This window comes from Lolium rigidum, chromosome 7 (genome assembly GCF_022539505.1).
Source record: "Lolium rigidum isolate FL_2022 chromosome 7, APGP_CSIRO_Lrig_0.1, whole genome shotgun sequence".
NCBI lineage: Eukaryota > Viridiplantae > Streptophyta > Magnoliopsida > Poales > Poaceae > Lolium > Lolium rigidum.
This window is the reverse complement of record NC_061514.1, coordinates 302524061-302596149: the sequence shown is the minus strand read 5'-3', so window position 1 is coordinate 302596149 and position 72089 is coordinate 302524061. Positions and strand designations below refer to the sequence as shown.

The 72089-nt window shown below is 46.5% G+C and overlaps 1 protein-coding gene and 3 long non-coding RNA genes across 6 annotated transcripts; all 4 read right to left on the bottom strand.

The window, feature by feature from the left end:
• Nucleotides 1-12641: 12641 nt before the first annotated feature.
• On the bottom strand, nucleotides 12642-13907 carry LOC124678026. The gene is made up of 3 exons (XR_006994306.1): nucleotides 13794-13907; nucleotides 13095-13697; nucleotides 12642-12950 (listed from the first exon to the last, which is right to left on the bottom strand). It is a non-coding gene; the product is annotated as an uncharacterized LOC124678026 (long non-coding RNA).
• A 26-nt stretch (nucleotides 13908-13933) lies between these two features.
• LOC124673070 lies at nucleotides 13934-14830 on the bottom strand. The gene is made up of 3 exons (XM_047209202.1): nucleotides 14727-14830; nucleotides 14393-14643; nucleotides 13934-14291 (listed from the first exon to the last, which is right to left on the bottom strand). Exons 1-3 carry the CDS (start codon nucleotides 14763-14765, stop codon nucleotides 13934-13936), a joined length of 648 nt encoding a protein of 215 aa, XP_047065158.1. The 5' UTR covers nucleotides 14766-14830.
• Nucleotides 14831-38152: 23322 nt separating this feature from the next.
• Nucleotides 38153-47225, bottom strand: LOC124673936. Of its 3 annotated transcripts, none has more exons than XR_006992877.1 (3): nucleotides 47175-47225; nucleotides 46813-46964; nucleotides 38153-40292 (listed from the first exon to the last, which is right to left on the bottom strand). It is a non-coding gene; the product is annotated as an uncharacterized LOC124673936 (long non-coding RNA). The 3 variants fall into 3 exon arrangements; XR_006992879.1 differs by having other exon boundaries at nucleotides 46833-46964; XR_006992878.1 differs by having other exon boundaries at nucleotides 47158-47208.
• Nucleotides 47226-47446: 221 nt separating this feature from the next.
• On the bottom strand, nucleotides 47447-48292 carry LOC124673937. The gene is made up of 3 exons (XR_006992880.1): nucleotides 48273-48292; nucleotides 47778-47946; nucleotides 47447-47659 (listed from the first exon to the last, which is right to left on the bottom strand). It is a non-coding gene; the product is annotated as an uncharacterized LOC124673937 (long non-coding RNA).
• Nucleotides 48293-72089: the final 23797 nt, after the last annotated feature.

Genomic DNA, 72089 nt, shown 5'->3' with positions numbered 1-72089 from the left:
TTCCACGAAGAGATCACCGGGACACCAACCAAGCCAACTAGGAGGTCACCCTCCAAGAGTAACAAGCTCACGGTCTCTCACTCGAACAAATCGTGGTGGAGAGCTCAACACTATGCAATGATGCAAAGCAAGAACACTAGAGGTGTTCAAGTCCTTCACTCTCAAATCCCACCCAAACAACAAATGCTAGGATGAGATTGGAGAGGAAGAACAATGAGGAAAGTCAACAAAAGACTCCAAGATCTAGATCCCAAGAGTTCCCCTCACTTAGAGAAGAAATGGATTGGTGGAGGTTGTAGATCTAGATCTCCTCTCTTAGATCCCTCAAGAATGAGCAAGAATCATGGGAGGGAAGGGAGAGGAAGCAAGCTCAAGAGGTTCAACAATGGTGGTCAAAAACGTGCTCAAGAACCCTAGAAAACTGTTGGGGAAGAAGCCCCTTTTATAGCCAAACGAAATATGACCGTTTGGGGCAGATCTGGGAGTTTTCCGTGCAGCCTGGCGGAAAACCCGGTCGGACCGGGCCGATGGCCGGGCCGCTGGCGGAAAACCCGGTCGGCCGGGCCGGTGGCCGGGCCGCTGGCGGAAAACCCGGTCGGCCGGGCCGGTGACCGGGCCGCTGGCGGAAAACCCGGTCGGCCGGGCCGGGGACCGGGCGCCCCGAAAGCCCCACGGAAACCGTCCGGATGGCACCGGTGTGGGATCCGGTTGCTTGACCGGACGAGCCGGTGAGACAGCCGGCGCCGCCGGGCCAAACATGAAAAACATGGTTTACAAAAACCATGATAACTTTTGCGTCCGGACTCCGATTTCGATGATCTTGGGCTTGTTGGAATGAGAACAACAAGCCCTACAACTTTATGCATAGAAACATCATTGTCCACCCACGGAGTAAAAATCATAAGATGAATGTTTGACCTATCTATAAAAGAGACACGGTAAAACCTCCAAGCTTGAAAACGCAATAGAAGATGCATATGGATTCCGTTTTCGATGAACTTGGGCTTGTTGTAATGCTAGCAACAAGCTCAAGAACCTCACATGGAGAAACACCAAGAAGCAATAATATTTATGGAATGCAAAGCATGCAAAGGGTTGAGCTGCCTAAGACGATGTGATCAAGTTACCCAACCGAAAGCCCCTCTTGATAGTGCGGCTATGTATCCTATAACCCGGTCTCCCAACAACCACCTTGAGACCGGTAAAAGGAAAACCTAGCAAGGCCATACCTTTGCCTTGCGCATCCCGCTCGATCTTGATGATAGCTCTTCAAGCTCCACTCAAGCCGGAATGCCTCACTTGATCATCGTTACTTCGTGAAGACTTACAAATGCTCCCCCATACACTATGATGGGAAAGCTCCATTGATGCACATCTTCACATGTCCATTATCACCAAATGGACGGCAAGCTTCAAGCATGTGATCCACTCAAGATGCTCATCTTGAACTTGCCCAACTCAACCTTGTATCTTCTCATACTCACTTAAGATAGAGCATGGCTAATATTGAGTTCCACATAAGAACTCCATCTTCATTTCTTCTTCTTGATCATATCACATATATATCTTCATACCGATGATCTTGATGCCAATACACAAGATATACATTTATCTTCATGGCATCCATACTTGAATCCAACACATGGAGTACAAGTAGTACCTATGGAATATTCCTTCATATAAACTCAATGAAAACATTAGTCCATAGGGGTTGTCATTAATTACCAAAACCACACATAGGGGCAATGTACCCTTACACTATAAGAGGTTGAATTTTTGTGTGTGGAATTCCGAAACACCTGCAGAATTCGAAGAAGATGTGCAAAAGGTAATTTTAATTCCATTTGTATATTGAATATTGATTGATTTAAGTATGTTCTGAATTTTAACTTGTATTTTTTCTGTAGAGATATTGTCTATGATGGAGATGGAAATCCACTTGAAGATAACCCCATTGATTGTATTGACATGGATACAAGAAGAAAGATCTCTGTTGCACGGAACAAATTAGAAGATCTCATCCGGCATGCGAAAAACTCAAGTGGAGGACTAGACTTGCTCAATTCGGGTCTGTGTGATCTGGAATCAACTATTTTCCAGTCTGCACTTGACACTACGGGAGAAACAGGCGTTGCCGTGCGACCGATCGCACGGCAAAGAGCCTATTTTGCACGGCAAAGGCTTTGCCGTGCGTCGACGCACGGCAACGTCTGCACGGCATTGTCCCCGACGGCAAAGACAACATTGCCGTGCGCCTGACCAAACCGCACGGCAAAGGCTCGTTGCCGTGCGCGCGCTCGTTGCCGTGCGCTCGAGCGTTTGCCGTGCGCGCGCTCGTTGCCGTGCGCTCGAGTCGTTGCCGTGCGACCCCTCTTTGCCGTGCGCCCAATACTTTGCCGTGCCCATAATTCTTTGCCGTGCGCTTCTCCGTGCCGTGCATTGATCTTTGCCGTGCGCCCGCGCCCTTCCCTGCACGGCAAAGCCCCCTGCGAGCACGCCTCCGGGAGCTCCCGGGAGCACGGGCTTGCGCCACGTGGCTCCTTTGCCGTGCGTGTGCACACGGCAAAGTGACCAAATGTCCTTTGCCGTGTGCACACACACGGCAAAGGGGCCTGATTTTTTCATTTTTTTGCTGTTTTTTGCTTATTCCCTGCGGTTCAAATATTGCATTTCACAAATATAGCATATATATCAATATATGATCACCAAACACATCAACAACACCACAAATACGTCGAGCACACATAGTTCATGCATACAATCCGTTACATAGAGTCCATAGTCCATCCACACAAGTTACATAGAGTCCATAGTGCAATGTTCAATATTACAATCCATTACAAGCATACAATCCGACAAAGCGCACGAAGACCATGCCATCAACCTTGTCCTCCTCCGCTTCCGCCGGCCTCATCGTCATTGCCTTGTGACATATAATCTATAAGCATGTTGATGGAATGAACATTTGCATTTGCATATTGAACACTTGAACAAGTAGCGGGTTGGGCACAAGAGGACTCACCGCGGTTCATGCTCCGGATGATGTTCATGTTGTTGACGGTGATAGGTGTCCCCGGGGTCCGAGTGGGCGGTGGCGGCATCCACATGGAGTAAGGTGGAGGAGGAAGACTCCCCGGTGGAGTAGACGAGCCGTCCGGCTCATCAGCCAGCTCATGCGTGCTGCTGCTTCTGCTGCATCATCTGCTTGCTGCTGTTGCATCCGCCGCATCATCCGTGTCCTGCTAGCTGCTGGTACTCCAGAATCCGCCGCTCCATGTTCCGTGCGTGCTCCTGGGCCGCTGCTCCTTCGCTGCCATCTCCTCCTACGTTGTGTTGCCGCGATGTCATTAACATTTCAATGGAAAGCATGTAAAGGAAATGTAGAGACCCGAGGAAGAACATACCCGTAACCGCTCGACGGCTAGATCCGAAGCCCGTGGCCGGGGCTCTACCTCGGGCTGGCCGCTCTTACGACCACGACGGATCCGGCGGAGAGAGGGAACCCTCGCCGGGTCGACGCACCCGTCACCAAACCATAGGCGGCCATGCTTCAAGCCTTCTCCCGCAAGCACCGCGACCTCGGGGTCAAAGTCCTCGGCCTCTGGATTGGCCTCCTCGCCGTACTTCGCTTGAACTTGGAGACATACGACGTGCACCGGGTCTCGGATTGCGGGTTAACCCACACGGACCCCGTCTCGGGATCGGGCGTCTTCCTTTGCTTCATCTTCTTTAGCACGGCAAAGACGTTAGGCTTCGCTCCTGTCCTGACTTCCTGCAAAAGAGAACATGTAATTGAGTGAAGTGACACACCCTTGGAGAGTTAACAAATATATAACATGAATTCAAAGAATGAAGGAACCATTAATTTGCTCACCTCCTTCGCGAGGTGAAGAGAGATGGGGATGCTGCCTTGGATATGCGATCCACCTCGCATCTCTGCCCGCTTCTTCTTGCCCTCCTCGTGCTTCTTGAGGTACGGGGGCATGTCCACCACATGACCATCGCACGAAAGCACCTATCGTCGTTGCCGACGTATCGAGGAGGGTTCTACATGCACAAGATAAACCCATTATGGTAAAATAAACTACATGGCGATAAAGAAATCAATAACACATAAATGCAAATACCTGCAAGTACTGCCACGGCTGCATGAGCGTGTCGCGAGCGTCCTCCTTACTCATGTGGACGAAGCGGTCGGCGTGCCAGTCGCGGACGCATTGAACACGTGCCTCGTAGTGCATGCCAGTCACCCTCTTCCTTGCAAGCTGGTGTAGCACATCATCGCACGCATTCTCCTTGCCCTCGGCCCTCTTGAAGAATTTCTGCAACATAGGTAAAACAAGGGGCATTAGTGCAATTATTGTGAACCAAGGAGAGTGTATGAATGGTAAGAAGTCAAAAGTCACGTACCCGAATTTGGCAACAACCAAATCCGCCGCGGTGCCGCGGCCAAGAGGATCTTCCGCGAGGCTGTAGTGCGCCCACCTCCAAGCTACGTCGCAGCCACCGGTAGGGAGATTGACTATCCCGGGAAATAAAATCTAAGTAGGCCCCCAAGGATGTTCGAGTACCCACGTGGCGGTCTCTGCGTCGGGTCTTCAAACTGGAACGAGCTGCACCATGAAACGACAACATCAATATGTATGTGATAATAATTTTGATAATGACAAAATTGCGATAACGAAATGCCAAAAAATAACATGTACCTCCTTCCATAGGGCACAAGAACAACGTGCTCGTAGCGCCAGCCTCTTCGGCGAGGGGAGCTGTGTTATCCCACGCCGATATGGCTTCCTATCACGTGGCCTCGGCCTCTCCAAAGCTGGAACGTACTGGTAATCCTCCGGCTCACACCACTCTAGGCTTGGATCAGGATCGAACACTAAGTTCCCCAACCCCTCATCCTCCGAGAGGTCGTCCTCGTCCCCCTCCTCCTCCTGGTCCTCCCCACCCCCCTCCTCCTCCTGGTCCTCCCCACCCACCTCCTCCTCCTGGTCCTCCCCACCCCCGTGGTGCTCCCGGTCCTCCTCCTCGTCATCATCATCGGCTGCGGGAGGGGGCTAGGACTAGGAGTGAGTACCCGCGTCGCATTCTTCCTACGCGGCCGCCCCGTGGGAGCGACGGGAGGGGGCTAGGAGGGGGCTAGGTGGGGGCCCCGCCTCGAAGTCCCTACACCTACCAAGTCCTTGAGCTTCTTTTTAAGACCGCCACCCCTTTTTTTGGCGGCATGCTTCAATCACCTGCAAACACAAATGAAGAGAGTGGTTTATTAGTACGCAATATTGTAAAGAGATAAATATTAGTGAAAGCAACAGAAATATAAGTAGATGAACATTAATGAAAGCAACAAATAATGCAAAAGGATGAACATTAATTAATTAGTGGAAGCAACAAATAGCTACCATAGAGTTCTCTCAAACATAGCACGGAGTTCTTACAAATAACCTAGCTAGACAATCTCTATTACACGGAGTTATTACAAATAGGCTAGCCTCACAATTACTACTACATAGATCAGTAGCCTGTGTCGCCATCCGTGATTGGACCGCGTGTCTCCTCATCGTCATCGGGCTCGGCGAACCAATAATCATCAATGAAACCCGGAGGTGGTCCATCCGCATCGAGGTCAATCCCTGCTTTGAACGCCTCGAGCAAACTCGAGGTCTTCCGGAGCACGAGACATCCTCGGCTTCATCTTCTGCATTGTCTCCATCCATGCCCGCGTCTTCTTGTTCATCGTCTACGACCATGTCATCGATAGTCGGCAAGCCGATTGTGAAATGGCCGGGGAGCCCTTCTTCCTGATAAAACTCGACACTCCTTGCGCAGCAGTGCCTTTGCCGTGCGGCAGGGTTCTTTGCCGTGCGCCTGCGCACGGCAAAGCATTTTTTTTTTATTTTTACCACTTCTATAACACTAAGAATTTTATTTGTAAATTATCAATAACATTAAGTTTTATTTGTAAATTATATTAAACTTGTTTTTCAAAATGTGTATTATTTAATACTATATGTTTCATGTTTTTCAAGAAATGTGTGATTAACCATAACCCTAACCCTAACCCTAAATCCTAACCCATTGATCTAGCCACATTAATCATAACCCTAACCCTAAATCATATAACCCTAAATCATATAACCCTAAATCATAACCCTAACCCTAAACCCTAACCCTAAATCCTAACACATTAATACTTAACCATAAATCCTAACACATTAATACTTAACCATGCATCATAAACCCTAACTCTAACCCTAAACCCTAAACCTATACCTAACCATAAATACTTACCCTTTAACCTAAATCTTTGGTTCTCCATGTGTATATGTACTAAACAAACCTAAAAGAATGAAAAGTTACATTGGTGCACCCTCGCGCGGAGAAATCTAGGGGGGTAGACCCGCCGGGGCACGCGTTCCGCTGTTTTGGGGGGAGGAGGGGGATAACGACCGCCGGAGCACCGGAACCCCACCAAACCTTGCATGTGGACCTATTCTATGTGTCAAAGTGTGATGCAATTAAGGTGTGATTCACAAAATGGTGCATGGCATGGATCCCCGTCCGACATTCCTCACCTTCGGGCGATAACACTTAACGGATTCCCGGACGTGTACGGCTGAAGTGTCCCGCCGCGGGTATATCGGGGCTAGACTGTGCCAAAGGGTGCCACACATGGTTTTCCATATGTCCATGGACTAAACAAACCTAAACCTATGAAAAGTTACATTGGTGCACCCTCGCGCGGAGAAATCTAGGGGGTAGACCCGCGGGGCACGCGTTCCGCTGTTTTGGGGGAGGAGGGGATAACGACCGCCGGAGCACCGGAACCCCACCAAACCTTGCATGTGGACCTATGATATGTTTCAAAGTGTGGTGCAAGGTCTAATGGTGCAAAAGTAGCTCCCCTAAACCCTAAACCCTAAGCTGGGAGGCTTCGAGCCCTAAACCCCTCTAAATCCCTAAACCACGACGCGGAGCTGCAGAACCATGCATCATAAACCCTAACCCTAACCCTAAAACCTAAACCTAAACCTAACCATAAATACTTACCCTTTAACCTAAACCCTAGCCCTAGCCCCTAAACCCTAGCCCTAACCCTACACCTAACCCTAACCAGTAGACCAGGCACACCGTCGATCGTGTGATAATGGCTCTAGCTGCGGGTATATGTGCCAAAGGGTCCCAATCTTTGGTTCTCCATGTGTATATGTACTAAACAAACATAAAATAATGAAAAGTTACATTGGTGCACCCTCGCGCGGAGAAATCTAGGGGGTAGACCCGCGGGGCACGCGTTCCGCTGTTTTGGGGAGGAGGGGGAGAACGACCGCCGAGCACCGGAACCCCACCAAACCTTGCATGTGGACCTATTCTATGTGTCAAAGTGTGATGCAATTAAGGTGTGATTCACAAAATGGTGCATGGCATGGATCCCCGGTCTGACATTCCTCACCTTCGGGCGATAACACTTAACAGATTCCTGGACGTGTACGCTGAAGTGTCCCGCCGCGGGTATATCGGGGGCTAGACTGTGCCAAAGGGTGCCACACATGGTTTTCCATATGTCCATGGACTAAACAAACCTAAACCTATGAAAAGTTACATTGGTGCACCCTCGCGCGGAGAAATCTAGGGGGTAGACCCGCCGGGGCACACGTTCACTGTTTTGGGGAGGAGGGGGATAACGACCGCCGGAGCACCGGAACCCCACCAAACCTTGCATGTGGACCTATGATATGTGTCAAAGTGTGGTGCTAGGTCTAATGGTGCAAAAGTAGCTCCCCTAAACCCTAAACCCTAAGCCGGGGAGGCTTCGAGCCCTAAACCCCTCTAAATCCCTAAACCACGACGCCGGAGGCATGAGAACCATGCATCATAAACCCTAACCCTAACCCTAAACCCTAAACCTAAACCTAACCATAAATACTAACCCTTTAACCTAAACCCTAGCCCTAGCCCCTAAACCCTAGCCCTAACCCTACACCTAACCCTAACCAGTAGACCAGGCACACCGTCGATCGTGTGATAATGGCTCTAGCTGCGGGTATATGTGCCAAAGGGTCCCAATCTTTGGTTCTCCATGTGTATATGTACTAAACAAACATAAAATAATGAAAAGTTACATTGGTGCACCCTCGCGCGGAGAAATCTAGGGGGGTAGACCCGCCGGGGCACGCGTTCCGCTGTTTTGGGGGGAGGAGGGGGAGAACGACCGCCGGAGCACCGGAACCCCACCAAACCTTGCATGTGGACCTATGATATGTGTCAAAGTGTGGTGCAAGGTCTAATGGTGCAAAAGTAGCTCCCCTAAACCCTAAACCCTAAACTGGGGAGGCTTCGAGCCCTAAACCCCTCTAAATCCCTAAACCACGACGCCGGAGCTGCAGAACCATGCATCATAAACCCTAACCCTAACCCTAAAACCTAAACCTAAACCTAACCATAAATACTTACCCTTTAACCTAAACCCTAGCCCTAGCCCCTAAACCCTAGCCCTAACCCTACACCTAACCCTAACCGATAGACCGAGCACACCGTCGATCGTGTGATAATGGCTCTAGCTGCGGGTATATGTGCCAAAGGGTCCCAATCTTTGGTTCTCCATGTGTATATGTACTAAACAAACATAAAATAATGAAAAGTTACATTGGTGCACCCTCGCGCGGAGAAATCTAGGGGGGTAGACCCGCCGGGGCACGCGTTCCGCTGTTTTGGGGGAGGAGGGGGATAACGACCGCCGGAGCACCGGAACCCCACCAAACCTTGCATGTGGACCTATTCTATGTGTCAAAGTGTGATGCAATTAAGGTGTGATTCACAAAATGGTGCATGGCATGGATCCCCGGTCTGACATTCCTCACCTTCGGGCGATAACACTTAACGATTCTCGGACGTGTACGTCGAAGTGTCCCGCCGCGGGTATATCGGGGGCTAGACTGTGCCAAAGGGTGCCACACATGGTTTTCCATATGTCCATGGACTAAACAAACCTAAACCTATGAAAAGTTACATTGGTGCACCCTCGCACGGAGAAATCTAGGGGGGTAGACCCGCCGGGGCACACGTTCCGCTGTTTTGGGGGAGGAGGGGGATAACGACCGCCGGAGCACCGGAACCCCACCAAACCTTGCATGTGGACCTATGATATGTGTCAAAGTGTGGTGCAAGGTCTAATGGTGCAAAAGTAGCTCCCCTAAACCCTAAACCCTAAGCCGGGAGGCTTCGAGCCCTAAACCCCTCTAAATCCCTAAACCACGACGCCGGAGCTGCAGAACCATGCATCATAAACCCTAACCCTAACCCTAAAACCTAAACCTAAACCTAACCATAAATACTTACCCTTTAACCTAAACCCTAGCCCTAGCCCCTAAACCCTAGCCCTAACCCTACACCTAACCCTAACCGAGAGACCCGGCACACCGTCGATCGTGTGATAATGGCTCTAGCTGCGGGTATATGTGCCAAAGGGTCCCAATCTTTGGTTCTCCATGTGTATATGTACTAAACAAACCTAAAAGAATGAAAAGTTACATTGGTGCACCCTCGCGCGGAGAAATCTAGGGGGTAGACCCGCCGGGGCACGCGTTCCGCTGTTTTGGGGGAGGAGGGGGATAACGACCGCCGGAGCACCGGAACCCCACCAAACCTTGCATGTGGACCTATTCTATGTTTCAAAGTGTGATGCTAGGTGTAATTCACCAAATGGTGCATGGCATGGATCCCCGGTCTGACATTCCTCACCTTCGGGCGATAACACTTAACAGATTCCTGGACGTGTACGGCGTGAAGTGTCCCGCCGCGGGTATATCGGGGGCTAGACTGTGCCAAAGGGTACCACACATGGTTTTCCATATGTCCATGGACTAAACAAACCTAAACCTATGAAAAGGTATATTGGTGGAACGTCGCGCGGAGAAATCTAGGGGGTAGACCCGCCGGGGCACGCGTTCCACTGTTTTGGGGGAGGAGGGGGAGAACGACCGCCGAGCACCGGAACCCCACCAAACCTTGCATGTGGACCTATTCTATGTGTCAAAGTGTGATGCAAGGTGTGATTCACAAAATGGTGCATGGCATGGATCCCCGGTCCGACATTCCTCACCTTCGGGCGATAACACTTAACAGATTCCCGGACGTGTACGGTCGAAGTGTCCCGCCGCGGGTATATCGGGGGCTAGACTGTGCCAAAGGGTGCCACACATGGTTTTCCATATGTCCATGGACTAAACAAACCTAAACCTATGAAAAGTTACATTGGTGCACCCTCGCGCGGAGAAATCTAGGGGGTAGACCCGCCGGAGCACGCGTTCCATTGCTTTGGGGGGAGGAGGGGGATAACGACCGCCGGAGAACCGGAACCCCACCAAACCTTGCATGTGGACCTATGATATGTTTCAAAGTGTGGTGCAAGGTCTAATGGTGCAAAAGTAGCTCCCCTAAACCCTAAACCCTAAGCCGGGAGGCTTCGAGCCCTAAACCCCTCTAAATCCCTAAACCACGACGCCGGAGCTGCAGAACCATGCATCATAAACCCTAACCCTAACCCTAAACCCTAAACCTAAACCTAACCATAAATACTTACCCTTTAACCTAAACCCTAGCCCTAGCCCCTAAACCCTAGCCCTAACCCTACACCTAACCCTAACCGATGAGACCAGTGCACACCGTCGATCGTGTGGTAATGGCTCTAGGCTGCTGGTATATGTGCCAAAGGGTCCCAATCTTTGGTTCTCCATGTGTATATGTACTAAACAAACCTAAAAGAATGAAAAGTTACATGGGTGCACCCCCGCGCGGAGAAATCTAGGGGGGTAGACCCGCCGGGGCACACGTTCCGCTGTTTTGGGGGGAGGAGGGGGAGGACGACCGCCGGAGCACCGGAACCCCACCAAACCTTGCATGTGGACCTATTCTATGTTTCAAAGTGTGATGCTAGGTGTAATTCACCAAATGGTGCATGGCATGGATCCCCGGTCTGACATTCCTCACCTTCGGGCGATAACACTTAACAGATTCCTGGACGTGTACGGCGTGAAGTGTCCCGCCGCGGGTATATCGGGGGCTAGACTGTGCCAAAGGGTACCACACATGGTTTTCCATATGTCCATGGACTAAACAAACCTAAACCTATGAAAAGGTATATTGGTGGAACGTCGCGCGGAGAAATCTAGGGGGTAGACCCGCTGTTTTGGGGGGGAAGGAGGGGGACGGCCGCCGGAGCACCGGAACCCTGATATATGTGGGGGATGAGCATGGAGACTAATTTTGTATTTCACATAGTGTAATAAATAGTCATCAAAAAGAAAAACTAATTAACAAAATAAATATAAGTAGTAGATGAAATAAAATAGTTAGAAAAACAAAAAAAATGTATATTGGCGCACGGCAAGGGAGGAGCGCACGGCAAAGGACCCTTTGCCGTGCAACTTGTCTGTCTGCACGGCAAAAGTCCGGCCGCACGGCAGTGCCCGGGCCTTTGCCGTGCGCTGTTTCTTTGCCGTGCGGCTTGCGGGGACTTTGCCGTCCCGAAATCTTTGCCGTGCGCTGCTCCAATTCTTTGCCGTGAGAAACTTCTTTGCCGTGCGCCAAATCTTGCTTTGCCGTGATATGTTTCTTTGCCGTGCGCTGCGCTAATACTTTGCCGTGCATATTTTCTTTGCCGTGCGCTCTTCCTTCTACGCACGGCAAAGAAATCTTTGCCGTGCAGCAGCTCACGGCAAAGTTTGGCTGCACGGCAGCGCCTGATTTTCCTGTAGTGTGATGTAGCTCGTACTTCACAAGAAGAACAAGAATCATTTGTTGGTAGCTCCTTCCCTACCCAAGTTGATATCCTAACACCTACAAATATCGACGCGAGGGGCACATGCTCGAGAATTAAGGGCCATAGAGACAAGGAAAATAAGGCACAACCAAAGAAAAAATTAGGTGTTACTGTACGGGTGCCACGCATTTGTGGCACATGCAAGGAACTTGTGCTACATGACAGTCGTAAATGTCCGAAGAAAAAATGAAAATGTTTGACTTTTCGAGCTCCTTAAATCACTGTATATAATCTAGTATTGGATTGTCGTCCCTGGACATCTCATGTTGTTGGCAGCTCTGTACTATGTAGTGAGCTGAAAAACTGATTCAATGGACATAGTAACCAATCTAGCATTTTATGTGATTTTTATTTCGCCTATGGATTCTCCTATAACTCTTCAAGTTGTAAATTCAGTTATGCATTTCTCCGTTGATTTATTAGCTTGTATGGAATTAAAAGTTAATTGTGGAGAGAGAAAAGAGTACATAGATTAGCCACTTAATATGTTGAATAAACCACATCTTCTTGGGCACCAATTTCCTGAATGTTCATTGTTTTATTTCCAGAGATGGAACATGCAGTTCCTGTTTAGATTTTAGAAGCATTACATACATTCAGTTGTACATGGAAAACAGCGATCAAGCAATCTCTCATACAGCTTAGTGTTTAAGCACATTCAAGGTTCAGTATCTGAATGTTCAAAATGAAATGAAATGAAATGTGAAATGCCCATCTCAGCTGCCTAGGTCCAGCTCACATGCTAGTAAACTGAACGTATACTTCTCAGAAGTTGTAACTACAATCGTGACATGAGTACACAACCCGCTTTTGCCCACAAGAAGATATTATTGTTTGCATATATAGCTAAATTTCAGCATAGCAATTGTCTTATACAGGATGACATACATCTGGATAAACAAAATGTCATGATACATTAGAGACGCGACTGCGGCACGCTCCTCTTTAGAGTTTACTTTAAGTGCCACCCTTCTTCCGCTTTGCTGACGTCCCAGCTGCGGACTGTTGCCTCATCTGCTTCCTTTCTCTAGTCTCGACCCCATAATCTGCAAGTTGCAGCACGTGCGCGTGCCTCTCCATCAGGTTAATCACAGGGGCCCCGCATCTCATCATCTTTTCCCATCATCTTCTATAAAACACGTAGACACAAAGATAAGCTGAGATACCACAACCACCAGCACAATGTAACAATGTACAACCTCGTAGACCGATGCAGGAAGCTTTGTGTGAGCAAGTTTCAGGTTTTATGTTAGCAAAGGAAGATCACACTTACTATGCAATGTTAAGTTTTCAGGGCAACAGTCTTCTTCATGTTAAAGTGATGACAATTGAAGTAAGCTGCAGCTTTCCTTATTTTCTTGGGATGACCCTCCCTGGGAGTCTGCATGGCTCATTTCCTTGTCATCGTGTGATCCCTGGGCTGACGTTTTCATTTTTATTGAATGGCAAAGCAAACCCAGGGACATTTCCATTTTACAGGCTTGATCTGGGAGGGGAGGTGTGTTTTCGTTGTTTCCCCAGATGGTCCTCCATCCAGTCTGCAACTCGCTCCGTTTCTATCAGGTATATCTATACTGCCATTTGCATTTCCTTGCGACAAGCCGACCAAACTAGGATCGGCTTCATTTCTCGTTGCTGGTCCACTAGAGAAATATTCCGCACCATCTTGTTCATCACTGTCATTGTCACTGCCACTGCAACTCCCCCTGCCGCTGTAACTATCCTTGTCACTTTCAATGGAAACACCATCCTCATTCAAACCTTTTTGTGCCAATTCTTGCAAATAACCCAACAACAAAGTGTTCTTTTCCTCGAGTAAGGTAGAGAACCACGATGACATATAACCGAAGATATGCTTTACTGTCCAAAACTGTGTCTTGACTCAATTTCATAACCAGCACCAGGAATGGTTAGGACCATGCAACTGAATAAAACAAGATTAAAAAAAAATTACTATCAGTACATATATTACCTTATCATCACTGAAGAGATGTCAATCTGTTTCTGACGAACGGATGTAACAAACGTAGTGACCCTTGGATGAATTACCCAAGTATTCTACAATTCCATACAGATCATACTTTTGAGGGCTCTGCAACAACAAAGTGTGCATCAGCCATATAAATGAGTGCGTGGGGAATATGATAAAATGAGAAGAAAATGAAACTCACAGTATCCACAGAGGAAGGGTTTTAAATCCAACTCTAACTGATATTTCACCATCTCTTGAATCTTGGAAGTATAACTGCCCAAATTTTCAAAACGGTTGAGCTGGATCACCAGAACTTCTGGAGGCTGCTCCACCTTCAAGTGTTTTTCCATGTTCACACGGGATTTGCATCCATCACAAACTTTCAACCACCTCAGTAGAGTTATGCTCAATGGTATGGATGGAGTTGGTAGGTAGCTGTATGGCCACACACAGATGCTGCAGAATGTTGTGTCGAAACAGATCAACGGTGTGCTTGACCTGTAGGGTAAGTTCAAAGTAAAGTGCAATGAGACATATGAAAAGTTCAGCACTAATTGTAGAAACAATACTACAGAACATGCAATCCGAAGTGAAAGTACCTGAAAATCCTATCGCGCTTCCGGCTCTGATGTGGATCGGGATCTTGATGCAGCAGCAAGATCTGGGGACGGACCAAGTTGGCTTGACGAGCTGTAGCCATGATGGCTAGGACTCCATTGTCGCCCCATAAGAGAAGGGGTGAGGAAAGGAGCTTCACTGTGTCCCTCCATACACGTCTGCAGCAGGTGGGGATGGACTGGTACAGCATCTGGAGCAGCCGCCATCGCCGCCGGCTTCGCCGATGTGGGAACTAGGGTCGATTAGAACCTGATGCGAATGGGAAGGTACAGAAATATAGAGGAGAACGGGGTCTTGTTTGCAAAAATGTCCCACCTGCTCTAGCAAATCCGATCTGTACCACATGTTCCACATCTAATGGTCTAGAATACTGGATCCTTCCATCGCATGTGATGCCCAGATCCCATACAAGTCGTGCCCTATATATGTAAGCAGCGCGGCGTGCATTCGCCCTTGCAACTAACTCCTCCTCCCCCCAAAGGTTCTCTCTCTCTCGCTCATGAAAATTCTGTCGATCACTACTTGTCCTATGCTCTGCTGTCTATGTCCTCGTCTCACCTAGATTCAATTGCTGTTCGTAGGTATGATCATGCCTTCCGCTATGGGCAAACTGACGCAGCCGCCGCCTGCGAAATACGATCTGATTCTCGATTCAGAGGGTGGCTTGATTTTCGTAGAGGATGGAGGAAAACCAACCGCTGCTGGTATTTATACCCTTACTTTTCCTCTTCTTCATTTTCTATATCGTTTTTAGTTTACGCAAGTTGCGTGAATAGCTTAATTACTAAGTTAGAGTATACTCCATAGTACTAGTATTAATTTTAGTACATACTTCTGGTGGTTAAAACTGTGTAGTTGTCCGGGGTTCGCTCGGGATCTTGATCCATCCCTCCGGATAGGGATTCCACACGTAGTAGCCCGACGCGCAAATTCCCTCTGTGATTAGCTACAGATCGATACACGCAAGCGTATGCGACATGGTCAAGCCGAATAGCAGATCTGAAACAAACGGTATTCAGATCCACGTTACGATCACGTTAGGTGGAGATCCTTCAGAGGCCTTCAAGATCGTGTTCAGTTTACTACCATGATGCAAGAATTCTAAGCGTTGCTTTTTGTATTATTATGACAGGATGTAAATGACACAGAGATACAAATCGAGGCCTGTCCGGAACCGCGAGGATGCGCTCATGCCTCAACATATGCTCCGCAACTGCTGGTCGAGTCTTCGTCGTCGTCATAATATAAAGCCGATCGAGCATGGTCTGCTCAAGTGTTCGTCCTTTGGCGTCATTTCTCAAATTCGCAGAAATAGCAACCTTGATACTGGGTCTCGGATGGTCTGAAGAAACAAGTACAGTATGTTTCTTCACTAGTACTGGTGAAGATATGTTCAGTGGTGAAACAAGATAAAATTCAGAAGTGGCTCTCTGTAACATATGTTTGGTGTAAATATTTTATGGTATATATGAGGGCCTAGTGTGTATATGGTATGCGTGTGTGATGTATTACCCTAGGGCCTAGTACTGTATTGCTTATGTACGGAGTAAGAAACCCGCGCTTGTTTTGCTTTGTTTACTCGGTAACCAGAAATTACAGCCTCTTTGTTGAACAAAAAAAACAAAAGAAATTACATCATGGCCCTGGAGCACCCCCCCACGCGTACAATCGGCCCTCGCGTCAACGGTAGCGTGGCGCTAATGGACAGTTATCAGCAGTAGCAATATCATTACAGCAACGTTCCTAGCGAGTATTACACCAGGGCACATCAAGGAACTTGATGATATCAGAAGAAAGGCCGACCACCGCGTTGAGGGAGAGCAAGGCGTGAGTGAGGGGGTTACCGTGTACGTACACGCGTGATCAGACGGTACAGAGCAGTTGGGCATTTTCTTCTTTTCTTGTATGCCCAAGGCCGGCGGCTGGGCATTATTTCTCCCTGCTGGGCGTCTTTTTTTCAACGGAAAGCTAGCTTGCTGTTTAGTTAATTCCATTTGGAAACCAAAGCTTGCTGTTTAATTAGCGGTATGAAAACTTGGTTGAGTTCACGGTCTGGTATGTTTTTTTTCTAGGCTGGTAACAAATCTTAGGGCGTAACTACTTCACTGCAGACATGTAGAAGAACTATGCCAGAAGATGATGTTAATTTGCTTATTCTCTCCGTCCCATAAGGGATAAATCTGACAATGTGCCATGCTCTACTAGCCTTGTGCATAATTACACATTAGTAGGAAACTAGCTGTAGGTGGAATGCATTTTTTGTGTGGCGCACCAAATAGACTTCGGAAGGTGCCGCAACGTGTCTTAAAAGGTACCGGGTGTCACTAGTGGAAAACGGGGCTATAGGCCCGGTTCATTTGGGCCTTTAGTCCCGGTTTCCAAACCGGGACCAATTAGGCGGGACTAAAGGTCCCCCCCTTTAGTCCCGGTTGTAAAACAAACCGGGACTAAAGGTCCCGCCACGTGGGCTGCTGGCGCGCGTCGAGTAAAAAACCTTTAGTCCCGGTTTGTAACACGAACCGGGACTAAAGGTTATTTCGTTATTTTTTTTATCTATTTAGTTTCCAATTATTTTTCGCTCCTCTTTTTTTTCCTATTTTTTCAGAATTTCTAGTATTTCAGTTATTTAACTAGTTTAGTTTCTAACTCCACTTAATCTCTAACTACCCTTAATCTCTAGTCAAATTACTTACTTGTGGTCCAACTTCCCGCTCGGTCACCCATCCTCCCACTACTCCAGCACTAGCACGCTTAACTTCCAAGTTCCTTTCCCATCCCGCTTCCAAGTGCTTCGCGCGCATGTTGTGATACTAGTATCATATCAATCCTATTAACATGTTGGTCTATGTCACACTTATTTATTATTCGAATTTCCAAATAATTATTTTAATAAACAAAACTAATAACGTACATGTTGTGGTAATGGTATTATAATTTTAATTTTTTAAATTTGTATTATAATTTTTTTTTAAATTTATTATTTTTTAATATTTTTTTGCCAAACTTGAAAATTTGAAAATCTAAAAAATTGGCTAACTTTATGGTTAAGTAATAGTAATTTTTATGTATGATGTAATTATTATTTTAAAAAATTTTAAAAAATAAAATTCCGAATTTCTGGCAAAAACTAAAATCTTCCTGCTTTCATATTTTCATTTGGAATTTTGAGAATCTAAAAATTGGCTAACCGGGTAAACCCTGGTGAATTTGGATGTAACTTTTTCAAAACATTTTTGCAAAATAAGTGAAAATTCAAATTTGTTAATTTTCCCTAATAGTAGGTTGCATAACATACAAGAATCCGAAAACATTTTATTTTTTGAATTTTGTATCATTTTCTTTTCTATTTTACAGTGTTAAAAAAGGCGATCCACGGGGGGGGGTGGGGGTGGAGGTGCATGGGGAGGCAAAAAACCTTTAGTCCCCCTTCGTATTACGAACCGGGACTAAAGGGTAGACCTTTAGTCCCGGTTCGTAATACGAAGGGGGACTAAAGGGTTTTGCCCCATAGACCACCCTTTAGTCCCGGTTCGTAATACGAAGGGGGACTAAAGGGTCCAAACGAACCGGGACTAAAGGGTTTTCATGATGAACCGGGACCAATACCCCCTATTGGTCCCGGTTTGGTTCAAAACGGGGTCTAAAGGGTGGGACGAAAGGCCTCTTTTCCACTAGTGTGTGGTCACACTTGGTGCACTCCCACCCCGGAAGAAGGAATTCCAGGGCATCGCTAATTGTGCTCAACACTAAGAGTCTTCCAAAATAAATCAATGCCTCCCTCGATTGTGTTTGACAAGATCAAGATGGAAGCAAGACCATGACGTTAATTTCATGGGCGTGAAACATTTGGGTCATCTTTTAGCACGAGAGCAGGCTCGGTGGCTCCCATGTTTTTTTTTCTCTTTACATTTCTATATGTTATGCTTTTTTTTTGGCCTAAGGCCTAGATTTCCGTCCTGTTACTCTCCTTCATTTGTTGTCAAATTGTATGTCTCTCTATCATAAAAAAACACTGCCGCCGAAAAGAGAATCTCACCCTCATCGCGGTATAGATGGTTGGAATAGAGACAGTAGTTTCTTAAGATGAACAACGAAGGGGAAAAGGTCATGGAACTGACACAAAAACATTTAATTTTTTTCAGAGGGTTCACACGTTTCCTTGATGCTAGCATAGAAGGTTCCCTTACTTTTAGAGGAAATAAACAGGGAACTACACGAAGCCCTCGCAACTTTCCTCAACACTAGCTATTATGATAATGAATTTTTGTTAGTTCAAAAACCATTATCAACTAATTTTCATAGCGGAGGAAACTGTATTTCTTTTGGAACACGTAACACTGGTAACATAAATGGAATAATTGGCTTGCATAATGATCTGCTTACAACAATGAACTAAAAGAGCAAAGTATGGAATTACTAGGGGAGGTGGCAATTTGGCTCATAGGAGCAAATGCTCTCATTATATAAAATAATTAAAAAATAATTTTAAAAATGTTAAAAAATTCTGATATAAATTTGTTGGTGTACATCTTGACATTCTATGTTAGTGCACAAATTTTCGTGGAGAAACAACATTTTATATGGCGTGTACAAAAAAGACAAAAAAATATCCTGTACGTAGTCATGTTATAGCATCAAAATTTGTCTTTTTTACAGGAGCCACAATTATTTTTAGTTTTTTTTGAAAACTTGTGTACCAACATAAAATGTCTAGATGTACATGTAAAAATTTAGTTTTGAATTTTTTGACACTTTGAAATGTGGATTCACATAATGGGAGCATATGCTCCTATGAGCCAAAGTGCATTTCCCATTACTAGGCGGAAACGATGCCCTCTTTCTGGGTTCCATGTTAAAGAGAGGTGGGAATAGCCCCCACCGCGACATGTACATGATGGAGAAATTAGTTAACAGTAAAATGGGTCTAGCTAGGAGCCACCACAGTGCTTTGATGTTCTGGACCGTCGGATCTGTACATCTAACGGTTTACATGCTTTAACACAGCGATACCTTGATTGAACGCGTTAAAAAGGCCCGCTTTCGTTTTAGGGGCTGCTACTCCCCGCATCGAGTTATGCCGCTCCAGATTTGTTGGGCCCAAAGCGCTCAAACCGGGCCTAAGGTTGAGCATTTACACATCTTCCTTCCCTCTGCCCACGCGGCTCTTCATCCCCTGCGCCGCCGTTCCGCTTCCGCCCAGAGTGGCTGAATCCGCTCCCCTCACTGTTTTGCGCCGATCCGCGAGAAGGGAGCTGCACATAGCCACGGATGGGGGCCAGGCCCGGCGGCCACCATGAGCATTCATGTTGGCTGACCTCCCGCGGTTCTCTTGTCTCCAATCTCCTGACCACCAGCTCTTCACTAGGTGCGGGCATCGACTTTTTCCTCAACACAACGCCTCTTCTCCTCCCATCAGTCGTGCTCGCGAACTGGAGTTGGTGAGCCCATGTGCAACACCTTCCTATTCTTCTTTTTCTTTGTTAATGTATCTCATCGTAGTATTTTGATTTTTGAATCATATTTTCACTTTTTTTTGTGGATCAGGCTTCACGGTATTTGTGAATCCCCTGGCATGCACCAGCCCTATTTGAAGGAGATTGAAGAATTTATTCAATTCTCAAATATATGCAGCTTACTACTCCGTACCGTAAGGGAAAAACTGTGATGCCTGTATTATTTACAGTACGTACACACCCAGGTTAAGCCTGTCAATTCTAAGCTATTCTAAGCCATTTTTATTTGCGTTATTTTCTGAAGTTGCTTCATGGCCTGCTGATAATAAAGCAAATCACAGTTATTTACTTCTTACTGTGTCGAGTATGTATGGTACATCTGCAATAGAAACATTAGGCGACTCAATTTTGTTACGATTGACATTTGTAGATCTCCCTTCACTAGTAGAAAAAGGGGCAATAGGCCCGGTCCATTTGGGCCTTCAGTCCCGGTTCCCAGACCGGGACCAATTGGGCGGGACTAAAGGGGGTACCCTTTAGTCCCGGTTCAAAGTTGAACCGAGCCTAAAGGCCTCGACACGTGGTGCGGCCAGGGAGCTCGCGGTGGAAGGCCTTTGGTCCCGGTTCGTGGTACGAACCGGGACTAGGGAGAAATAGCAATTCTCTGCCGCGGCACAGGTTTAGGCTGTACCAGCGTTTCTATGCCGCGGCAGAGAAACATGGCGTTTCTCTGCCGCGGCAGAGTTTCAACAATGCATATATATCATTCAAGAAACCACAAAAAATCGTCATGAATATATATAGACATCGTCAACAGTACACGACATCGTCAACAGTACACGTAATGCATGCATATTTACAATACAACATCTCCTCGACGAATTTCCTCCGCCGTCACGATCCGCCGATAGTGCTCTCCACCTGGGGTAAGGGCCTCGGTAATAAAGAATCCCGCGATTTCCTCTTGAATTGCTTTTATTTGATCCTCCGTTATGAGAGTGTTCCGCAGGCGTGTCATCTATATTTAAAAAGGGAGATCAATATATGAATGGAACTCAATACAATAGATGGTACTAATTAAAATTAATTGTGAAATTTTGTTATCGTACACGAGTGTGGTGTATACGGGCATCCCCACCCTTGGGACAGGCCATGTCACGCATGAAGGTGCAGACGTAGTATCCGCATAAGTTATTCCCTTGTTCCTGCCTCATACACTTTACGAAAAAAATAGTTCGATCAAACTAATAATCAAGCATCGTATTGAAAGTAAATATCATATATAAAGTTTCACGGACATAGCTATATATATAGTACTACTTACAGGGTAATCTTCAAATGTAAGCTCCGGTTTCCATTTACCCGGAACAGTATTGATGAACCGTTTCCAAGCCCTGCCCGGCAAAAAATAATGAGTAAATGAGTAATTGATTAGTTGATGATACCTTCGAATTAGAACAGATGAAGATGCCAATACGAAATTGATTGAAACTACCTCTGGAGGATGGCAGCCATGTCTGCCCATTCCGCATATTCTTTACGTTTCGAGTCCATGACTTTTACAACTCCAAGGGGAAGATCAATGATTAGGAGAATAAAGTGGAATCTGCACAAGCATAGCTCAATGATTACGAGAATAAAGTGGAAGGTGCTCAAGCATAATGTATGTTATATATAACACTCACTTGAAGTTGTAGGGAAAGAATATATCCTCTTTGTCCGCTTGCTTCTCTAAAAACATTACGATGTTGTCCTCTCGTGTCCTTGGGGTACTGTCGAACCGTAACTTCATGAACTGTGTTTGGGTCTATGAACCCCAGCGGTAGGAGCTTGCCTCTTTTGTATTCCAGCTTCTTCATTCTGCATAATTAAATGTATAGCGTACACAAAGAATATAATGAGGATAATTGTTAGTGCAAATGAATGAGCTACAAACTTAATTACACAAATAAATCACTTACAGAGCAGTAGCAACCGATGACAGACTTTGTCGAGGGCGTCTTGATTGAATAACTGAAACAGTTCTTCTAACTCAAGGTTTATCTCGTCTTCCCCCGGAAGTAATGCTCATCTCTAAGATACACCGTGAGGTAGCTTTCACATCTTCGACGGGCTTTCGGTACCATTCATGCAACCTTCGCATCCGAGTCCCTAGACGCGCGAGCTCGCCGAGGTTTGACGAGATCAGATCCGTATCTATACTTGTTTACCACTTGAGCCGTTGGATAGTAATCTTCGTACTCAACCGATGCTCCCCGAGCTCTAGCCGCCCGTTCGATCATCGATGCCGTCTCCGGATCATGATATGGCTCCACGATGAAGTGGGGTGCGGCCTCGAATGTCCCTGCTGTCCAAGGCTGGGCGACTTTTTTGCTTCTTTGCTCGCTCTAGAGGACTGTCCAAGAGAGCGGTCATAATCAGCTCTCAGCTCGGGTCTCTTCATTCTCGTCTCGGCAAAGTGCTTCACTGTGCTGCGGTCGAATAAACATCTTCTTCGGCGCAAGAAACGCCTTTTGCTCTTCGATCTGCTCATGTGGTAACAACTGCGGAGTCTCGTGCCCTCATTGGAGTTGATGATCTCTTCGGAGCTGTAGGAGGTGCCGCGGACAGCTTCCTCTTTTGCTTAAGTGGAGGCGGCGAGTCTCTCGACGAGGAGGAGGAGGCGGCGGAGTATTTTCACGCGGAGCGGACCGGTCATGGATAGGGGAATCATCATCGCGCACGGAGAATCATCACGCGGAGGAGACCGCACGGTGGCGGAGGAGGCGGAGGTGGCATGCTTGTTGGCTTCTCACCTGGAAACACAATGTTCTCCTTCCGCCATTGCACGGTGGTTCTACGGGCTTCTCCCAGTTCTTTGATTTCCCCATCTTCACCTGCAGGGTGCTCAAGCACCAACCCCTCATAATCTCTCAACACTTCATCCACCATCACAAAGTCGTCTTGGACCGAACGGCAATGGTAAGATCTTGTAGGTAAGAGGATGCCGACCGCCGCCTTAAAGGATAGGTTGAAAACTTTAACATGCAGCTCACAAGGACGGCTCTCAGTGAGATCATCCACGGGGGGTAGCGAGGAGGCTCGACCACCTGGTCATCATCATCATCATTATCCACCTGCTGAGAGGAAGCCACGCTGCTTTTCCGGTGTGGTTGAGATTGCAGCGGGGCGAGGGCATTGAGCAATGCAGGATCTACAGCCTGCCCCCGAGCCATCTGAGATGTAAGTACTTGGGTTACCATGGTTAATTGGGCTTTCATGGTGCTCATACCCTCCTCTAAGTTAGCCAGGCGGTCTGTTTCCCTTGCCTTCCTCCTCTCATGGCTTTTATCAGGAAATCTCTTCCTTTCCGCAGAAAGCCATACTTCCACGGAACGGAGCCTTCGTGCCTCGTGTTCGTCCGCCGTGTTCTTTGTTCCCAAGGGCGCGTGTCAGCTCATCGTTCTCTCTTTCGGGCTGGAACAACCCCGCCTCCACGTCCCTATGTGCTCTTTCCAGGGCATCAATGGGAACCTTCAGATGAGCTTTCTTATAGATGCACTTCCCTGTTTCTGGATCCAACGTTCCCCCAATCCCGTAGAACCACTCCTTGCACCGTTCGTTCCAACCGTGTGTTCCTAATCTGATCCCTTTATCGGGTCGAGTCCCGCCTCAGCTGCTTGCCACTTAGGACGGTTAGCCCTGTATCCACCTGGACCCGGAATTTGGTGATATAGCTTCAACGCAGCATTTTCCTTATTTATTTCCAACCTTCTCTTAAATTCTTCTGACTCCGTGCTGTACTTCACGAATTCTTCCCAGTGATTTTTTACCTTCTCATTGTCCGGAGTCTTCTTTATCTTGATAAGGCGGCGCAATCTTTTCTTGTGGCTCTTGAATAGTTCGGCCATCTTCTTCTTGCCAAACTCGCGGAGGGCCTCGCTCCATCTTGGCCTTTTCAGCGTCACCCCCTCTTCGGGTACTATGTTGAAATGTGACATGAGCTTGTCCATAATGCTGTTTTTGGCTACATCATCGATATAAATACCTTGAGCTTCTTCCTCTGCAGACAAGCACTAGTCCCTTCGGCTTGTGCCATTCTCGAACGGTGATCGGGACGTGGTCCCTAACAAGCACTCCGCATTGAGCTATAAATGCCTTTGCACCTTTCTCTCGGAGCAATCGGTTTACCATCCTTTTCGATGTGGGTGATGTCGTGCCTAACACCGTCATCCAACTTTTTGGCCGGGCCTCGCTTCCTCGACTTTACGGAAGAAGTGCTCGATCCGGAGGGCTAAAAAAGAAATAATTCATAGTCAGTACAATTTAATTAGTTAATGCATCTAGTCGATCAACATCGGCTTAATTAGTTTATATACCTCGGTGATAACTACAGTTCGGGAGCCATTATGATGATCTTGTTCCTCACCGGCGCCACTAGGATCTTCTTCCTCAATATTCTCCGCTCCCTCACCGGAGTCATTCAAATAAGTTGCGGTGACATCGTCACCGCCATCATCCGGAATAACGTCGTCGTCGCGATCATCCGAGTACCGTTTGCTATGAGGTTCTCCATGAAATTTTCTTGAAATTCATCTCTCGTCCATGCTTTCTACAACGACCTGCAAGCTATACATAGGAACCATCATATGATCAAATTAAGGATAATGCGAAAACTGAAAATGGAGTTACATATGTAGTTCTTAACTAAGGATCGATAATATAGTGCTGAAAGCAGTATAGTGCAGTTACATGCATACATAGATCGGGTTCATGTTTATTTAACCCTAATACATATCAATCACTACTACAACCACTCAACCGCGCAGACCGGGTCCTAGAGGGCGCCGACCGGGTCCCGAGCCGCGCCGGGTGTACCCCCAAAGCCACGGAACAACAACGGGAGCATAGCTAACATGAGATCCCCGCATAACGCTCCATCCGGTCCTATACATGTTGTCTAACGCGTACATGTAACGGCGAACGTGCTGGTCCTCCGCTTCAATACGCTGAGCTACCTCCTCCGGCGGGGCCGGCTCCCTCTCGAAACGACCGTGGCCCATAAGACCTCCACCAAAGAATATCCGGGTCGACAACGGGACCCGGATTCCGCACCAAGGTGCGCGACCCGGAAGCTAAGACCTCCCAGTGCCACCCCGGCGGAGCCCGGTCCCGGACCTCCCCATCTCGCTCCATCTCCTCTAGAAGAGTCGGACCACGGCGCGGCGGCTGTCGCGGCATCGTAGCTACGAAAACAAATCATATATGTACTAATATAAATAAAAAACATGATATTGTGCTAAATAAAAAACTTCACTACTTTTGTACTAACGCCGCGTTCCACGACCCCGGATCGATCGATCCGGATCGGGGGTCGGGAACGACAGCAGGAGCGGTAGCGGGAATTGAATGACCCTGTTTTGGGGCGTCGGCAGGGCGCCGGCAGTACCGGCACCGCCACGGACTCGGCGCTCCTCCTCGCTCGCTCTTTCTCTATTTCGCGACCCTAAGTCTATGTCGCGGCGGCATCGCTACGGACTCGGCACCGCCACGGTCTAAGTCGTCGGCGCGCGCGGGGGCGGCACCGACACAAATGAATCTATTTTGTAACTTTTCTAACTTTTTTCTAACTAATTTTACTAACTTTTTTCTAACTAATTTTACTAACACTAACTAACTAATTTTCTAACTTTTCTCTAACTAATTGTACTAACACTAACTAACTAATTTTACTAACACACTAACTAATTTTACTAACACACTAACTAATTTTACTAACACCTAACACATTAACTAATTTTACTAACACACTAATTTTACTAACACCTAACACATTAACTAATTTTACTAACACACCTAATACTAACAATAATATAACAATTTCTAAAAATCTAACAATTTCTAATACTAACAATAATCCAAAATTTCTAAAAATCTAAAAATCTAACAATTTCTAATACTAACAATAATCTAACAATCTAAAAAACTTAAAAAAAGGGTGTGGCCGGGGGCTCACCTTGCTTGGCGCCGGCGGAGATCGAGGACGTCGACGGCGGCGCGGTGGAGAGGAAGGCGACGGGCGGCGGCGGAGGGCGCCGACAGCGGCACCGGGCGGCGGGCGACGCGGACGAGGCCGGGGCGCGCGCGCGGCGGCAGGAGGGGGAGGTGTCATCAGCGGCGGCGGAGGACGGCGTCGGTGGCGGCGAACGGCGGTGGCTACGGCGCGGGCGCGGGAGTTGGGCGGCGGCGGCGTGGGCGCGCGGCGGAGCAAGAGCCCGGCGGCTTCGTCCACGCGTCCGCGGCTTCGTCTCCGCGGGATTGATCTCCGCGGAGACGAAGCGGTTGCACTTATACCTCTCCCTTTGGTCCCGGTTCGTGGCACCAACCGGGACCAAAGGCCCCTTGGTCCCGGTTTGTAATACAAACCGGGACTAAAGGTCTTTTTGCTGCGTTTTGCTCGCGCGCAGCAAAAAGGTCTTTAGTCCCGGTTTGTAATACAAACCGGGTCCAAAGTCCAGTTTTTTAAAAAAGTTTCATTCCCGCCTTATTTCAAATGAAAAAAAAGCCACCGCACTGCGACACGTGTCCACCGCCGCCCGCGCCATGCATGTACTGGCCACCGCCACCGCCGCTGCCGCCACCGCCACCGCCGTGTACTGGCCACCGTCACCGCCGTGTACTGGCCACCGCCACCGCCGTGTACTGGCCACCGCCGCTGTGCCACACGTGTCCCTTCCCCGTGCCACGTGTCCCTCCGCCGTGCCACACGTGTCGCTTACCCGTCGACGCCGTCATGTACTGGCCACCGCCGCCACCGCCACCGCCGTGTACTGGCCACCGCCGCCACCGCCACCGCCGTGTACTTGCCACCGCCACCACCGTCACCGCAGTGTACTGGCCACACGTGTCCACCGCCGCCACCGCCACCACCGTGCCACACGTGTCCACCGCCGCCGCCATGTATCGGCCACCGCCACCGCCGTGTCTCCGGCAACCGTCACCGCCGTGTACCGGCCACCACCGTCGTGTACTGGCCACCGTCACCGCCACCGCCGTGTACTGGCCACCGTCACCGCCGTGTAATGGCCACCGTCACCGCCGTGTACTGGCCACCGCCGCCGTGCCACACGTGTCCCTTCCCCGTGCCACGTGTCCCTCCGCCGTGCCACACGTGTCGCTTACCCGCCGACGCCGTCGTGCGACGTGTAGCCACCGCTTCCACGTGCCTCGCCCCGCCGACGCCGGCGTGCGACGTGTAGCCACCGCTTCCACGTGCCTCGCCCCGCCGACGCCGGCGTGCGACGTGTGTAGCCGTGGCTTACACGTGCCATGCCCCGCGTGCGCTATATAGAGCGACGAGTGCGGGCGCAACCACACGCCGCCACCGCCTCCGCTCATTCATCTCCGGGATGCCTCCACGTCGTCGAGGGGCGTCCGGTTTCCGTGGCGTTCGAGTGCGTCCGAGCGGTAGGTTCACCGCCGAGATACGCGCCGGTGGCTTCCGCCTCACGCCGGCACGTACAACACGCCGGAGCTGGCGGCGCGCGCTTACGACGCGGCGGCGTGGCGCTTTCGGCGGCCAGGGCGAGACATGAACTTCCCGGATGTTGAATCGCTAGAGGAGGCGGAGTTCCTCGCGCCGCCGCCGTGCCTCGTCGATGACGAGGACCGTCGCCGGCACCGCCAGGTGCAGCGCAGGATCGCCATCGCCGAGCGCGACGAGCGCTTGATGCGCCGATGGAGGGCGCAGTTCCCCAATGATGCCGACAACACCGACGCGTTCTTTGCTAACCTTAGGGCACAACGCAGGTCCGACAGGCGCCACCGTCGGGCCGTCGCCGCCTTCGAGCTCGAGAACCCGAATACAACTTGGACCGAAAACGACACTCGGTGGGAGGACATTTGGACGGAAACAACCTCCGACGACGAGTAGAGACTAGACTAGTAATTTATCTATTTTATTGTAATTTCAATAAAGTCGTTGTCGGTTCTATTAGTTTAAATTTAGTTTATAAAGTCGATGTCGGTTGGTTTTGTTCAATAAAGTGGTTGACACGAAATTTATTACGATTGAACTGAAATTAAAGTACGAGCTCCTCGGAGAAAAGTTTCCCGCCACATACATGGAATTAAAGTACAGAGCTCAACTGAAAATTAATTAAGATACATCGCCAGATTCGACTGTTCTAGTCATTCAGTCATACTCGTGCCTAGCCCTATAGTACTCGCCACTGTAGTCGTCATAGTCGCCGTCATCATCGTCGCTGGCATCGGGGTCGCGGTAGTCGAACCTCGACGGGAGAGCACGCGTGGGCTGGGACTGAGGGTAGCGCAGGCGGGGGCCACGGTAGGCCATGACGCCCTGGAGAGTCCGGCCGCACCACCACAGCCGACGGCCGGCCTCGTTGAAGTACGAAGGAGGCGGGCCGCCCTCCTCGTGCCTGGCAAGCGCCCTCTCACGCCGATTGATGAAGAAGCTTTCCCAAGTCGGGAAGTAGTCGGGATGCCACTCGGGATTCCTCCGCTGCTCTGGCGTGAGCTCGAAGTAGTAGTGGTTCGTGATGGCCATCTCGCGCGCCACACCTAGAGGGACAGGAGGGACCGGTACGCCTCCCACGCTCAGCAACCAGCCGGTCGGGACGCGGTAGCCCGGCGGGCGAGGGTAGTTCGACGCGCAAAGCGCCTCCGCCTCCCGGAGGGTTAGAGATACGATGGAAGCCATGGGACAGAGTGATGAGGTTTGCAGATATGAGTCTAGATGTGATATGTAAATGGAGGCCAAGCCTACATATATATATAGGCGGGAACGCAGTGGAAAGCGCGGGAAGAAAAATAGGCGGGAACGCAGTGGAAAGCGCGGGAAGAAAAATAGGCGGGAACGCAGTGGCGCCGAAAACATTAGTCCCGGCTGGTGGGTACAACCGGGAGTAAAGATCATTTTTTTTCATATCTAACAAAACTGTCGGTGGGACCTTTAGTCCCGGCTGGTGGGTACAACCGGGACGAAAGATCCTTTTTTTGTCATCTAACAAAACTGTCGGTGGGATAAGGACGTGTGGGTAACCTTTAGTCCCGGCTGGTGGGTACAACCGGGACTAAAGATGTCGGCAGGATAAGAACGCATGGGTGGACGCACCGCTCGATGAGATAAAGCATGTAGCGCACGACGCCCTGTCGAGTAGAAGCGGTGCTGTGCCTATAAAAGGAGCATCGATACGGCTTGCTAAGCAGATCAACAAGCCAAGCGTAGATTCATTCCCATGGATTGGAAAATCTCCCGTGGCGCAGCTTCTCGAAGATGTTGTTGGTGCACACGCCCTACGGCATCTTCGGAAGCTGCGCCTCGGAATTTTTTCCCTGCAAGCCCGTGAACGACTACATCTCCTCTAACTGTGTTGGGGAAAGGGTTGGGAAATCTCCCGTGGCGCAGTTTCTCGAAGATGTTGTTGGTGCACACGCCCTAAGGCATCTTCGGAAACTGCGCCTCGGAATTTTTTCCTGCAAGCCCGTGAACGACTACATCTCCTCTAACAGTGTTGGGAAAAGGGTTGGGAAATCTCCCGTGGCGCAGTTTCTCGAAGATGTTGTTGGTGCCCACGCCCTACGGCATCTTCGGAAACTGCGCCTCGGAATTTTTTCCTGCAAGCCCGTGAACGACTACATCTCCTCTAACAGTGTTGGGGAAAGGGTTGGGAAATCTCCCGTGGCGCAGTTTCTCGAAGATGTTGTTGGTGCACACGCCCTACGGCATCTTCGGAAACTGCGCCTCGGAATTTTTCCCCTGCAAACCCGTGAACGACTACATCTCCTCTATATATATGGTACAAAAAGCCAACCACATCTCCACTTTTCATATCTTACATACGCTTAAATGATTACACAAAAATAAATGGGAAATTGATTGCCATGTTGAGATACTCATTTGTGCCATGGAGCATCTTCATCATTTAATCTTCTTCGGCCTTAACCATGGAGCATCTTCATCATTTAACTTGATGCTTGGATCAATGTTCACTCGAAGGGTGGAATTTCATCAAACTTATTACAATCTTCTCGACATGTCCGTCTTGTCCTCCACTCCCACGATGTTTCTTTTTCCGTAAAGAACTATGTGGCGCTTTGGCTCATCGTTTGATGTATTTGTTTCCTTATGTTTCCTTTTTCTTGGTTTGCTAGATATATCCTTCACATAGAAAACCTGGGCCACATCCTTGGCTAGGACGAATGGTTCGTCTCTATACCCAAGATTGTTGAGATCCACTGTTGTCATTCCATACAACTTGTCCACCTGAACCCCGCCTCCTGTTTTGTTGACCCATTTGAACATAAACAAAGGGACCTTAAAAGAAGGTCCATACTCAAGTTCCCATATATCCTCTATGTAACCATAATATGTGTCATTTGGGCCTTCATTCATTATTGCATCAAAGCGGACACCACTGTTTTGGTTGGTGCTCTTTTTATCTTGGGCGATCGTGTAAAATGTATTCCCATTTATCTCGTACCCTTGGAAAGTCACTACAGTTGAAGATGGTGTCTGGGCCAGCAAGTACAGCTGATCTTCAATATCTTCGTTATTCAGGAGATGTTTTTGCAACCAACCGCCGAAATTCGACATGTGTTCACGTCTAATCCAATCGTTCGACTGCCCCGGGTTCTGGGAGCGTAGAAAGTTCTTGTGGTCACCGATATACGGAGCCACCATGGTGGAACTTTGTAGAACTGTGTAGTGTGCTTGAGTCAAAGAAATCCCGTCCCTACATATCATTGATTTCCTTCCTAGCGTGCCTTTTCCACTTAGTCTCCCTTCATGCCGCGATTCAGGAACACCAATCGGCTTAAAGTCAACACAGAATTCAATGACCTCCTCTGTTCCATAGCCCTTGGAGATGCTTCCTTCTGGCCTAGCACGGTTATGAACATATTTCTTCAAGACTCCCATGAACCTCTCGAAGGGGAACATATTGTGTAGAAACACAGGACCGAGAATGGAAATCTCATCGACCAGGTGAACGAGGAATGCATTGAGGAATGCACATAGCTTCACAATGGGCAGTCGAACATTTTCCGGTAGAAGCCCCCTCAATGCAATCGGAAGCAACTGTATCATTATCACGTGACAGTCATGAGACTTCAGGTTCTGGAATGTTTTCTTCTCCATATTTATTATTCCCTTTATATTGGAGGAGAAGCCAGACGAGACCTTGATACTGCGCAGACATTCAAAAAATATTTCCTTCTCTCGCTTTTGTAAGAGCGTAGCTGGATAAATGACGTCCTTTAACTCTCTCATGCAGCTTTTTGGGGTCTTTCCAACGTTGCTGGTCCTCCCGTGCTTCGGTGTATCTTTTGTCTTCCCGTACACGCCCGTAAAGCCTAGCAGGTTAACGCAAAGATTCTTCGTCACGTGCATCACATCGATTGAAGAGTGGACCTCTAAGACTTTCCAATATTCTAGCTCCCAAAAAATAGATTTCTTCTTCCACATGGGCGCGTGTCCGGCATCGTCATTCGGAATGCACCGTCCGCCAGACCCTTTCCAAATATTACATCTAGATCCTTGACCATACCAAATATATCAACACCATCATGATGGGGAGGCTTCCTCCGGTGATCAGCCTCACCGTTGTAATGCTTGCCTTTCTTTCTTACGGGATGGGTAGTCCTAAGAAATCGACGATGCCCTGTGTACACGACCTTCCCGACCTTTTTCCAAATAATCACCTTCGAGCTCATGTAAACAAGTGCATGCATGCATTGTATCCCTTGTTTGACTCGTCCCGAAATGTTACCAAGAGCAGGCCAGTCATTGATGGTTACGAAAAGCATCGCTCTTAGGTCAAATTCCTCCTGCTTGTGCTCGTCCCACACACGTACACCTCGCTAGGGACCACAGCCTGTAGAAGTTCTTCGACTAATGGCTTCGTGTACACATCAATGTCGTTCCCGGGTTGCTTGGGGCCTTGTATGAGCACCGGCATCATAATGAACTTCCGCTTCATGCACAACCAAGGAGGAAGGTTATATATACAAAGAGTCACATGCCGAGTGCTATGGCTGCAGCTCGCTCTCCAAAAGGATTCATGCCATCTCGTACTTAGACCAAACCTTAAGTTCCTTGCATCCTGTGCAAAGTTTGGGAACTCTCTATCGATTTTTCTCCATTGGGATCCATCAGCAGGGTGCCTCAACATTACGTCTTTCTTACGGTCTTCTTTGTGCCATCGCAACAACCTAGCGTGCTCTTTATTTCTGAACAAGCGTTTCAGCCGTGGTATTATAGGAGCATACCACATAACCTTGGCAGGAACCCTCTTCTTGGGGCGCTCGCCCTCAACATCACCAGGGTCATCTCGTCCGATCTTATACCGCAATGCAGTGCACACCGGACATGCATCCAAATTCTCGTACTCACCGCGGTAGAGGATGCAGTCATTAATGCATGCATGTATCTTTTGCACATCTAATCCTAGAGGGCAGACAATCTTCTTCGCTTCGTACGTACTGGCGGGCAATTCGTTACCCCTTGGAAGCTTCCTCTTAATTATTGTCAGCAACTTTCCAAATCCTGAGTCAGTGACACCGTTCTCTGCCTTCCATTGCAACAATTCCAGCGTGCTGCCTAGCTTTTTATGGCCATCTTCGCAAGTTGGGTATAACAATTTGTTGTGATCTTCTATCATCTTGTCGAAGGCCAACCTTTCCTTTTCAGTTTCACATTCTCTCCTTGCATCAGCAATGGCCCGACCAAGATCATCATCGACGAGGCTCATCTCGGTGCCTCTTGATCTTCTACTTCATTGTCTTCATTGTCTTCTGCAGTATCATCGTATTCAGGGAAATTGGGATAACCGTCATCATCCTCTTCCTCTTCTTCATTGTCTTCCATCATAACCCCTCTTTCTCCATGCTTGGTCCAACAATAGTAACTGGGCATGAAACCGGATCGCAGAAGGTGGCTGTGAATGAGACTCGAGTGAGCGTAATTTACGGTATTCTTGCAGTTCACACATGGACAATACATGAAGCCACCATGTTTGTTTGTCTCCGCCACGGCCATAAAATTATCCAGTCCCGAAGTGAACTCGTCAAACCGTCGGTCAATGTACATCCATTGCCGATTCATCTGCATGATATAATTTAGCCGATCAAAACCATTACGTAACATCACGATGTATATATACACATGCATTTTATCAATTACGGATGAAAAGGATAAAGTTGTTAACCTCGATGAAGAAGAAAAAAACAAGTTAAGTGTGGCTTGATTTGTGTAAACTCAAGTGGCAAATCCTCTTAAGCATTTCATCGAACACCTCTTGTGCATGTGAAGAAGAGAGGAGAGCAATACACCCCTCTTGTGAAGAAAGTGAAAAAATGGCCAAGTGTGGCTCACACTTGGGCAGGGCAAGGTAATATAGCCGGATTGGGGACCTTGTCCCGGTTTGTAACACAAACCGGGTCCAGAGGGTGGGCTTTGGACCCGGTTTGTAATACAAACCGGGACTAAAGGTTTCCCACGGCCGACACGACTGTCGCGCCCTGCCGTGGACCTTTAGTCCCGGTTTGTATTACAAACCGGGTCCAAAGGCCACTCACGGACAAGCTCCAGCGGGTGGGGTCGTCCTGGGCAGAAACGAACCGGGACCAATGCCACCATTGGACCCGGTTTGGTTCAGCACTGGGACATTTGCTTGGGACCAAAGGTCTCTTCTCCACTAGTGCTTGTTGTTCTAAAGAAAACCAACCCGTAGAGATTCACACTTTTGGGATGTATGGACAGACTGCAATTATTCAGTTCTGAGCTCATCCTTCAAATAACACTACCCTTAACAGGTATTGATTTTCCTAGACCATCCAGTTTTACTGATCAGTGATCAAGTTCGTGCTTTAAGAAAATGGATTTTGCATGGAGAAGTGGCCTTCATTCAGGTAGATGGCAATAGATGGTGTATTTGTTTGCACACATTCTTAGTTTACTCCCTGTCTGATCAAATGCCCTATCTACTGTATAGGTACATATAATGGTTTATTGAATGTTTGTATAGTGCTACTTCACGGGTATGCTTGATTGAGCGACTTTTGAGGAACTTGGATGATTTATAGGAGATCAGTAAAAAAAGCTACATCATTATAAAAAGTACAGTTTACTTGAGGTTTATAAGGTACTGAATGTTGGTAGTGCTCATAGGTGAAATTACCATTTACCATCAAAAGAAATATATATTATGGATAATGTTCAACATTGCACCATGGACCACATTCTCCAATTGTGTATGATGCCATCAACTCTAGGATTTGTGCCATCAATGCTCCTTATGCTACCAAACATCTATATGGAAGTTTAGGAAATCAAGCTTTCGATGTATACCTGCTTCTTATCCTTTTATCATTCAATATATATAGAGATATTCTGGTAAAATACTAATGTATGACCTGCGACTGCTATTATCCCGTCATATTATAGAATGGTTAGAATCCATAAAAGGAGTGCCCCAGTAAGCCCTATTTCTAACTATTTTCTATAGATGAAATCCCATGGATTTTGTGTTTCAAAGTTGGTCCTTCATTAGTTCATAAGGTCGACGACCAATTGGTGGTCCTATTGACCAAAAAAATTGAGGTTGAGTATCCTCTCCATCACCTTGATTGGTTAGAGTTCGAAAGCTTATTCAAGGAAATCAAATTCACAAATTGCTGCATGATTAAGGGTGGCGTACTCTTTTTGGTTGGATTGATTTTCAGACATGCTACCTATTTGCTTATGGATAATATTCTTGAATGATCATCTTGAATCATGCTTGGTCCACCTCTTTATTTTGTGAATTACTGAATTTCGTTCTCTACATCCATGAAGCAGATTGGAAGGATGAGAGAGAACAATGAATGGTGCTAGGCTTGCTTTGTTCCTGTTTCAAGAGCAAAATTCAATTCTATATTGAAAGCAAAATTACAGAAAATGAACTGTAAAGATAATTGTGTTTGATTAGTTTGATAAACCATGGTCCTGTGTTTCATATATTACAAATGGTTAGATTTTGCAATGTCTTTAGAGGGCATATCTTGTAGCATGCCTTATGCCCAAGTTATTTTATAAAATCTACAATAATTATTTACCTCGCTCTACTACTGCCAAAATTGCCAGATGCTTAAAAGAGATATACAGCTTACAAAAAAGTAATGCTATCGATTGATCTCTTTTATTTTTACTCCTTTCAGGTTGATTTATTTGGGATATCCTAGATTTCGTGGTGTTACTGTATATGTAAAAAATATTGGTTTACAGTCCAGGCTGCTGCATTCCTTTCCATTATACAGAAGTTGCTCCTATTTTTACTTGCATTGGTTATGTAAGAGTATACAAAAGTACGTTATACTTGCAAGAGAACCGGTTGAACTTCTTTAGAAGCAGTTTTCATTTCTATGATGCACCGTTTGCACCATTGAGTTAATCAAGCCTTATTTCACACGCCATATTTGCTTAATTTCTGCAAGTTCAATATTGAATTATTCTTAATGAGCGGTTAGTGATGTAATGGTGTTTCTTTCATCCTAAACCCGAGCAACATGACTCTGTTGAGAAGTCTGTTGCTATTTCACATGCCCGACTTTTAGTGTGATCTAGGCATGTTGCATGTGGTGGGTGTGTGGTATACGAATACCGTCTTTGTTGACCTTCTGGCTAATGGAGTACTGCTAATCCCGAGTTGCAGACATAACTGCTTAGAAGGATGTGGTTGTTTATCCTCTGAATAAAGTTAAACTTGATCACCACATCAAGTCCTGAATGTTGTTGGCTTGATTTGTACATATATTTAATCAGAATTATTTGTGACATTGTCATGAGGCAGAATCAGAAATATAATTAGTTGCTCTTATGAAATTATGTATTAAGTTTTGGAGTAGTTTCCCTAGATTTCGTAGAACAATTTACTCCCCTTGAAATATTTAAACTATAGCTTGGCATAGCTATTAAAAAAAACCATTCAGTGTGTAACAATTAGAGGAATTCCTCTTGCTTTTTGGCTAGCTGGGGTTTCATTTCCACTAAGAAAATGCATAATTCTCTGAACAAATAGGACTTGCAAATTTTTTTTGTAATTTCAATATTGCTATCGTGTTTTTTCAGAAAGATGAAAATGTCCAAATGTTTGTACACCATATCTACTATTTCTTCAAACATATTTTTTGAATATGAACGGGCGCGGCAACGCGTGCTTTTATGATCTAGTACAATATAGGGTGGTGTACTATATCATATCTGTGCGTATATTACATGTACTTTAACAAAGGAGACCCTGAGATGGGGAAAAAAATCAATGAATTGAGCATGCAATCGTACTGCCTATATACATTTCAAGAGAAACGAAGCTCAATTAGCCAGCACAAAGGGGGGAAAGACTACTCCTGACCATCATCCGCCGTGCCAGCAGGCTCATCGACTGCGTCGCTTGGCTGAGTTGTTGTTGTAATATATAACCCTCCGCTGGAATCAACTGTGAGATCGATGATGGTGCGGTCCGGTTCGTGGTTGGGAGATGCAGGCGCGGCTTCAGTCCCATCGCGGCACGGACGGGTGAGCGGCGCCGCTGGTAGGCCGCTCCCACTTGCACCCAGAGACGCCATAGCTCGTCTCAGACGGTGTTACCTGACAGGATCTAGGCACGCGGTGGAAGCGAGGAGGTCGAGCTCGATCACCGCTGCAGTAGCGTTGATTTCCACAGAGCTCGGCGAGGTGTGTGTGGTGTGAGGAGGTTGCTGGTGGAGGAGAGGCACTGGAGCTCGCTGGAGCAAGGCCGCGGTCTTATGTACACCGATGGAGGCCGATCAAGGCACACGGTTAACATATCTGCCACGTACGCGGGCACGCCGCGTTGCTTCTCAGCATAGTTAATTTACGGATGCTTCCCGCATGGATCGAGGAACACGCACATCTCAAAGGGATGAGAAACGGTCATGGCCCAAAGAGAGGAGTAGCTAGTACATATGCCTCGCCCGTGGCGCCCCTCTCCAGTAACAGTTGCGTGTGGCGCTCCCTCCTGTCCTACCCAAAGAGAGGAGGCATGCATGTCTAGCTAGAGCTTCCCAGGAACCTTCATGCATGGAGCTTGTTTACTTCTACTAGATTTAGATGTGCGCCTTGGCGCACGACCCCGTAGAGATCGTGACAATGTACATTATGCATATATGATTTCTTTGTTCAGTAATAACTTAATCTTGGAATAAAAACTTGTTATAGTAATTAAATTAATAAATGAAAAGATTTAGGAATTAGTTTATAAGGAATTATGTATGAATATGTATCAGAGGAAGGAATAATTCCAATTTTTTTTGGATTGCACTTTATATCTTTTGTCCTACTCTTGTTTCCCTGGGTAGGGGGTATTTAAAAAGAAAAAAGGGATAAAGGGTTAATTCATTTTTTATAGCCATTTCTTTAACAAGTGAATAGGAATATACTCTGGATCGGAATCTGAAGAAAGTACTACTTGATAATTTCCACAAATTTCAAGTCCTTATTACGATTCCTTTTATGGGGAAAAATCTCGAAAACTAATACACTATGTTAAATACGTATACAAATTGATGATAAATAAGTTTCTACAATACGATATGTACAATCGCAAAGTTTACAGTTAGAAGCAAGGATTCATATAGATAAGTTGTTTTTTCCATTGTGCAATCCAAAGAACATATATACATATATTGTTAAAAGAAACAACCTGACACACTTAAGACAAACTCAATCATAGGTCAACAATTAATTAAGCATAAGATTTGAACAGAAAAATTGTTTGGTCCTTGAGGAAGCGTGTGCCACCCAGTCAATGGTCATAGAGTCATTTTCGTTTAAGGTTGACAATTTTGAGCAATCAATTGGCTTGCACAGGCAGATATGAGATAACTGCATGTGACCATTCTTATCAAGAAGCATATTACCAGGATTAATTTCTTTGTAGGGATAGTCAACCCAAAAGAATAATTGAGCAGATACAACTAACATACTGTGAATATTCAATTCAAGTTCAGAAGCATATAACATTTGGATGTAATTATCTTTGAGCTGAAAGAAACATATGTTGGATGTAATGCCTTTTTACCTTAACAGCAGGAGCACCGCTTTATACTTCATAGAGAAGAGAGAGAGAGAGAACAAAGTTATCTACACAGGCCTAGGCCAAGCAACAAAAAAGGGGGTCAATGAAAAGAAATTAAACCCTAGGCGCTGCACTAAATAAGTCAAGCTCTTCTCTGATCCTGACCGCAACCAAGGTGGGCAAGAAACTCTTGCTGAAAAATACAGCAAATTGTTCCACCAGAGTAGAACCTTCAATAAGTTCAGCCTGAACTGACATAGCTCAGTGGACAACACTATACAACAGACCTCCTTCAAAAAAGGGCACGAAAGGAAGAGATGATTGGCATCTTCGAGAGCTTGGCCACACAGGCAGCAGTTATTGTTGTGATTCCATCTCCTGTTCCTCAAACAATCAGCAGTCCAAAGTCCGTTTTGAAGGAGCAGCCATAAGAAGAACCTTGTTTCTTCCTCCGGCCTTGGCCCCAGCTTGTTGTAGCTCAGGGATCTCAATGCGACAATAAAATTGCACCGTCAACCAAGAGCCATCTTTAGCCTGTTGGATGTAATTATAAACAGACAGAATGGCAAGACATTAGCCTGCAAGTTTTTCCACCTCAAATATACCCCACCTAGTAGAAATAATGAAAAAATAGTTCCAAAAAGACGAACAAAGCAACTACACTTACCGGACATTACTAATATTAAAATACCTCTAAATTCGGATATAAGATGCATAAAGGCAAACTAATAATTGGCACTTGCAGTTTGTAATCCAAATCAAATGAGAACTCTTTAGTTAGCTACAAATTTATTTTTTTGTCTTAGAAGCCGAAGCTCCATCTTGCATATATAACTTCTGGGCCATAAGTTTGTGTCCAAACCATTTCTAAATGTTTGTGTGGTCCAAACCATGTAAATTTTAAAAAAAATTACTCTCATTTCTATCATTTGGTAAAGGTTACTCTTCAGAACAACACACTTTTGGAATGAGATGGAGGAATCCAATACAACTATAGAAATAGTAAATACGATTTTAATAACCATGCACACGTGGCCTTCACACATGGATGTGTTATGTACACAGCTGAATTAAATGGGCATAATCTTCATGGTAACATGAAAGATGATTAAAAAGAGAAGCAACTCTTCCCCTATAGCTGCAACTAAGCAAATAGAAAATAATCTTGACTCGAAGGGGGAAACATGAGCAACGCTGAGAACAAAAAGTGTACATACAATTCTGCATTGAACAGGACACATGATACACCATGATTATGTGATCTACCAAAAATATAACTGTCAAAGGAAAGGAGATTTAAAAAATCTAGGCCATTATCATCAAGAGGAGATTGATCATTATTTTAATACAAATCCCTTAATAGTTTGAACTTGAAGAGAAAGGGATATGTTCCATTAGTCTTTCATTTATGGGTCAGTCCCAATCATATAGAACCTAAGCAATAGGGAGACAGGGGTAGCAACCCGCTTCCATTTATGGACCGACAAATCATTTTTCTGGACACACTATTGACTGGTGGTGCCTTGTGAGGGTCCATGACAATGCAGGCATGACAGGCTCTAGTGATGAATGGGTTGTGGGTATGAATCAAGCAAAATGAGCTACAAAAACACATGTATTGATCAAGTGAGCACTATCCCAAAACTGAGAATAAACATTCTAACATGCGAATTAACAAGTGAACAGTAGAAAATTCCTCTAGAATCTGCAGTATATGCCCTCTTACTCCTTTGCACAAATAAGTTAACTGAAGTACGGTACCTAAAGTAAATCAAGTTGGAAATAAGCAGAGTAAGTGAGATAAATAACTACCTAATCTGTAACATCTTTAAATAGATTCGTTTATAATATCATACTCTGCTTATTGCAACGAACTCACAAAATTTATATAACATTTTGACGCAATCATCCTCATCTTTTCATGTAACTACAGTTACAATTTGTATGTTGTCCTCGGTTAGTTTCTTACCTGCTTATAAACTTGACAACAAAGGCTCCAACCAGATCCTCACAAAACAAAATTTCCATTTCCATTGTTCAATGTCACAATATATAAAACCTGAAGCATTCGAGCGCAGAAAGCGAAATGTTTTGCAGCGAGTCAAGCATAATACGATCAAAAGGAAATGGGATCGATGCTAAAACTCAAACAGTTCCCCAGAGGGGGCCCCGGGTTGAAAGAGCGAGCTACATTCTTTCATAGAGGACAGAAAATAAGAGGACTGATGCTTTCTTACTTCAGAAAAATTTCACAAACCACAACAGCAGCGACCCAGAGAACCTTTGTCATTGATCTTCCACAAAGCACAACAGTAGGTATCACTTGTATACACCTCTCTCACCACCCTCGGCTACAGCAGTAATAATTATCACATAAGTTAAATTATCATAGTGGCCACCAAACGTATAGCATCTACAGGTTTTCATTCTATTGGAAAAATCAATCTATTTCATCATGGAGAAAAGCCAAAATATAAACTCAAGACATTGGAGTGCTTGCAATATGATAATGAGTAAGCCAAAATAAAAAAGACAAGCAGAATATTAGCATGGAAATCTAGGAAACTTTAAAAAACCGCAGGTATGATTAAAGAACTGCAGGCGAAGTAGCAAAAGAATATCCGAGAAGTATTGAAAAACTGCATGTATGATTAAAGAACTACGAGGTGAAGCATGGAATTTAACACGAGAGATAATTTATAGAATAGAAATAAGAAAAAATCAAGCTTCCTGTAAGCACAAACCTGACAGAATTATACAAACATATTTGCCTCTCGGATCCTAAGTATCCATACAATACAAGATAGTCTCTACAAAGTGGTTCGGTAGAAGTTATATCAAGATTTTTTATAGTGGTATTGCAAAACAATATGATTATATATTTCTTCTAACTATGCATGAGGTAATCGTTCCTGTGACAAAAGAATATGATTATATATTTCTTCTAACTATGCATGAGGTTCTAGTTCCAGGTAAATATGTCACAGGATCACACCTTATACAAATATAGTTGCATGAGTTAAAATAGGATCAAGTGGGATACTATCATAAAGGTACACTACTAATCTCTAGCACAAAGTAATTAGGAAAATGTGTGTTTAAAATCTTCACTTCCGGGAGCAGTACAGATTGAGCATTCAGAAAAACAATTACTTCTTTGTAATAGCCAAGCTGACTATTCAGATAGCATTATATTAGAGTAGTTATAAATTACCATGGAGAAGAATTGTATACTATAAAGAAACAAATAAATATGTATCCCACTGTCTGATAGGCTCATAGTCGTGTATCCCTAAGAGCAATGGAAAACTTAATAACTCTAATTCATACTGTACTATATATCGAGCATGCATTTGAAAATAGTATGCTATCAACATTAGTAAAACTGAAAACACATGCTATTTGAAAGCGAAAATTCAGTTAATGCATCACAGTCAATATTTTCTATCCAATCAGTTATGCAATATGGATCTCTGTGTGGTTACTCTTCCTATTTGCTCTCGAGCATATTGTTAGACCATCGACCAGCCTGGCCCATTAGCCCAGGCGCCGGCGGTGGTTAGGGTTTAGGCTTAGCCTCCAAGTCAACTTGTAAACTTGTAACACAAGATGTACTCTCTCATATATATATGAATCATCGGCACGAGGTAGGATCATCAATTCACCCGTGACCATATTATTTCATGGTATCAGAGCAGGTCATCCTGACCTAGCCGCCGGCCTTCCCCTCTCTCCTCTAGGTCGCCGCACCCCTCCCACCTCCCATCTTTCCAAACCCTAAAACCCTTCCCACCACCATGACACCTGAGGAAATCGCGGCCAAGGAGCGCGAGCTCGATGAGCGCGCCCGTGCCCTTGACGCCCGCGAAACCCAGCTCTCCCAGCAACTCCTCGCTGCCACCACCGCCGCTGCCAACACCGACACCACCACCATTACACCCTCTACCGATCTCATCCCTCCTCCAGCTGCCCCTAGCCCAAACCCCACAACCTATGCCACATCCATCAAGCTTCACGTCCCAATCACCCTTAGCCTTGACGACGCCAACTACACCAGCTGGCGCGAACTCTTCCTCGTCGCCCTCGGCCGCTATGGCCTCACTGCCCATGTCATCGGCGAATCTACCCCCTCCGACACCGGCCCAAACACATCTTGGGGCCGCGACGACTTCACCGTCCTCTCCTGGATATACGGCTCCGTCTCCGTCGACCTCCTCAACATCGTCATGCGTCCAGGCGCCACGGCACGCGTCATCTGGGACGCCATCGAGGACCTCTTCCGCGACAACAAGAAACATCGCGCGATCCAGCTGGAGGCCGACTTCCGCAACACGCCGCAGGGAGACCTCTCCATCAGCGACTACTGCGCCAAGCTGAAGGCCCTCGCCGACTCCCTCGGCGACGTCGATCAGCCCGTCTCAGATGAGACCCTCGTCCTCACCCTCCTCCGTGGTCTTAACGAGAGCTTTGCACACCTCCGCTCGTTTCTTCCGTTTCAGGTGCCCTTCCCAACGTTCCTGCAGACGCGCTCAGCCCTCATCCTCGAAGAGAGGCAGAAGAAAGTTGACGTGAAGAATGCCGTGGGCACGGCGCTCTGGGCTTGCGGACAGAGTGTGCAGCCTCCCCATGGAGGCCCCCGTCCTCCACCTCCACCGCCTCCGTCGTCCGGGGGCGCCGTGACCTCCGGGGGCGCCGGTCGCGGCACTGGCCAACTCTCCGCCAACACCTTCTACCGTGGCGGCCGCGGTCGCGGCCGTGGCGGCCGTGGGCGAGGCCGCAGCGACTCCCCCTGGCAGTACAACCCCTGGACGGGCGCTCCTACTCGCGCCCACCTACAGCAGCAGCAGCAGCAGGCACCCTGGTCGTCAGCGTCATGGGCGCCACGGCCCTGGACCGCGCCGACCACTGGCGTCCTCGGCCCGCGCCCCGGCTACACACCTCCTCAGGCATACGCTGCCTATGGGCAGCCCTCCTACAACTACCCATCGCCACCGCCACCGACATACAACCAGCCGGCGCTGGACCCGGCCCTCGTCAATGCACTCAACAACATGCAGCTCTCGGGAGGCGATTGGTTCATGGACTACGGCGCATCCTCTCACATGGCATCCGATCCCGGTAACCTATCCTCTCTAAAACCCTCTACATCTCAATTTGTCACTGTCGGAAACGGCTCTTCTATTCCAATCACTCACACGGGTTCCAAAACATTATACTCTCCTTCAAAACCACTCTATCTACACAATGTTCTTGTCGTCCCTAACATTATCAAAAATCTGATTTCTGTTCGGCAATTCACTATCGATAATTCCTGTTCTATCCAATTTGACCCTTATGGTTTTTACGTGAAGGATCTTCTCACCGGGACCGTGATTCTTCGATGCAATAGTACCGGACCACTGTACTCCATGTGCCAAGCTCTCCACCATGCCGCCTTCGTCCTCCAGCACCATCCCGACCTTTGGCACCGCCGCCTCGGCCACCCGGCGCCACCACCATGTCACGCCTCGCTCCCCATACCTGCCACAATAAAACAGGGCCGTCCACTGTGTCATGCTTGCCAGCTAGGGAAAAATGTTAGGAAACCTTTTTATTCTTCAAATTCTAGAACCTTCCGTCCGTTTGAATTATTACATTGTGATTTATGGACATCCCCTGTACCCAGCACATCTGGTTATTGCTATTATCTTATCATAGTCGATGATTTTACTCACTACTTCTGGAGCTTTCCTTTACGCAAAAAATCTGAAGTTTATGCCACCTTTGTCGCCTTTCATGCTTTAATTCTCACCCAATTTCAGCTTCCTATTCTCTCTATCCAATGTGACAATGGCAAAGAATTTGACAACTCCAACCTTACCACATTCTTCACTACTCACGGCATATTACAACGCTTCTCCTGTCCCTACACCTCCCAACAAAATGGCAAGGCCGAACGCGCCATCCGCACAACAAACGATGTCATACGAACCCTTCTAATCCAAGCATCCATGCCACCAACACTTTGGGCCGAGGCACTCCATACGCCACCTATCTTATTAACATACGTCCTACCTCTTCAAACCCACAAACTACACCATACTTCTCCCTATTCGGCCACACACCGCGTTACCAAGACCTTCGAGTCTTTGGGTGTCTATGCTACGTCAACACATTCTCCACCTCCAAAAACAAACTCTCTCCTCGAGCCACCAAATGTGTCTTCCTTGGCTATCCCACTAAACATCGAGGCTACCGCTGCCTCGATCTCCAAACACGAAAAATTATAATATCTCGTCATGTTACATTCGACGAACAAACATTTCCATACTCTTCATCTACATCCACCCAATCTCCTACTATGTCTACAACTGACATCCTAAACCACTCCCTCGAGACACTCCAGCCTACCGTCGCAATACCCACTCCTGCTGCGCCCTCATTGCCTGACGCGACCACATCACCTGTCGCGCCTACCCCTGCCGCGCCAGCATTCCCTCCTGCCGCGGCAGCGTCCCCTCCTGCCGTGCCCTCCTCTTCTGCCGCGGCAGCACCTGCTCCTGCCGTGGCCAACATCCCTGCCACAACCAATAAACCTCTTCTCGTATACTCCCGCCGTCCTACACCACCTCAACCAGTCACATCTACTTCCTCTCCACCGCCATCACCTCCTCCATATCGCACACGTAGCACCACTGGTCGTCTTCCACCTCCTATTGATAAACTCAACCTTTCTGCAGTAATATCCTCTCCTCTTCCACATAACTATCTCGTTGCTCTACGCGATCCTGCTCGGCGTCAAGCTATGCAGGAAGAATATGATGCTCTCATGCATAACAACACCTGGTCACTTGTACCCCCTCCCCCCGGTGCCAACATCGTCTCTGGCAAATGGATTTTCCGTCACAAGCACAATGCGGACGGCACCCTCGCTCGCCATAAAGCTCGGCTGGGTGGTTCGGGGCTTCACTCAGCAACCCGGTGTTGATTTCGATGAGACATTCAGCCCCGTTGTCAAATCCGCCACCATCCGCGTCGTTCTCTCTATCGCTCTATCTCAACAATGGCCTATCCATCAATTAGATGTCAAAAATGCTTTCCTTCATGGTGATCTCACTGAGGAGGTCTATAGCCAACAACCCTCTGGCTTCATCAATCCTCGCTATCCTACACATGTATGCCGCCTCCAAAAATCGCTCTATGGGCTCAAGCAAGCTCCCAGAGCATGGTTTCGACGCTTCGCCGCCCATGCTCGCACCATCGGCTTCATTCCATCCAAATCCGATGCCTCTCTCTTTACCTTTCATAAAGGGGATCAAACAGCCTATCTTCTCCTCTATGTCGATGATATTATCCTAACAGCTTCTTCTACACATCTACTTCACACTATAATTCACACTCTAGGCTCCGCTTTTGCTATGAAGGATCTCGGTCCCCTCCATCATTTTCTCGGAATCTCCGTGACTCGCACTAACACTACTCTACATCTCTCCCGGCGTCGGTATATTCTTGACGTTCTCTCCCGGAGCTGGTATGCGAGACCGCCAACCGTCATCCACACCTATAGACACTAAACCAAAAATAGCTGCCGCTAGTGGTAGCCCCTATCCTGATCCCTTTCACTATCGTAGTATTGCCGGAGCTCTCCAATACATCACTCTCACTCGCCCTGACATTTCCTATTCCGTTCAACAAGTCTGTCTCCATATGCATGATCCTCGTGACTCTCATTATCAACTCATCAAACGCATTCTTCGCTATCTAAAGGGGACACTAGACCTTGGTCTGGTTCTTCACTCCACTTCTTCCCATTCCTTGGTTGCCTACTCGGATGCCGATTGGGCTGGATGCCCGGATACACGACGGTCAACTTCGGGGTTTTGTGTGTACTTGGGTGATAACTTGGTATCCTGGTCTTCTCGCCGGCAGCCCACTGTCTCGCGCTCCAGTGCTGAGGCCGAGTACCGTGGGGTGGCTACTGTGGTAGCTGAGACCTGTTGGCTACGCAGTATTTTGCAGGAGTTGCGGCGTCCCGTGCACACCGCCACTATAGTCTATTGTGACAATGTCAGCGCTGTATATCTCTCGGCCAACCCGGTTCAACACAGGAGGACAAAGCACATTGAGCTTGATATTCACTTTGTTCGCGAGAAGGTGGCCATTGGAGCTGTTCGTGTTCTTCATGTCCCTTCTAGCTCTCAGTACGCTGACATTTTTACAAAGGGACTGCCCACGGCATTGTTCAAGGAGTTTCGTTCCAGTCTTCACGTCGACAACCCTCCTAGTTCGAGACTGCGGGGCGTGTTAGACCATCGACCAGCCTGGCCCATTAGCCCGAGCGCCGGCGGTGGTTAGGGTTTAGGCTTAGCCTCCAAGTCAACTTGTAAACTTGTAACACAAGATGTACTCTCTCATATATATATGAATCATCGGCACGAGGTAGGATCATCAATTCACCCGTGACCATATTATTTCACATATACATATATTAAAAGAACGCTACATTATGAATATTAGTGAAATTCCAAACACATGATGTACTGAATATCCATTGTATATGTTCATTAGAGAACCATTAAATGTCTAGCTAATCCTGACCAGTTGCAACTAACCAGAGAGAAAAAGAAGTGCTGAAACGTTTAGGGTATAAAATGAGAAAATGGTATTTAGTTTTCACCCACGTTTAGTGCTTGACATATAAAATGAGAAACAGTTGCACAAAGACATTTCACATATAAATTACAGAGAAAATGGTATTTAGTTTTCACCCACGTGCATTATGTTCTACACTCTATCAGGGAGCAAGGTTCTTTCTTTTACTCTAGAAAAAATCAGAAAAACATCTAATACGATCTACTCATAGGAAGAAAAAGAGCATAAGTGTTCACTCACGAGTTCAAAGGGCCACCTACAGGATGTTCAAACTATCAGTTCCATGTTGGCTACTGGAAATATGAATTCTGAAACCTGCCACGGTTGAAACAGAGTTTTATCATCGTGTATGACTCCATAGCACCTCCTGGCCCTTCCCGTTCGGGACTTGCCTCGCAAAAATAATTCAGAAAGTTTCAGAAATGTCACAACCTTGACCGAACAATGCGAAGATCGATCCATGGACAATGTGAAATCTAATTTAATTCAAAAATATATATCATGCACAAATGCAGGGCATATGGTCACAAAACATGCATAAAATTTTATTTTTGGGCAAGCGCAACAGGTAGTTCTTAAACATACAGAGCAAATGAAGATACCATGAGGTTCACCATGCCGTCGGACACCGTCTCCGGCTGCACCATAATAGCTGAGGATTGCCATGTTATGAAACTGAGAGAAAAAGGAACACATAGATCGGTGATCGTAGTTAACTCCTTTTGCCATAATTCATTATAGCTCTGGTTTTTAATGGTTGCAAAAATGAGTATGGTGAAATTCTATTGGAATTATTAACTAAGGAGAGCAAGCAAAAAAGCATCCACTTCATGTCACATTAGCTCACTTTCAAGTTGGAGCTACCCGAGCACTTCTTCAGGCATAGATGATTGCTTAGTTGGTTTCAAGATGATCCTATCAGAGAGAGAGAGAGAGAGAGAGAGAGAGATGTACTGACTATGTTGCTTCATTGCCATCAAGTCCTGATTAGTTACCAGTCAAACATCTGTCCGTACATGCTTCCAGTGTCTAGCCCAAGCTCGTACACCATCATTGGGTTGAGAGTGGCGAGCTTCATCGATACAAGCTAACTCAAAACATTCTAAAATTCAGTTTAGCCTTCAAACACCATTACAAAAAATCAGTGCGCATGCAAAAAAAAAAAATTTCTTGTCTCAACTTGGCTCTGCAGCCATTGCATGTACCTGATGACCTAATCGAGCAGAGTTTTTCCTGTAAGCTGCACAAAATAAGAGAGGGGGGCATAACTCCAACCAAACACAGAGCATGTCTTAGTTAATTGATCACCTTGTCTCAGCCAGGAACCAAGCTTGTAGACATCTTCATTTTCTCACTGGCTCCCTCCCTTCTCAACTACAACAGGTTAATAATTTATACTACTAAACTTATTAGTTCTTACAATGATGAAACAGACTATGATTTTTTTCTGTTTAGCCAACTGACTATGATTGATGAGTATATTTTTACAGAAAATATAAACCAGTACAATCAGATTAGGCGAGATAAGTAGCAAGTAAGCACATATATTGATTTTCTTCTCATAGGCATAACAACAAACACGTGTTTGGCGCCAAATCACAAAATCTGGACTGCTTGTGCCAAGCAGCTAATGCCCTCGATCTGTTGGATCATAGTGCCTCTAAAACATGTAAAAGAGTGTTGGGAAGGAGGAGATCGACCTGCCGGTGGGGGTGAAGATCCCGGGAGCGAGAGGAGCAGCAGCTCGGGCGGAGGAGATCAGATCTGTTGGAGCCACAAGCCCTCCGGCCGGCTGGTTTGAGAGAGAGGGGAAGTGAGACGGGAGAGAGAGAGGGGCGGAGACAAGGGAGTTGAGAGGCCGGGAGGGCGTACACGGGAGAGTGCCGTCACAGCTGGACGCCATGGTACCGGGGATGAGTCAATAGAGGTCGAGCTCCTCAAGCCACTCCGGATCAGCACCTCCTTGAGCGAGAACAACAGCGACGATGGCATGGCGGTAGCTAGGGTTTGAGGAGGGCAATCTAAAGGTATAACTCCGGCCGCCGTCCTCCACCTCCGGCCGCCGCCCTCCATCTCCCGGCCGCCGTCCTCGTGCGCCCGCCCGCCCCCGTGCGCCTCCCTGCCGCCGGCGCTCTCCCGCCCGCCCCAGCCATCTCCGCCGTCCGACGACACGCGGTTGCGGGGCGAGCGGCGGCCGAAGGCGAGCTCGGCAGCAGGGAGAGGGAGCTGGGGAGGCGGCGGCTGCATCTGCGGGATTGGAAGGGGAGAGGGAGCGACGGGATTGGAGAGGAAGCCACGCGCGACGCGAGAGTCTGGGCCGAGCGGGCTTTCACACGACCCATGGATAAAAAGTGGGTCTGCGGGAGGGCCTCAGCGCCCTGGACGAACGGCCGGCCGAGATCGCGACACATCAGCTCGATCTAACGGCCCAAAATCCAAAGCGCTGTGAGGCCCCCTATGGGGGGCATCATATACACCTTTAGATTTCTTTGATAAACCACCTCGATCATCGTCAGCTTGGAGCACCCAGTCTACGGCGCCATGAATACTACTGCGTGCCGATGTGCTTGGTCTGCTCGGTACAAAACTGGGCTTCGTACGTGAGCGACCGCCGTGTACCTTGACCGTTGAGGAAAGCAGCGACACGAGCCGTGAGCGGGGGTAGATTACCACGTCGACCTGTTCTACGGACTAGGATTTATCTTGAGTACTCATTTACTACCTCTGTCATCGAATAAGTGAACATCTGGCTCTAAACTTTGTCCATAAAAAAATATACTTTTATCTTCCCAATGTAATTTAATTGCTTCTCTCTCATCGCACGAAAATCAAATCTAATAATATTAACAACATATTCTTTTTGTTTTCTACATGCACTTAGCTTATTGGAGGTGAAAAAATTAAATAGGAGAAATGCATATCTCCAATATATTTTTTACTCCACTTCATAATATTTGTCTTTAAAAACTCACACGTACGCTTATTTGTGGATGGAGAGAGTGTCTTTCTTTGTTTTATCCTTTATATTAAGCTGCTTCTAGTACTGGTGCAAAACTAAGACCAAGTACACACGCTCCGTAAAACTGCTCAGGTTGCAGAGGATGCAGCCCACGTTCCGATCTTGATTCCGCTTCCCAGGGAGCACAAGAGGGTGCTTAGCTGGAAACGCGAGAAGGAGCTCTGTCCCGTGGCCGTGGTCGAGGTCGTGGCGGAGGATGAGGTCGAGGTCGCGCCGGCGAAATTGACAACGAGGTCCCCATCTACGAGCGCGTACATGTCATGAGGAAGAGGTGTTCCCAAGGCGTCTGGCTTCGAATTCTTCTTCACCCTGTTGGATGATACTTGGGAGCGGCTGAAGTTCCCCGACAAGTTTGCCCGGGCCATTGAAGGTCAGGCGACACATTATGCATATCGGAAAGAATCCGGTGCTGGCCAAGAGGCCTGTGAGGCGGAGGTGTTGTTCTATGGAGAAGGCACATGTTTCTCAGCATTGTCTAGGAGCCGTTTGCCACATCATATACATCTCAGCGCATCCTTAGGACGTGGGAGGCCCAGTCGTTCTGGGCTAGCCTTCCAAATTTCTTAATGTTACCCGGCCGGTTGACTGTTGGAAAGCCCTAGGGCAAATGTATGATAATGAAAACGAAATAAGTCTAAATAACCCCCTATCTTTAACGTTTGGGACGGATAACCCCCTAACTTTCAACTAGACCATTTAACCCCCCCTAAGTGTCACTTAACGGTTAATTGACCCCTGCAAGTGGTTTGTGAGGCTGATGGCTGTTTCAGGGGGCGGTATTGCTCCACGTGGAGGCGGTGCGTTGGCGAGGTGGCTGAGCGCGTTCGCGAGACTCTGCTTCGCTTCCCAGTGGAAACCTTGCTCCTTAGAGATGATGTAGAAGCCCCTCCTGGGGCGTCCTCGCGCTCTCGAGGAATGTCAGGGAGAGGGCGGCCGCGCGCCACTCTCGGCAGACGATACAGAGGCGGAAGAAGCTGGTTGGTGGGAGGCGCGCCAGGACATGCTTCCTGCAGTTGGCCGGCAGCGGATGTTCTCCAAGCTAGGCGGTGGACTCGGTTGGCGTGCTAATCGAAGACTAACATGACGATGCAAAGGCGCTTCATGCTAGTGGTGTTTAGATGGCTCATTTTTGTAGGAACTTTGAGTGATCCATGAGATGTAATAAGTTTTCATATTGAATTCTGGTTGTTATGACTATTTTTTTAATAAAGGAAGCCGTATGCATCAATTGATGCAGAGGCTGGGGAATCCCCATTTCGAAAAAAAAGGCGGTGGACTCCTGTGCTTCCTGCAGTTGGCCAGCGGTGGCATTGACGTCTCCTTGCGAGTGAACTTTTTTCCTTTCCCCGTCTCTTAACTGTAAGCTACGTGGCCAAAACCAGTGTCCAAGTTAGCTAAAACAGCTATCAGCAACCTGAGGGGGTAATTTACCTAGTAATGCATACTTGAGGGGGTTAAGTGCTCCAATTGAAAGTTAGGGGGTTCTCCGTCCCAAACATAAAAGTTAGGAGGGGGGGGGGGGGGGGTTATCTAGACTTCTTTCAATGAAAACTGAGGACAAGTGGACCAATCGAAAATACTAGAATCCAATAAGATATTCACTAGCTGATGCTGGACCCGGTCGTTAGGATATTGACGGCTACTGCCTGGTGGTGGAATTCACGTGGACATTTCTGAGAGGATACCTGGACGGTTTATTACTCACGTCACGTAGCACGTCATAAGCTGAAGTAGTTACGTACCAAATAGTTTCCTATTCCTGTGTGTTTCCTTAGATCAGAAGAAAAAACATGAGATGATTATCTGACATGAGCATTGGTAAATGGACTCTCAAGTCCGAAGATTAGGTGTACAGACCTGTACTTACATTTCCTCAAGATCAAGATCATCTAAGTCCTATAGGGGATTGCGTGCAGACCTGCCTAAAGGAAGCTTCCCGGGTGGTTCCACTTTCTTCCAAAGCCTATATAAGGAGAGCCGGATTCGAAGCACCGGCCAGAACCAGCTTTGATCCTCAACCTCTCTCCACCGGCCAATTGATTCCAAGCCGCGACCTCCACCCAGCCTACAGCACTACAGCGGTACTATTTTGTGGACCTCTGCTGCTTATATTTACATGGCATCGATCTTACCTAGAGTAGATTTGTTGTTTTCAGGCGAGCTCGTCACCGCTGATACATATGGCCGAGCCAATGCCACCGCCACCGTCTGCTGGATACGATCCGGAGTCATCTCCGGACAATGAGCCCAATATTGCCGTGAATGAGATGGCGGTTGATCCGGAGGGAGAAGGTCCGAACGAGGAACATGATACTACGGTGGACGATACGGTTCTTGGTCCCAATTAATGGAGAGCTGACTTTCATGCGTGGTGAACCGAACCCACAATAAGTCAATAACAGGTGATACTCAACTTTATTTGTTTCTCATTTTTACTAGTACACCATGTTATCAAAGCTTAATGTTATGTGCAAATTGCTATGTCGGCCACTTGCTTCGTATCGGTTGCCACTTGCCAGACCATGCGATAGTACCTTTTTGCTGATAAAATTTTATGTGAACCAAAGCCATTATTGAGTTCGCTGGGATCGATCGCTCCAGATCGGGGTTTGAGATCGTGCTAGCTGGTCTGAGTTCGCAGCCCGGCATCTGACGGATGCTAACCATCATTTCTTGTAACCATTGACAGGACGGTGTAAGAGCGAATGGAGGCCTGTCATGTATGGATTGTATGTAAGGTGTGATGCTTTCCTACCTGCCCGTATGTGTTCGACCCTCCATGCTCCACATCTGATGGTTGACTTATAGTATCATTGAATTATAAAGGCCGATTGATTGTTTATTCTTGGCTGTCATTGTACAAAGACACATAAGTAGTAAGTTACAGTTGGAATGTCGGATGGTCCAAAGAAACAAATGTTTTTTCTTCAGCTTGGGACAGAGTATTCTTGTGATGTATATATATTGCTTAGGTTACGTAAGATGAGTGTATCTTATTCTTGTGTTGAATGTTTGGTGTATCTTGTTTTTATCATGTGTTCTTCTCATCGTTTAATTGGTACATTCTTTTGCTTTATTTATTTGTTATGCAATTCATACAACTTTTTGCCCGGCTTTCCTGATCCATTATATATGTTCTCATTTTCGACTATCTGCTTTATTGCTGCTTAATGTAAGTGGAGAAAACTAGTTACATATAGTAAATAAAATAGTTTTAGACACAATGCAATTTTATATATACTAGATAAATTCGTTGCGGAAAACATAGATTTTCTGCCCAAATGATCAGTAAAGTTTAAAAGGTAAAGGTATGTCCAAAGGCCCTCTGCCAGGAAAAATATATATAATGCAAATTATTAGTTTTAGTCAAATCCATGTATACTTGGTAAAGTTTGACTCTCTCTATATAGAAATAAATATCAACATCATCAAGCTATCATATAGAAAATATGACGTGTATTTGGTACTATATGTGTGGATATTTTTCATATAGCTAGTCAAGCTTTATGAAAAATAATGCACTATATATATTTTGATATATACAGATAGAGAGGTTGTGAGTTCAAACCGCAATAACGTGTCTCTGAGCGTGCTCTCGGCCATTACTAGAGTACGTGTGCTATATCATCGGCAAACGCGCAACGGAGGACCAAGTTTGTTGCTGTGAGCCACTCGGTCAGAAATAGTCACGGCGACCTACGTACGATGTTGCGAGTACACGTGAAAACAATCGTAGTTGCAGTTACTGAGTTACGTATCGATACTGATCACTAGTGTCAAGTGTCAACCCGCTGACCATGCTCGCTGATGGCTGGTGTACGTGGGTGCTCCAGCCTCTCCAGGGGCGACGACCGACAATCAGGAAAAAACAATGCAGCCCTGGGAAGGTTCCTAGCTAGGACGTTCAGATATCCTACATTAGCATCGAAAATTGTTATTTCTAAACAGCCATCGGGATAACAATGGGTATATATGTGGGGGTGTAATCCACAACGACTTTGGAATTGTGAGAAGGTACCTGGAACGGCAAAGCAAGGCAAGCTACATAATCTGTCAAGGCAAAGCAAGACAAAAGCGTCCAAATCGGTAGAGTACCTGCCAAGTTTCGTAGGGATAATTACAAACCTGAGAGAAGGAAACTTCCAAGGTGTTCCTTTCGGTCGAAGCCTATATAAGTACGGAGAGCCCTTGGCAGGAGAGAGTGCAATGTATTCTCTCTCCCCACACAAGCAACCTCCGTCCGAAACACAGCATCGTCCAAAGGTGTTCTTTCTCTCTCTCATGCATATTCATTCTCTTGATTACTGTTTTTCGTCTGCTCTCCTTCTTATGTGCACCTCTTCTCTGACCCTGAATAAATTGCTGTTCTTAGGTATGATCGTGCCTGCCGCTATGGACAAAGTGACACAGCCACCGCCTGCGAAATACGGCCCGGCCGACGATCCGGCCGATGTCAACGATACGGTTCTCGATCCAAAGGGTGGCTTGATTTTCATAAAAGGGGGCAGCAAATAGACAGTACCGGTAGATACACCCTGCCTTTATGTGTTCTTCATTTTCGATATTGTTTTTACTTTGACGCGAGGTGCGTGTGAATAGCTGGAGTATTTCGTAGCGGTTGCCGTGCAGAGAACAAGCAGTAGTATAGCAGTAGAAGTACCTTTTTCCTGATTAAATTTGTTTAGTTGTCGGGGTGTTCGCTGGGATCTTGATCCATGCCTTCCAGATTGGGGTTCCAGATCGTAGCCCAACGCGTAAATTCACCATATGATTAGATACAGATCGATACACGCAAAGCGTAGGCGACATGGTCAAGCAGAATAACAGATCTGAAACAAACGGTATTCTGATCCATGTTACGATCACGTTAGGTCGGAGAGATTCTTCAGCAGTCTATAAGATCGTGTTCAGTTAACTAATTTTTAGTATTTTGCTGCCATGATGCAAGAATTCTAACCATTTCTTTTTGTATTATGACGACAGGGCGCTTATATAAATGACAGAGAGATATAAGGGCAAGCTGAGACCTGTCCGGAACCGCGAGGATGCGCTCATGCCTCAATATATGCTCCGCAACTGCTGCTCAATTCTTTGTCATCGTCGTCATAATTTAAAGGCCGAGCTAGGGTCTTGTTCAAGTGTTCGTCCTTGGCGTCATTTCGCGAAGTCACAGAAATAGCAACGTTGGTACTGGGTGTCGGATGGTCTGAAGAAACAAGTACAGCGTGTTTCTTTACTGCTACTACTGAAAATATGTTCAGTGGTAAAACAAGATCGATAAAATTCAGTAGTGGCGCTCTGCATGTACCATATGATTGGTGTGTGTTCTCATGAGTAATAAAGCGCCCATTATCTAAAAAAATATGATTGGTGTGAATATTTCTTATGGTATATGAGGGCCTGGTGTGTATATGTTGTTCGTGTGATGTAGTGTACCTCCAGTATTGCTTATGTAAGAAAAAACCCTTGTGAGAATTTGGTATATCCTTGAATTTGCTCCTAGACATGTCCAGGGCGTGTTGCTTGCTGCTCTCCACAATCGCCGCGGTTTGTTTTGCTTTGTTTACTCGGTGACCGACGAACGTGTACAATTGACCTCGTGTCAAGGGTAGCGTCGCTCTAATGGACAGTTGTTTTTGGAGCAACCGGCAGGAGCACTGCCTCTTCGTTAAGCAAGGGGGAAAACATCACAAACTGTACAAGGAGTTGCATGTATAGATTAGGGTGGTAACATGGCAAAACCCACCAAAAGATCAAACGAAAAGGAAACTAATCTGGCTCGGCCGGGATGGCCAGCCCGAAGCTAGCAAAATCACGATGTCGCTGCAAGATGTCTTCTTTGGTAATATCCGCGACCTTAGGGTAGGTAAGACGAAGGCCGGTGAAGATACGGCGATTCCTTTCCTTCCATGCATTCCAAAGCACATAGAGGAAACGCACGCTGATACGTCTTTTCTCCTCTCTCGGTTTCCCCGCGATCATGTCGTCCCACCATTCTGAAATGGAGGTGAAGGAGGTTCTGGAGTCCGGGGAGTCATCGTTGTCCCATCCTTTCGCCATGTTCCATATGGCCGCAGTGAAAGGACAATCCTTGCAAAGATGCACGGCCATCTCCCGCGCACGTTGACAGAGAGGACACGTCGGGTCGTGAGTCCAACCCCGAATAGCAAGCATGTCAGCAGTGAGGAGCTTTCCATGAAGCGCCAACCAGACGAACAATTTGCACTTAGGCTCCGCATGAGCCGCCCAAATCTTATTTGCCACGAAGCTGGGATGGCTACCGAGGAATTGGGCCTTGTAGGCCGAGCAGGCGCTATAAGTCCCATTAGTGGACAGAAGCCAAGATATGGAGTCCGGACGCAGTGGGTCGAGGATGATTTCGTGGACGGTGTCCCAGATCTCAAGGTATTGCGTCAGCTGTATGGGGGAGTTGATCCTGGCCACAGAACGGATCCAGTTGTTGTCGCGTATCTCCTTTGCGTTCTTCCTGGAGGCAATGGAGTAAAGCTCAGGAGCCCAAATGGCCACAGGTCCACGGCTGCTCCAGTTGTCATGCCAAAAAGAGGCAGTTTGGCCATCACCAACAGTAATCTTAGTAGAGGCCCTGAAAAGGGCCATATCCTTGTCATCACACGGAAGCTTGGAGCCGGACTAGGTGCGCTCCGGATCTGTCCAGTTAAACCACGGCCATCGAAGACGCAAAGCATGCCCCGTTCTCTCAAGATCAGGCATCCCAGGGCCACCCAGACCCTTAGGCCTACAAACGGTCTTCTAGTTGACAAGCGCTTTCTCTTGCGCCGCGTGTTCGCCCTCGTCTCCAGCCCAAATGAAGGTCCTAGCAATCCTGTTGATCGTATCTGTTGCCCATTTTGGAATGGAATGACATTGGCGTGATATATCCCAGTCGCCATGAGTACCGACTTAGCAAGCGTGACCCTCTCCGGGCGCGCGAGATTTTTCCCCATCCAACCAGGAAGTTTCCCCGCAATCTTGTCAATAAGCGGTTGAAGGTCCACTTTGCGAAGGCGATGGAAGTGAAGAGGGAGGCCTAGATACTTTTCGGGGAAGGTTGTGACCTTGGCGGGGAAACCAACAAGGATATCGACAAGATCAACCTCATCGCAACAACGTTCGACAGTTGTTAGTAGCAACATCATTACAAAACGTTCGACACTGCAGTCATACGTCGCCATGGCGGCTAGTAGCCCGGTTAGAGAAAGTCTAACAGATCCCTTAAAAGGCTCCACCCCGTAAAACAACCGCCGATATATGGGGTAGAGCCCTACCCGGCAGTCTAGCAGACCTCGTAAATCAGCCCCCCGTATCGAATTTTTTCAGTTTTAGCTACGGGGCGGTTCTTCGCCCCATACTTGTGCGGGGTGGGAATGGGAATAGAGGGTCAAACCACCATTTTCCTCTCCACTGCGCGCGAAGGGTATGATACTAGCACTATGACCAGTCTATGGAAGTGTATCTACTACTCGCTGAGGAGAAATCCCCAACCGCTCTCTAACGCGTTTACGGCGACGCGGCGACCTCCCCGCTCGATCACTGCTGCTCTCCTTCAACGCGACGGTCGTCGCCCACGGCAAGCACTTGTGCCTGCGCGTTCATCGGCGTTCCTGCGCGTGTGTGTGGGTGCTCCAGATTATGAGCCAGTGTGCCAGAACGCCAAGCAAAGACGAAGGTTCGTGGGAGGCCCCTTGGACACCGACCAGCGGCCGGCCGGTGCTCACGTACGCTCGCACTTTCTTACAGTAAGAGCATCTCCGCTCGTTTGGCCTCCCCACGCCGAAATTCGAGGTAAATTTCGTTCTGATTGGACGTAAAATTGGCATGGGGAGAACCAGTTTTCCAGCCGCGATCTCAGGCGAAGACGCCGATCTAATTTTGAAAAACGAAAGCTAGATGAAATACGGCTAAAAAGATTGAAATTTAGACTAAATTTAATGATATTTACTATATGCAAAATATGGTGTTGCCACCCGGTGGCAATGCCCCCCCTGCCGCTGTCGTCGGATCTAGCGTAGTGATTCGTGTTGCATGCAGTAGATTGGATCAATGCATACCCTAATTAGCAGCAACCCTGCAAATCTTCTGTCCGGCCGCACCATAGTGCAGTGTTGAGTTGCGTCAGGTTCTGAAAAGTGACACATAGCAGCAGGGGGTGTTGAGACAGTGGTCAGCCCAATTAAAGATGGTCAGGCAAACCATGCAATAGTGTGCAAGCACAACGTCTGGCTGGCAAACTCCCAACAAAACAGTGAAGAACACTTTGCATATAACGTAGCACCATTCCCATCTTAAAGTTCAAGCTTCATCCAGATACCCCTTCTAAGAAGGTATGTTTCTTTGTTGGATTAACATTTTGGCTTGATTTTCTGCCCACAGCTTGTCGCAGCTCATCCATTTTTCTGGTCGTTGTTGGAACTAAAATAATGGCCTGGTCATCTTCCCTGGAGAGATTGTAGCTTCTACAACGAGAGTTTTAGCTGTGACATCGGATAAGTAGTAGTTATATTATTTAATCACCAGAAATGCTTCATCATAATTGTGTTTCCGTGGTATCTTATCCACAATGATTGCTTACATCAAGCTGGTGCATGGTCTTCGGTACTACTACTGGTGCAGTCCGCTGCATGTAGTGCAGGTTTATTAAATGCTCACAATTATGATCTTGTGCACAGAAGAGAATTAAACGAGGGTGACAGATGATAGGTATGCATGGAACGCGCAGTATGCGGAGCAAATCGGGGCATGCATGCAGTCAATAGTGCATGTCGCAACTTATTGAATGTTATCGACGCAATTTTTTTAAGTGCCGCAGCTGACACAGCCGGTCATCCAAGCGGGTCATTCGCTGCATGGTTCTGCATATCACTGACACTTCCAGCGTCTAATTAGGATGTTAACCTATTTGCAGCATAATTCGTGGAGCCTTAACTGCATCGCGCAACACGTCCGGTACAGCAGCACGAATCTCCAACGATCCATCTGACGATAGCTAGGGAGGGGGCAGTGCCACCCGGTGGCAACAAATCCACACTCTTTACTATATATATAGAGAGGGCGAAATTCATACATAGAGGCCGAATTCGAATATATTTAGAATTCGGCCGGGAAATTAAACTTTAAATATTAAAACACGGCCCTCTACATGCCGAAATGGCGGTAGAACACCGTGTAGTCCTTGTCGCCGTCGCCGCCATCATCGTCGGAGCCATCGTCGTCGAAACGCTGCGGCGCCGCCGCCGCCTGGCTGCTGGTGCCCTGGCCGGGGTCTCCCCACCGGCCACCGTGGCGCGGCGGGGACGGCGAGGGCTTGTACCACTCGTCGTCGGACTCCGTCTCGAGGTCGATGACGGGGACGGGGGCACCAGATGGAGGAGTCGCAGGCCGGCGGTAGCGAGCGGCCTCCTCGAGGAGCCGAGCCTGCCGCTCCGCCTCCTCCTTCTCCCACCGCTCCCTCAACCTGGTCCAGGGGCATGGCGTTGTCGGCGGGGGGATCTCGCCATGACGGCCTCGAGAATTGCGGCGTCCTCGGCGTCGTGGACCTCCTCCACCTTCACCGGCTTGCGCTTCCGCTCGCCGGAGGTGCCTGGTTCGTGCTTGGGGCGAACCAGGCGAAGGCGGCCGCGTGGCGTCGAGGACTCGCGGATGACGATCCCGCCGCCGCTGCGATCACGGTTGCGCGACGGGGAAAGCGGCTCCGGTTTCACCGGCGCCAATGATGGCGCCGACCTGGAGATCGGCGTCGACCTCGACGCCGAACCGGACGACGAGGAGCTGGCAGCCATGCGCCGTGGCTGCCAGCTGCCCCGGCGGCGGCTGGCCGATGCCCTCGACGGCGGGGGCATCGTCAGAATGGGCGCGTTGCCGCCCTCGATGTGCTCGATTACGGCGTCGAGCGTCCGGCCCGGCACGCTCCACCAACGCTTGCGTCCCGCGGTGTTGTTGCGCGGAGGCGGAGGCGGCGGGCCGCCGTTGGAGGCGAGCTCATGCTCCCACCGTCGCAGGAAATAGGAGTTCCACGCCGTGTAGTTGTCGGGGTGGTGGCGTGGCTCGGCGCGCTCCTGGTCCGACAATGTCAGTCGGACCTCCTCGATGCCGGTGTCGAGGGCGTGTCCCTGGGGCGGCGGCGGGATTGGCACGCCGCCCGCACTTAGCCGCCACCCGCCGCCGGGAGGCCTCGTGTCCGGCGGGCAGGGGTACCCCACCTGGTAGAGGAGGTGTCCCTCCCACGCGTGGATCTACCGGCGGGGAAAGCCGTTGTTGGCCGCGCTGTCTTGCTCGTTGAACGCCATGGATCTCGTCGAGGGAAGAGTGGCGGATAGGGTTCGTCTGGCTGGGGTTTCGTCGTGGTGCTACGCGTCGCGGCGAGCGGGGATTATTTAGGCGGGGCTGGACCCGGCGATTTAATGCCGCGTGGATGCTACGCGTCCGCGGCGAGCTGACCGGCGGCAGCCTTTACTGCGCGCGAAAGACGATGCGTGTGCCGCTGACCGGCCGGGTCCACCTCTGCGGCGAAGCTGAAGCGAAAGCGTGGGAGAGATTTCTCGGCGTTTCGCGCGCTTTCGCTTCGTCCGGACTCCCCGAGTGCGCCCCGGTACGCGGGGGTTGGCGTGGGCTCGCCGGATGGATGAAGGCCCAAATCCGGGGAAAAATGAGGAACCGGGGGCGCGGCTGGGCCATTTTTCGCCGTCCGGATTGAAAAATAGCCAGCCGGGGACCTATTCGGGAAGACGAGTGGAGATGCTCTAATGTTCATATTGTACTTTTGAGTAGGCAAGTATGTATGCTTCCTTTCTTGCTTGGTCCAAACTTTCGTTCTCACGTTTTAATCTTCCTTGAACTAAGCTTTTCTTCCATGTAGTGCAATTTTTGGTTCCGCTTCTTGATATATTTTGTTACACGAGCACTAAAGTTTTGTTTTAAACCAAAATTTTTAAAAAATTCTTCCCGCAATCGTCGTCATTATTCTACAATTACACTTTTTAGTTATGCTTAATCTAATTAAGCATTGTGATCAAAGTCATCTTTGTTGTTTGCGCCTTGGAGCTTGTAGCGAACTGCGCAATTAAAAAGTGACCTACACCCAAACAAGATTTGGCAATTAATTCAGCATCTCATACAACTGCCATTCATCACTTTGTCCATCAAAACATGATTGAGCATTCAAACTCAATATCAAATCTACATTCGAATATCTACATCCAAACAGAAACATTGGCATTTATTCTTGTCAATATCCCGTGATATTCGCACCGGGGCCAATGCAATATAAATGCTTCCAATGTCTACATCGAAACCTAAGAAGCTAATGGCTAATGCTTGAGTTGCTCTAAGTTTGTTTGTTTCAATTTATCTTCCACCTATACTATTGTTAGTTACTACCTCTATTCCTAAAAAGAAGACATGGTTTTTTTAAAAGATTAAGCAATGTAAAATTGAAACAAAATTATAGGACACGGTATTAATCATTACAATATTATTATTCCCTCCGTCCAATTTAAATATCTATACCAAATCAACACCAATAGATCCACCATGAGATAAATTTTCATAATATGTTTATTCGAATTGAAGTCGTGATAACTGAACTTTATTTTTATACTAAATTGATACGCGTGCATATATTTATGCATTGACTGTGGGAGCAAATAGATATACTCCATCCGATCCATAGTAAGTGCCTGGGATTTTGTAATGCCGGAGTGCTTTGTGGTATGGGCAAGATACATCCCAATTTCTAATACTTGCTATAGCACTGGCTTGTCTTACACGGTGCTCACCCGTCCGCTCCGTCCGATTTAGATCCTACGGCCAGAAACGATTTCCGACACGTATCATGAAAGCCGAAGCGAATCCCTTCTTTCTCTCGTGATTTTCTCCGCTCGCTTCCCCTGTCTTCCGCTCTCTCATCCGCCGTACTTCCCCGCGTCGCCCACACCAAATCGGACCTCACCGTCGGCGAGTTGGTCTCCGGGAAGCCGTCTGCGAGGTCTCATGTAGCATTGGGCACTAGGGGAGAGCAGAATCGGTGGTGGGAACCAGTGGATCGGCTCGTCCTCGCCCGATTTCAGTGCATTCGAGGTGGTGTTAGGTCTGGATTTGGTGTCGTCTGCCAGATCTCTGGATTCTGCGTCTGCTTCTCGTCGGTGTTCTTCGTCAACTGCTGGTGAGTGCTTCGATTCGGCGCATTTGAGCCTCTCATGTTTCCGATTTCGCGTTTTCCTGTGATGCGCGCTCGGTTTTCCTGTGATGCGGTGGAGGTACATCCCCCATCCCCGGCTAGGTAGCAATTCATGTCCCCCGTGAGTCTGTTCTAGTTCCTCCACACACGAATTTTTGATTACACTGTTAGGTTCCCCACCCATGAATCGTTGATTACAATGTTAGTTCGTTCTAAAGTTGTTTCTGCAATGCTTCATACATGCCTTCCGTGTGTGTCCGTACTTGTTTGGTATTGTAGGTGTTGATTATGTGAACGAATAATCTCCAGAGTATATTGCTCAGCTTTTAATTCAGTTTTTGTTCAGGTTGTATTCAAATAATTTTGAGATTCATATGGCAGACTAGTCAAATGTTGTAGATCTGGTTTGTAGGTTGATAGGTTTTTGTGATTTTTGCACTCATGTGTTTCATTGTAGCATGTATAAAACCTTGTAGCTAAGTACTTCTCTGTATTGTTAATTTTTTTTGTTGCATGGCATAGGATGTATATTTTTCATGCATGTAATGTATATTTTTAATTGTCTGTTTAAATTCAGAAAACTACATTACATGCATAGGATGTATATTTTTCATGCATGTAATGTATATTTTTTAACTGTCTGTTTTTCCAGTGTATATTCATCCCCAATTGTAGGATGTATATCCTTATACTTATGATGTACATTTTCTATTTTGTGGGTGTTGTTTTTCAAGTTTTAGCTGTCTGCAGAATGTATATTCACTTTTTATAGGATGTACATCCTTTACATAGCTGACCACAAAGTATTTTGAACAATGCAATTTGCTACTGCATTGTCAGTAGTTCATGCCATGTATATTGTAGGGATGTGAGATTATGGAATGGTATTGGAGCCTTGTACTACCTTGTTTGGTTTTAGGAAAAAATTAGAGAACGGAGGGAGTAGTACTTGTATATCTGAATCTGTACAGTAACATTTTGTTCATAGTACAGTTTCCTCTCAAGTAGCAGTTTTCCATCCCCACACAAAGAAAAGAGTAGCAGTTCTTCATGCTCGAATGTTGCTGGATATGATCAAATGTTTATGCTTAGGATGTACATTTTTCCCAACTTTCTGATTTTACTCAAGCTTTTTTAGCAAACTATTTTGTCTAGGTGTTGTATATTCAACTGCATAGGATGTAATAATATGTAGATAACTTCTGTTTTGATCTATGCAGGGGTTTTTTGGACGATTTCACTTTTTTTGATCATCTAAGTTGTAATGAAACCAGTCAATCCAATTGTAAGTTATGTTCCCTCTTTTTTTTCATTCAATGTTGACTAGGATGATTTTAGGGGGGTGTAATACTTATGGTGCTTTGTTTTCTTTTCTTTTCTTTTTCTCTTTGCAGATACGTTCTAAGACCCCAAAGAGCCGGCAGAAAAGTACCACTAAATTCAAAAGGATGAAGCAGAGGTTACAGTATAAAAATGTAGCTGCGGGTAACGGGCATGAAGAGCAATCACCATTGCAGAGTGTCCCTCCTTTGCATGATGTGCACCCAATTGCATTTGAGCCAGCTGAAACAGTGGATTGCCCATCAGTTGAAGAAGAAATCCCTGGGGTAGAGACTAATGTTGCTTCCAAGAAACCGAAGGTACATGATAACAAACTTGCTTCTACTTACCGTTTCCTCTTTATTTTTATTTTTTTTGCATGCATTTGGTGGGGTGTGCTCTGATGTGAAGTTTATATTTGATGCAGGTCAACTTATTCAACCGTTCTTCTCCAATGAAGGTTGTGAGGGTTTGCAAGGGAATGACGAGCAAGCAGCGTACCTTGATCAATGAAGCAGAATTTTCCGCCATCCTAAGCATGAAATGCTCCAAGCTAATACCAGAGTTATGCATTTTCCTGATGGAGCACTTCGATCCAGTCGCATGTGTTCTTGATTTTGGTGATAGGGGGAAGATACCTGTTGATGTCCAGTCAGTTGTCAATGTAATGGCAGTACCCATGGGTAATTTCCCTGTCCCATACAAGCAAAATATTGAAGCAACAAGTTCTGTTCTCGAGATGATGGGGATCAACAATGGCAAGCAACCAACTGTCGCAGCTGTGGAGTTGCAATTAGGGGAAAAACATATCCTGCTGATGCTGCTTACTTGAGGAAATTTATCATTTACCTAATCTCTTCTGTGTTTGCTCCTACTACTGAAATATATGTCAGTCCAAAGTGTTACCCGGCGGTTATTAACACAGAAGCAATCCCAAGGTTGAACTGGGCAAGATTTATTATTGACATCCTCATTCAGACCGCGAATGCAAAAGGAAGCAAGAGTTGGTTTAAGGCTTGCATGCCATACCTCATGGTTAGTTTTTTGTGATTTTGACTGTTTTTTTCTTTTCCCACACATTTTCTCAATGGCTGTAGATAACACATACTGATTTGCACTTTCTAATTTGGTTTCTAGGTCCTATATGTTGATTCATTGCAAACAGATGCCGTAAAGGTACCAGTTGGTGGACCTCGCATATGTGTCTGGACAAACAAGCTCATAAAGCGTGTCGTAGAGCTGGACACTAACACGGATGGATCGTTTGGAAAATTACCGGTACTACCCCGCTTTTTTCCTTAGTCTGGTGAAATTTTCTTATAGCATAAGATGCTGGTGAAAAGTATCTCTCTGTTTCTCGATATGTTGTTTTGCCTTGCATAGGATGTATATTTTATACAACTTTTCTGATTTTGTACATGTAGCTAACAAAATGTTTCTTAAATCTGTTTTGATATATTTCATAAGAAGCTAACAAATGCTTTATACATTTGATGTTTTTATTTTTTTACCTTTAACCCTATAGCTAATTTGTGTCTCTGGTTTCGATTTATACATAAGAAAGAGAATTTGATCCATATAAAACTATAAGCTAATTTTCTCAGCTTTTTGCATTTGGGAGAAATATACACTGAAGCTTCAAATAAGTTCCAATTGTTACCCTTTTTGCAAATTTACATATAAACTGTACTGTTTCATAGGTTTTTTACCCTCCGTACGTTCCAGAATATGATGATTTTATAATTTTTATTGATAGCATGTATTTTTATATCACTTTGCATGATCTCATTTGTTGACCATTTTTCTTTTAAATGTTCCCAGCTCAAGGCTTGCTTCAGGAACAAGCCATTTTTATTTTCTGCTGAACCCTCTGTTGTAGACATGTTCATCAAACGACATGCACCAGTATCTCCAAATGATGAAGTAAGGCTTACTATTTTTTGTTACTTCTAGTGGCATGTTCTACTTGTTATTACAAATACACTAGATTTTTCACTATCCTTTTTTATCTTTTCTTATGTAACAGCAACTGGTAATATACAGAGAAGCTGTTTCTAGCATGTACAATGTGTTTGAGGATGGTCTTGCAGAATTTGTGAGGTCATTTGAAGTTAATCCAGGGAAGGAAAGCTCTGAAAATCCTCACCAGGCAGAGGAAGATGTGCGGAACATTATCAAGAAGAGACGTCGTACAAGGCAGAAGTCGACAGAAGCTAGAAATGAGGAGGAGGTGTTACTGGACCACATGGCAGGTACCACAGAAGTGGAGGTTGTTCCAGAAATGGGGTTTGTTGCAAAGTCTAAGAAAAGAAAGCCAGATGACAGAATTATTGCTGCTGCAAGGCCTAAGAAGAAGAAGATGAGAGGCTCTGAAATAAATCCGGAAGAGCATGTTGTCATTGAAGATCATCAGGATAAATTTGGCACTGGAGTGCATAAGGAGGAAGCGACTGCAAATTTGTTTGAAGAAACGGCATTTGGTTGTCAAACTGACCACATAGTAGGAAATTATGAACTTGCTGAAGATGAACAACAAACACGAAGCAATGTACAAATGGAAGAACCTGTAGAAGTCAACAAGGATGTGTCAGCTGTAGCTACTCAGGAGACAGAAGTATCCCTTCAACAGACCAACATGGGTCATGCCATGAGGAATCTCCAAGTTTATGGTACAGGATCTCAATCAAGCACTGAAACTCCTCCAGCTGTTAATAATATGGAAGGAAGTAAAGGGAGCCAAGAGGAAGAGGGTAGCCAAGGTAGAACAAGGAGAAAGAAACCAAATTCTTGTAGCCCGATTGGCAGGAGGCCTGTCACTAGATCAATGTCACCCATTAAGCAAGATGTTTCCGCCAGCCCGATTGAGAGGAGGCTCACAAGATTTGCTACTGCTGAAGCACGGGCCAATGCTAGCATGAACAAGGTTTCTAACTCGCCATCAAGCGATCAAAGTCACAACCCTATTCACGCTGCAAAGCTTAACAGAGGGATAACCAAGGAGTTGGCTGTTCAAACTGCAAATGAAACAGATTATCAGAGAAAGGTGAGAGAGCTGGCGGAACATAGCCCATCGTTTGATCTTGGTTTCAGTCAAGTGGAAGAAACACTAACTGAGCAAAAAGACAGTGAACATGCGGTAGATGCGCAAGCGATACACGACGAGGCGATAGGCTGATCAAACAGTAGGTCAGCAACCAGTAGCTGAGCAAGCTCTAAGTGAGCAAGCACTAACTGAGCAAGCTCTACCAGAGACATCAGTACCTAACCAGCAAAATGTCATGGAAAGACCGGAAGAAGATTCAGAGGTTCAAGAACTTGTTGTTATTTCCAGCAATGATGATAGTGGTGACTCACTAGATAAAATATATGCTTCTATTGAGTTGCCTTCCTCATCAAGGAAGGGCATTGTGTTGCAAAATGCAAGAAATTCTCCAAGGACGCCTGGTAGTACCACACCTATTCCGCAAACGAGGAGGGTAGTCAAGCTAGGTCCACATCAGAAGTCTCCATTCGTTGCAAACGCAAAGAAACCGTCTGTTCCTAAGTCAGATTCTGAGTTATACGACAAGGTTTGCATGTATGGAGGGAAAACTAAAGATACATTGAACGGCGAAAGGATTATTGATTATGGAGACTTCTACATTTACCTTTGTGATTTGGCTGACTCTGTCAAGCCTGGGGGTTGGTTAAGTAACTCCACTTGCGAGATCGCGTTGCAAGCACTTTCTACAGAGATGGCCAAGCAGAAAAAGTTTGTCATGCCACTTAGGATTGCGGTTAGTGCATTACTAAGCTTTTTGTTTCCTTTCAATGTTTCCATTTTCCAGTACTGCCATTGGCATCAGTAGTGTCATTTGTTTCAGCAGTGCCATTTTCCATTACTGTGATTTGTGTTCTTCAATGAAGTAGTGCGATTTTGCAGTAGTTCCATTTTATCTGTAGTTTCACTTTTTTAAAAACGTGTTATCCTCTTGTTTCCTTCCATATGCAGACAAAACTCAGAAGTGCTGCCACTTGTTTGACGGATAGATCAGTGAAGAAAGCATTCGAGTGTTCTCCTAATCACCGTCTTGATCACAAAGACATGGTAAGTCCCAGGTTGTTTCTTCAATTATTACTTTTCACATATAAACTGTAGTTTTAGAGGAAATAGTTTTAGAGAAAAGATGTAATTACTGTCTGGTTCACTTCGTTCTTTTGGCGAATCTTTTGCAGTGTTTGGATGTAGTTACATATTTTATAGGCGACACAAAACTTGAATGTGTTGATGTTTTATACATTTAGGCTTTAATTAAAATTGAGTTGCAAACCTCTTGTTTAGAACAAATTGAGGTATTCATGTTTTTTCACAACCATGCAGGTAATGTTCTCGGTTACGCAAGACTTGACACCGACTTGGATGTCATGGTCGGGCACTACTATCTTATCGTGCTGAACTTGAAGTCCGGTAGGTTTGAAGTGATGAACTCAATGAGACGTGAGAGTGATCGTGGACTCATGAAAGATTCTCGAACAATCATCGGAAGTATAAAGCATTTGTGGGCAACGAACTACAGTGAGTCAAAAATTGATATCTCAAAATATCAAACAGTGCACATAAGTACGCCAATGCAGGATACTAAGTAAGTTCTAACATATGCTTTTTAATTGTTCATCTCAATGTATTCTATTACTTCTTTCTACAGGAAAGTACATTCAGCTTACTAACATTCTTTTTTTCAAGGTATGATTGTGGGTACTTCGTTCTAAAGTTCATTGAAGAATGGAATGGGAGAAAGATGCTAGCATTTAGAGGTTCAGACATGCCAGCTCTCGGGAAGCTTAACTTGAATAAATGGGTGGACTTTCACAAGAACACAATCAACTGGGAGGAACTTCTCTTCTCATAAGAAGTTAACCAGTGGTACATTCTTCATGTATGGCTCAAAGGTACTACTTTTTGTGGAGTACAAAATGTATTTTTCATGTTTTACATGTAAATTCAGAATTGGATATATATTTTCTCTCCATGATTTTGTGATGACCAATCCAGCAAGTACAAAGCATGTATTTTTCAGCATGCAAATTCAGATTTTACAAATGTTTTTAAGCATAAACACTGTGAATGATTGATGTCCATGATTAAGCACCGAAATTACATGAATGTAATTAATTCACAGAACTTGGATATAAGACACCAAATCATAATTCCCAGTGCAACAGATAGTTTAACATTGGACAATGTATAAAATAAATTTTTCACAAAGAACAAATCCACCAGTACTTGATAACATGAACAAAATATGAATTCCCTTATGTGATTACACCATTTCACGAAAGAAGTCAAATTCTTTGGGCTCTGGTGCTGGTGTTATCTTATCTTTGCACATAGTCGCAGTGTGTTGATTAGACCCGCATAAGCTGCATTTGACAACTTTGGATGACTTCAAATGCAAACCAGACTGTTTTCTTTTCTCTGCTGGACGACCTTGCTTTGGAACATATACTGGATCCTGAACATGATCAAACTGCGGAAAACTATCAAGCCCACCATCATTTGCCCCTTCTCCATCTTGAGCAGTAGTAGCATTTTTTCTTTTCTTACGTTTAGCAGACTCCGAAGCTTTCATGTCTAAAAATTCTTTCTCTAAAGCTTGCATGTATTTATCTGCTAGCGCCTTCCCCTTATCAGATGTTGATGCAATTTTGGCTACTTTAGTGAAATCATTGCACATAGTTCCATAACGTAGCTGCTGCCTTTCTTTGTTACTCATTTTTCTGTCTACTGGTACCTTTGGCAATTCCAATTTCTCCTCCACGATAATTTCCTCTGGTATTCTCCACCTCTTGAGGATGTACTTCTCTGGAATTCTGTCAATGTTACCCAATTGCATCATCACTCTAAAAATATGGCAGCACAACAACCCATCCCTGCTGAACTTGTAGCACTCGCAGTTGTAATTTTCAGCTTCCAAATTAGCCTCTACCTTGTAGCTTCTACTGCCATAGCCATAAACATAATTCTTGATAGGGCTAACATCGTATGTTTCATGACCAACATGCTGTACATTATAAGATGTCACTTTACGAAGCTCCGCACGAAAGCGCAAGTAAATGGGCCGTGTATACACCTGCAAGGCTTGCTCTTCAACTGGAAAATCTCCCCACGCCCTAAGTGTCTTGTCTTCATCCTTGAATTCAACTGCATCCTCCGCTACATCAATCTTTTCTTGCAACTTCATGTACTGAAGGAAGAAATGATGCAAATTGTTGTGCGGGTCCATGTAAGTTTTCAAAACAGCGTTGAACCCCTCACTACGAGCGATGAGTACGTAGGAACGGAAAGAACCTTTCTTTGAAGTAGGCTGGCACAAAAGTGGCTCTAATATGATATAGATCATAGATATGGGTGTTGTCCACTACATTGTGTTTGGTAATCATTTGTGCCCACCTTGTTTCGAACTCTTCAACCGACATGCTGTAATCAATTATCTCGTTCAACTCTGTCCTTAACTCCTCATGTTTTGACAAGAAGTTGCCCAAAACGGCCTGCAGATTTTGCATAATGTGCCACCTACAATTTCTGTGGCAGCAATTTGGAAATGAGACGAGAACTGCACTTCTCATTGCAGCATCTTGATCAGTTATGAAGTTATCTGGCTGCAGACCACCCATAGCCTCAAGAAACTCCTGAAACAACCAGACAAAACTCTCGATGTTCTCATTCTTTAGGAACCCACATCCTAGCTTGATTGTTTGACAATACCTATTGATTCCAACGAATGGTGCGAAAGGCATATTGTACATGTTGGTCATGTAGGTGCTGTCAAATGAGAGGCAATCACTGTAATTTTTGTAAGCAGCAATCGCTGGCCCATCTACCCAGAATATGCGGTCCACTTTGTGTTCGAGATATGCCCAAGAGGCAATAATAAAAGTGGTTATTATATATCTTTATGTTTATGATAAATGTTTATATACCATGCTATAATTGTATTAACCGGAACATTGATACATGTGTGATATGTAAACAACAAAGAGTCCCTAGTATGCCTCTTAACTAGCTTGTTGATTAATGGATGATTAGTTTCATAATCATGAACATTGGATGTTATTAATAACAAGGTTATATCATTGTATGAATGATGTAATGGACACACCCAATTAAGCGTAGCATAAGATCTCGTCATTAAGTTATTTGCTATAAGCTTTCGTTACATAGTTACCTAGTCCTTATGACCATGAGATCATATAAATCACTTATACCGGAAAGGTACTTTGATTACATCAAACACCACTCGCGTAAATGGGTGGCTATAAAGGTGGGATTAAGTATCCGGAAAGTATGAGTTGAGGCATATGGATCAACGAGTGGGATTTGTCCATCCCGATGACGGATAGATATACTCTGGGCCCTCTCGGTGGAATGTCGTCTAATGTCTTGCAAGCATATGAATAAGTTCATAAGAGACCACATACCACGGTATGAGTAAAGAGTACTTGTCAGGAGACGAGGTTGAACAAGGTATAGAGTGATACCGAAGATCAAACCTCGGACAAGTAAAATATCGCGAGACAAAGGGAATTGGTATTGTATGTGAATGGTTCATTCGATCACTAAAGTCATCGTTGAATATGTGGGAGCCATTATGGATCTCCGGATCCCGCTATTGGTTATTGGTCGGAGTGAGTACTCAACCATGTCCGCATAGTTCACGAACCGTAGGGTGACACACTTAAAGTTGGATGTTGAAATGGTAGTACTTGAATATGGAATGGAGTTCGAATATTTGTTCGGAGTCCCAGATGAGATCCCGGACATCACGAGGAGTTCCGGAATGGTCCGGAGAATAAGATTCATATATAGGATGTCATTTTATGTGAATTAAAATGTCGCGGAAGGTTCTATGGAAGGTTCTAGAAAAGTCCGGAAGAAACCACCAAGGAAGGTGGAGTCCACATGGGACTCCACCTCCATGGCCGGCCAACCCTAGTGGGGGAGGAGTCCCAAGTGGACTCCCCCTTAGGGGGCCGGCCACCCCCCCATATGGGAGGTGGAACTCCCACCTTTGGTGAGTCCTAGCTTGGCTAGGTTTCCCTCTCTTATGGAAGGTTTTTGGTTCGGGTCTTATTCGAAGACTTGGACACCAACTCTTGGGGATCCACCTATATAATGAGGGGCCAAGGGAGGGGGCCGGCCACCCCAAGACCACAACCTGGCCGCCCCCCTTGAGTGGCCGGCCACCCCCTCCCAAACCCTAGCCGCCCCCCCCTCTCCTCCATAGCTCCCACGTGCTTTACCGAAGCTCCGCCGGAGTTCTCCACCACCACCGACACCACGCCGTCGTGCTGTCGGATTCAAGAGGAGCTACTACTTCCGCTGCCCGCTGGAACGGGAGGTGGACGTCGTCTTCATCAACAACCGAACGTGTGACAGAGTACGGAGGTGCTGCCCGTTCGTGGCGCCGGAACCGATCGTGATCAAGATCTTCTACGCGCTTTTGCAAGCGGCAAGTGAACGTCTACCGCAGCAACAAGAGCCTCATCTTGTAGGCTTTGGAATCTCTTCAAGGGTGAGACTCGATACCCCCTCGTTGCTACCATCTTCTAGATTGCATCTTGGCTTGGATTGCGTGTTCGCGGTAGGAAAATTTTTGTTTTCTATGCAACGTTATCCTACACTTTGTCTGCATGATCTGTATGTATGTTGAAATAGAAATCTGGGTCTTCTTTTTTTATCCTTGCAAAGTGAGCAAGCAACAGAGACATGTCTTTGTGCGTGTGTTCTTCATCAATTTTAGCCATGAAATTGCTCACATCTTTACTGTCATAGGGTACATTTGCGAGACCGCCATAGACCTCTCCCATAATCCTCATTACCACACTGCGAGATAGATTAACCTTATGCAAGAGCTGAACAAATTCCTTCTCTTCCTTAGGTATTCCTTTGTGAGATCTCAAATACTTTTTCAAGGAAAACTTCTTCACCAAACTGTGATTGTGTTC

Bases quoted from the DNA above. Each gene is read 5' to 3' on its own strand.
- LOC124673070 (XM_047209202.1), bottom strand. From the start codon at position 14,765: ATGTGGAACATGTGGTACAGATCGGATTTGCTAGAGCAG. The intron at 14,644-14,726 runs GTGGGACATTTT...AATCGACCCTAG, and splicing joins GATCGGATTTGCTAGAGCAG to TTCCCACATCGGCGAAGCCG. The intron at 14,292-14,392 runs GTACTTTCACTT...CTTACCCTACAG, and splicing joins AAGCGCGATAGGATTTTCAG to GTCAAGCACACCGTTGATCT.